At 40.1% G+C, this 72089-nt stretch overlaps 1 protein-coding gene and 1 long non-coding RNA gene across 3 annotated transcripts; one reads left to right on the top strand and one right to left on the bottom strand.

Annotated features, from left to right (window-relative positions):
* Window positions 1–14450: 14450 nt before the first annotated feature.
* On the bottom strand, window positions 14451–41608 carry LOC129495654 (uncharacterized). Of its 2 annotated transcripts, XR_008661580.1 has the most exons (4): window positions 39732–41608; window positions 39112–39183; window positions 28323–28521; window positions 14451–14630 (listed from the first exon to the last, which is right to left on the bottom strand). It is a non-coding gene; the product is annotated as an uncharacterized LOC129495654 (long non-coding RNA). The 2 variants fall into 2 exon arrangements; XR_008661581.1 differs by lacking the exon at window positions 39112–39183.
* A 1126-nt stretch (window positions 41609–42734) lies between these two features.
* TMEM64 (transmembrane protein 64) lies at window positions 42735–67139 on the top strand. The gene is made up of 3 exons (XM_055303454.1): window positions 42735–43704; window positions 57636–57791; window positions 63089–67139. Exons 1-3 carry the CDS (start codon window positions 42937–42939, stop codon window positions 63278–63280), a joined length of 1116 nt encoding a protein of 371 aa, XP_055159429.1. The 5' UTR covers window positions 42735–42936; the 3' UTR covers window positions 63281–67139.
* The last annotated feature ends 4950 nt before the right edge of the window (window positions 67140–72089 follow it).

Genomic DNA, 72089 nt, shown 5'->3' with positions numbered 1-72089 from the left:
CTTAAGTGGCAACAGTGGACACTTCATCACTCCCAAAGCCCATGCTTTAACCCCTGTGCATCTTCTGTTCAGAGCCCTTTCTCACCTGAACCAAATTACATGTGTCTATTTACTTAAGATATTTTGTAATTTGAAATATTGACATCATGTCAAATTTGACATGTTTACAAATGAATTGTTTTCCTCTAGAAGGAAAAAAAATCCTTTTTCAAATCACTATTTCTACAGTGGCATATCCTCTAACAATTTCCCAAATTCAAACTCAATAACATAAATGCTCAAAAAAATGCTATCAACTCTTACCTTGAAATAGCTTACACCTGTCTGTTCTGTATCACTATCACCACCTGTATTTAGACCCTATTGCTTCAGGCCTAGTCTGTGCAGGATTCTCTTCACATGTACCTATGTTTCCACAGCAGATGCTCTCAATCCCAGAAAGCTTGCTTGAAATACAAATTTCTAGGTCCCAACCTAAAGGGGCGGATTGAATAATTCTGATAAAGTGGCCTAACAAACCCTGAAATACGGCTTTAGACTTTCCTCACAAGATTACACTATCTGAAATTGTCAAAACTACTCATCATTACTCTGAAACACAATGTGGGAGATATGTGTGAGGTTGAAGATAATGACTTCAAACTGGAACTGGAAACAAACTGTTGGCTATCAGAAAGGGGAGAGGTTGGGGGGCTGGCTAAATAGGTGAAGGGGATTAAGAGGCACAAACTCCCAGTTATAAAATAAATAAGTTATGGTGATATAATGTATAACATTGAGAACATGATTAATATATTATAATAACTTTGGTGACAGATGGTAACTAGACTTTTCATGGGGATCATTTTATAAAATATAAAAATATTAAGTCATTGTGATGTACATCTGGTATGAACAGGATATTGTATATCAGTTATACTTCAATAAAAAATGACTCAAATTCATTTGGGAAATATAAGATAAATTGGAATATCTAGCTATTTTATAAGAGTCAGGTGCAAGGCCAGATATTGCTGATACTCCTCTACCCTGAACAAAATAAACAATGACAGAAACCCCATAATTGGTACTGTATAAAAACTAATCCTAATGTAAAAAATTACATTAACAGGGATGGAATAAATTAACCAAAAAATTAGTCAAATGCTTGTTTATAAAATAAACAATACATCCATAATATCCTATTCCTATTCCTAAATACATCCATATATCCTATTCCAAAAATTTTCCAGGTGGATAAAAGAGTTAAGATTAAAAGAAAAAAGAAGGGATCCCTGGGTGGCGCAGCGGTTTGGCACCTGCCTTTGGCCCAGGGCGCGATCCTGGAGACCCGGGATCGAATCCCACGTCGGGCTCCCGGTGCATGGAGCCTGCTCTCTTTCTGCCTATGTCCCTGCCTCTCTTTCTCTCTCTCTGTGTGTGACTATCATAAATAAATAAAAAAAGATTTAAAAAAAATAAATAAAAAAAAATAAAAGAAAAAAGAAGAAACTAGGGACACCTGGGTGGCTCAGTGGTTGAGCATCTGCCTTTGGCTCAGGGTGTGATCCTGGAGTCCAGGGATCGAGTCCCACATCAGGCTCCCTGTGAGGAACCTGCTTATCCCTCTGTGTTTCTGCTTCTCTCTGTGTCTCTCAAGAATAAATAAATAAAATCTTAAAAAAAAAAAAGAAGAAACTACATAAAACTAAGGAAAATTATACGCAAATTTTCTCCTGGATGGTAAGAGACTTTTCTCCAAATACAAATTATGAAAGAAATCACAGAAGAAAACATCAGATTGACTACATATTAAAAAACTTAAGATGTCAAAAAACATAAAAAAGTTTTAAGGCAAATAATTAACTGAAAGCCTTTGCCATAAAAATGGCATTCTTTATCTCTAAAGGTTTCAATGATTAGATTGAGTCTAACTTGTGAAGGAGGAGAACTTTAAGAATGTATTTCTTAGTCAGAATTTGTTTTTCTTTTTTTTTCTTTCTTTTTTTTTTTTTTTTTTTTTAGAATTTGTTTTTCAAATAACAATGTAGGCATTACTCCAATTCAGTAAACATTTAGTGGAGGAATTGCAGTGGTTAAAAAGGGCAGCAGGCTCCAAGTCTCTCTGAACAGTCTCACCACTTATCTGCAGCAGTCCATGAGACATGGTTCAGAGACTCAGTAGTTCTGAGAACCCACCACGCTCGTAGGGCATGACTGCAGGGCATTTACAAAAGTGCACGACATGGGGCCATGTGGGAAGTTCAACTTGGCCCCTGCATCTTGCAGAGCAGGAGACACACTTCAATGGTCGGTATATGGACTCGATTTTAACTTTGAAGTATCCCACTTCAAACTGTCCTCAGAAAATGATACTCACTTTTTTTTTAAGATTTTATTTATTTATTCATGAGAGACACAGAGAGAGAGAGAAAGGCAGAGACACAGGCAGAGGGAGAAGCAGGCTCCATGCAGGGAGCCCAATGTGGGACTCGATCCTGGGACTCCAGGATCACGCCCTGGGCTGAAGGCAGGCGCCAAACCACTGAGTCATCCGGGGATTCCTGATCCCCACTTTTAAGATACATTCATGAAAATAAAACTAGGAGGAAGACAATCAATATGCTAGAGGAAGAATATTTTTAAAATGGAAAGTAAAATAATTATTTTTGATCGTATACTATCTCAATGCAACACTTCTCTAAATGAACACTGGCCCCCAAGGCCTGCTCCAGCCACCCGAGTCTCCTCTTTCTTTCTAAACATATGTTGTGCATTCCTCTAAGCAAGCGCTGCCCCAATTAGTTGATATCCTTCCTGTCATTTTCTCCCTATCTAATTCTATTCATGTTTCAACATTCAGTTCAAGCTTTCTTGCCCCCTTGAACATTTTTCCGAGATCTTTAGGACACAGCAAATTCTTCCCCTTTGAAATTGCAGTACTGACTTTTTGTACTAATTACCTGGCAAACTGGCCTTGCCACATCTCCCTTCAGTATTGTTATTTACTTTTTTTTTTTTTTTAAGATTTTATTTATTTACTCATGAGAGACACAGATAGAGGGGCACAGACACAGGCAGAGGGAGAAGCAGGCTCCACGCAGGGAGCCCGATGTGGGACTCGATCCCGGGTCTCCAGGATCGCACCTGTTATTTACCTTAACTGTCTCCTTAGGAGTCAAGAGTCCATGCTACTACCTTCAATCCATTATCCTCAACTTAGTTCTGTGCTCACAGTGTGTGTATAGAATGTGTTTGTCTAAAGATATTCAGTAAAAGAATCAGGCTCGATGTCAGACTGATCTGGGTGCAGTATCATTCTAACTCTGTAATTCAATTTTCTCATTTATAAAACATGATGACATACTCCTTAGGATAAATGAAATGTGAAATTCATGGACAAATTTATAGTGCAGTCCTTGGCACAAAGAAGGAATTCAATAAATCACAGCTATTATTTATCACCATTATTATCATCACCATCATCATAATGTCCTTCAAATCAGAGATGATCTGGATCTATGATGTACCCTCACGTCATTATTATTCAACAAATATTTATTATGGCATCTGTTGCATGCCAGACATTAGAGACACTGCAGTAAAGACGGCTGATTAGTTCTTGTCCTCATTGTACTTACAGTCTAGTAGGAATTGGGTCTCCCACCATTTGCTTCAACGTGGATGGAACTGGAGGGTATTATGCTGAGTGAAATAAGTCAATCAGAGAAGGACAAACATTATATGGTCTCATTCATTTGGGGAATATAAAAAAAATAGTGAAAAGGAAATAAAGGGGAAAGGAGAAAAAATGAGTGGGAAATATCAGAAAGGAAGACAGAACATGAGAGACTCCTAACTCTGGGAAACGAACTAGGGATGGTGGAAAGGGAGGTGGGCAGGGGGTGGGGGTGACTGGGTGATGGGCACTGAGGGGGGCACTTGATGGGATGAGCACTGGGTGTTATGCTATATGTTGGCAAATTGAACTCCAATAAAAAGAAATTTTTTGAAAAAAGGAATTGGGTCTCATCACAGGAACCAAATCTTAACCCATTAGGGCAAGAAAGATTCTATAATAACTTTTTTTTTTGAAAGAGAGAGAGAGAGTGAGCAGACAAATTGGAGGAAGGGCAGAGGAAAAGAGAGAGAATCTCAAGCATACTTCCTACTGAGTGTGGAGCCCAACGCAGTGCTCAATCCCATGACCCTGAGATCTGAGCCAAAATCAAGAGTCAGATGCTCAACCAACTGAGCCACCCAGGCGCCCCACGTCTGTAATAACTTCTAAGTAAGGTATACTATATTATTTCATCATTCATTTGTCTTCATTGAAGCAAAAACAACAAAATCCAAACCAAAACCATGCCGAAAATAACCCTTCCTATCTTAACATATCCACTAATCACATTTGAATTCTTTATTTTGCATGTGATAGGACTTATGTTTTTGTTACACCTCTGATGGTCATCTCCTAAGAATGTAAATGCTCAATGGGATGGCAGAAAGGTTGACAGCTGAACCTTCTCCTTACACACACACACACACACACACACACACACACACACACACACACAGAGGCTCTTAAGGACTTTGCACAATATTGCACTAGTGCCTGGCACATCAAATCTGCTGGCCCTACCATGAAACTAGATGGGTTCCTTTCCCCTCATTTCCCAAACCTCTATTCACTACCACTGTCTCCACAGCAGGCTCTTTGAGTCTATTAACAGCTATTGTTGAAGTATCTCATCACCAGCTAAGCGAACATTTAAAATAATGATAATTTTTAAAAGGCTGGCATGTGCATACACATCTTCTCTTAGACTAGTGCTTAGAACTCTGACATAAATTTAGGGTCTCTTTTTTTTCATAGCATCTGTTAAAAAATGTTTCTTCTGGTGACTCGTCTGGTGGCTTAATATTTTCCATATGAAAAAATATTACAGATGGACTGGTATGTGACCTTCTGGGTGAATCACAAGAATGAAATGAATGTCACTAGGAAAGAAACAGCAGTTAGAGCATACGAATGGGATGAGGAAGGGGAATGCTTTATTTTGCCCCTTGCATTTGAAAAAGAACCTTACTTTTGGCTAGTTTATTATTTATATATTACATAATGTGATAAATTGAGCCACTTAGAGGGCTAATAGATGGGTGTGGATTTGGCTTGGTGCTGTTTTGTTTTGCTTTTGTCTAGCTAATTGTGACATGTCAGCATATTTGGAATTTTGTATAGGAAAGAAAGGGAAGAGTAGCACTTTACGGGAAACGCTGAAAGGATTCTTCTGGAAGAAAGAGAAGAGATATAGGAGAGCTTCCATGAAGGATGGAATCCTGGAGAAAGAAAAATATTCAAAGAGGGTTTTAAAGAAGTTTTGCTCTGTGCTATGTGTTTGAACTCTCTCCCCTGTTGGTGTTCCCCACAGAAAATTCCAGAGTTGTTTTTGTGTGTAAGGAAAGCAGGCTGCAAGACGAGTGCTGACTGAAGGCCTTATTAGCAGCTTGAGAATGATATTGTTCAAAAAGGGGATGGTGCCATTCTTCCATTCAATTTTTCAATATGATTTTTCTTCAGGGTGAAGAACACCTGAGTCCTTAATAAAATGTCATACAGTATTTTAGGGTGTTCAAACCAATTCCCTAACTAGTCATTCAATATTTACATACCCCAGATAAGCCACCGTAATTTAGGGACATGTTCTCAAGCAAACAACTCTGTATTTATTATTTTTGTTTTATTTTTTTCTAAATAATGCATGCCCATTGTCAAAATCTCCTAAGTTGAGAGAAGTGTATATAGTTAATAGTCAGCTGAGGGTAACAGGTAACCTATGTTAGAAATTTAGGGTTAGGTCACCTAGATTTTTTCCTTGTATTTACCATCAGTCTCTTGAGATATTGTTATCTCCATACTTCTACTGCAATGATTTCACAAGTATTGCTTAATACTACACAATTTTAACTTTTGTCATTTTACATCTTTTGTGCTTATTTTCTGGAGTCAGAGTTATCTAGTAGAATTTGTATTTGGAAAGTACCTGTTAATGATATGGGGCTTCTAAATATTTTTAAAAATTATTTTGCATTTATATAATTGTCAGGCACTTAATTCCTTAGGTTTCTTTTTCAGGGAAAGTTTTAAATTTCTACTTCATTTCTCCCTGAAAACTCAGTATTTCTGAAATTCCTCCTCGGGCTATTTCTTGATTGTCTGTTTTGTGAGAATGTAAACCTTCTTTACATATAATTTTAGCAAAATGAAATTAGAAATTATCTGCTCTCATGCACTCTAAACTACCAAATGCAATTCTAAAGTTTAAAAGAAATATGGTTTTAGACTTTCTATGTTACTCTTCCCTAGATGACATAATTTAGACTTAACAATAGTCAAGTTTAAAATTTCTTAGGTCTCATATTTACTGGGGAAAAAATTAATTTGGATTCTGACTTAAAATGAAAGGAAGAAAATAAAAATAAGAATCTTAGAAGTTGGGAAGAGAAATGGATTACACTATATCCTTTTCATATTCAAAATGACTTTCTGATAAGGAGGATGTCTTCTCCCCCCACCACTCCCCAACTGCTCCTCAAATACTTCCACATTGTGTCTACAGCCAATCATTTATCTAAGCTGCAGATGAACGAAGCCTCCTGTTTCCTACTTCCTGCCTTTGGTCTCCCTCTACATCCTGATCAGTACAGAAGGCTGTAGCCAAATAAGAGAAACAAGGACTATATCATCCCTTCTCTGAGTTTAGATGATTCATTATTGTTTTTTGCATACATTCAAATTACCTACCCAGACCACAGATCTCCAATCTCCTTCCATTCCCATGTGACACTCCGAATTCAAAGGAATGTTTAGGGGGTCCCTGGGTGGCTCAGCGGTTTGGTGCCTGCCTTCATAGCCAGGTTGTGATCCTGGAGACCCAGGATCAAGTCCCACATTGGGCTCCCTGCATGGAGCCTGCTTCTCCCTCTGCCTGTGTCTCTGCCTCTCTCTCTCTCTCTCTCTCTCTCTCTCTCTCTCTCTCTCTGTGTGTCTCTCATGAATAAATAAATAAAATCTTAAAAAAAAAAAGAAATGTTTAGCTCTATTTTTCTTTTTTTTTTCCTTCACTATAACTTTTTCATGTTGCTCTTTATACACAGAATCATTTCCTCTTTTATATCTTTTAGGTCAGTCTTATTATTCCTATTCAAAACTCAAAATCACACAAAAATAACACTTGCATTTCTTCAGGAAGCTATCCTGAATAAGTGAGCCAAGGTAAAGATGAGGATAAAGTAAATAGTTCCTAAGCTTGACTCATGTAAGACATATCTCACTCAAGGATTCACCACCTGTGAAATATTCCATCCATTTATTACTCATTCACTAACTCATTTATGAAATATTTGTTGACTTTACTATACCCTTAAAACTAGGGGTAAAACTTATAGCAACATGATTAAAACCAAAGGCTTGGGGTTTAAATTTTTTTTTTTATTTAGTTATGATAGTCACAGAGAGAGAGAGAGAGGCAGAGACACAGGCAGAGGGAGAAGCAGGCTCCATGCACCGGGAGCCCGATGTGGGACTCGATCCCAGGTCTCCAGGATCGCGCCCTGGGCCAAAGGCAGGCGCCAAACCGCTGCGCCACCCAGGGATCCCAGGCTTGGGGTTTAAATACTAACTGCTATTTACTAAGTATGTGACTGACTCTGCAGAGTCACATATTAACGTTCTGTGTGTCAGTTTCCTCATCTGCAAAATGGGCATAGTAATAGATCCCAAGGGCTGTTGTGATGATTACATAAGATAATCTATGTAAAACCCTTCAGCCTATTATGGGGCCATGCCAACTGTTTGTGATGGCCTAGAGATAGCATTATACTGCTTAGCATGAACTAGAGACAATACTGTTTTGATTTTTTATGCTCAGAAATTTTTTATGCTTTCAGAGTAAGGGAAAACAGCTGAGTTCCATCTGCTTCTCTGATTGAGCTTTAGAAGTAATTAAGCAAAGAGAAAATACGTCCATACTTCAGATATGATAGAAGCATGTCCTTCTAAGAAGCAGGGCCTGTTCTGATAGAAAGAACCACCTGCCTAAGGTTTGGGGTTAAAGTGAGATAAGGGAAATCTTTAATACTTGAGAGGATCTGCCAAGTCATTAGAAGTCTCTCATGTAGGGGGGGGTCCCTGGGTGGCTCAGTGGTTGGGCGCCTGCCTTCCGCCCAGGGCATGATCCTGGGGTCCTGAGATCGAGTCCCACATCAGGCTCCCTGCATGGAGCCTGCTTCTCCCTCTGCCTCTCTCTGTCTCTGTCTCTCGTGAATGAATAACTAAAATCTTAAAAAAAAAAAATTTCTCATGTATGCAGAGCTTGCTTTCACCAGTGATGTGGTGTGATCCTACTCAATCCTTCGGGCATGCAGTGGAAATTCAAGGGACTTACCAGCATTTAAAAACTGTCATTATATGCCTACCCTTGCCCCTCACGGTGTGCCAACAGAAAATAACCATCTGTTGCAATGCCCTGCCTTGGAATCAATGGAAGAAGGGTGAGAGTGAAGAATGAGAGCTTTCTTCTTTTCCAGCCACAAGACTCCTGCCTAGGTATACCTGTTTGGTGAGTTAGAGATTTTTAAGAAGCTCTTTTCCCCCTGTGACTTCTAGGCTAATTCAGAGCATCCATTTGTAGCAGTATGAATTGGCTTTTGTAAACCATTTTTTCATACAATTAAAATACCTTTTGTATAAAGCAAGCTCTAACAATAGTTCAAATAAATACCCTAAAAGGAAGGAAATGTGAATAAAGTATGGACTTTAGTTAATAATGGTGTGTCATCATTTGTTCATTAGTTGTGAGTGCTATGCCAGCATAAGATGTTAACAACAGGGGAAACTGAATGCTGGGTATATGGGAATTTTGTACTATTTTTACAACTTAAAAAAAAATCTAAAAGTATCCTGGCATTGTTTGTTTAAACAAACAACAAAAATATATTGGTGCAGCTCTATTCTCAAATTTGGTTCTTTTTGTTTGTTTATTGGCTAAAGAGAATTCTGTTATTGTTCAAATGGAGAATCAAAGTTTTGTTTTCATTTTAGAAAGTCAACTGTTCTTTCATAGTCAACTGAATGTTGAGAATGGAAGTAAGCCAACCACCTGCAACCCCAGTCAGTTCAAGTTCAAAGAAAAATAAACTTAAGGAAATACATAGAAGCAAAAGATTATATATACCAGCTCTGAACTGGATTCATTCACCTCTGCTCCCCAGCAAAAAAGAAAAACAATATGTCTCTCACTAGGTCATGATTCTAACAAATTATGGCACATAAACATAACAGAATATTACATACCATTTTGAAATAAAAGAATGTAAGAACTTTGAGAATCCTTAATTATGCAGTGGGGATAGCAAGATATGTGAGATATGTGAGAGTTTATATTCAATAAATGCAAAAATGTAAAGAACAGTGTGTGCATACTGTTCATCTTAGAATAAGAAATGTTGATATGTTCACTAAAACATCAACATGATCTTTAATAAAGACAAATGATATTACAGTGAAGTAGTTAATTTTTTTTGCATGTGTTAAACCTCTCTTAATGAATTTGTTAAGAAAGAAACAAATAAGCATTCCATTCCTTTCCATTCCTTCTAAATCCAAATGTGTTGACCTAACAGCCCTAACTGCTAGACTAGCAAGACCCCCGACTTTCTTCCTCTTTTCAAGGTTCCTATTCCTCAGTATAGATGACCTGGGAAGGGGTTTAGGAAAGAAAGGAAGGGAGCTGTTTGTCTTCTATATGCATCTCTTGTGTCATTTAGTTCCAGAAATAATTTTGCTTTCTGCTTTATTTGTTTTGCTGTTAGTTTTGGGATCACTGTCCTCCACTGCATTAAATGACATCAAATGGAGGAGGAGGCCACATTGCTCCATGCTGTTCTTTCCTTTATAATTTTGATCTGTGCCCGTCAACACTTAGTCACTGGCATTACTGTGCAGAAATGTGCCTTTTTTTTCTTTTTGGTCTATAACTGAACTTCACTCAAAAGCTTCCATTTCCGCACAGTTGTAAATTTAACCTTAGAGTCAATCTACTTTCATCAAACAAACATATGCCTAAAATTTCATTTTCTAAATCTCTGACAATAGAAAGAAACTTTTGAAGTTTGAAACTGTAGGCAACTGGGTCTGGCACTTGAAAATAAGGCTTTCAAAACTACTATTTATACTGAGTTATTTCAAAATCCACTTATAAACTCACTGGATTCCTTTGCTTCTCTATGTACCTTGGTCTCTGTTCTTTAGGGTACTAAGTCATGGATATTCTGTTCAGCTTTAACGGCAAAGGAGCTTCAGTGTAAACAAGGGAGAAAACATTAAATATTTCAAAATATCACCTTCAGTCTACCTCCTTAAGCTGCCTTCCAAGCTTTGGTTCTCCTTATTTCTGGGATGAAAGGCCTTAAATAAGGCATAAAAACCTTTCTCCCCAAAACCCCTTTGAAACCCCCCCCCAACAGAACAGCTGACATCAATATTACAAAAAGCAAAAAAACAAATATTTTGGGGAAAGATGGTAGAGTACGAGGATCCTAGCTCATTTTGTCCTACAGATACATCTTAGGTAACAGCCACGTCAGTGCAACCAACCTAGAAAATGACCCAAAGACTGGCAGAGCAGACTCTCCACAGTTAATTGCAGAGAAGAAACCACATCAAAAAGGGTAGGAGGGGTGAAGATGCAGTTGGTAAACAACTCCCAGTGAGACTAACCAGAAGCTCAGAGGGATACCACAAGCACAGAGAAGGGAGGGGCAGAGACCCCATACCAGGAACCCCAGATCCAGGAGACCTGCTGTGGGAAGGCGAGTCCCCAAAACATTTGACTTTGCAAACCAGCGGGGCTTAACTTCACAACTCTATACAACCAGCGGGGCTTAACTCTGGGTACTTTAAAAATCAGTGAGCTTTGCTCTGGGAGAGCCAAGAGGGTGTTAGGAAACTGGGTCCATGCTCTTACAGAGACAGCATAACAAATAATATCTCCAAGATACTGCACAGTTTGAAAAGCACCTTGGGTATACAGGAAGATTTACTTACTGATCTCAGAATCAAGCTCACTGGAAGGACAGAGATCTTCAGGAGATTTGTCCAAGAACAAGAGAGCTGGAAGGTGCCATCCATGCCCCTCCCCAGCCTAGAGAGCAGGACACTTCCAGAACCAGCAATAGCACTTTACAGCCAGCTTGCTAACATCTGTGTCTGGCCCCGTCTTCTCCTATAGCAATGAGATTGAATTAGCAAAAAAGCCCCACAACAACAACAACAAAAAAACCCAACACAAATTCAAATGAACCAAAGTCCAGGACCAGATGGCTACACAGGTGAATTCTACCAAACGTTTAAAGAAGTGTTAATACCTACTCTTCTGAAACTATCTCAAACAACAGAAGAGGAAAGAAAGCTTCCAAATTTCTTCTATGAGGTCAGCATTACCCTGATACCAAAACCAGACAAAGACATTACAGAAAAAGAGAACTATAGGCCAATATCTCTGATGAACACAGATGCAAAAATCCTCAACAAAATATAAGCAAACCAAATCCAACAAATACATTTTAAAAAGCATTCATCAGGCAGCCCGGTGGCTCAGTGGTTTTTAGCCCAGGGCGTGATCCTGGAGACCTGGGATCAAGTCACACGTCAGGCTCCCTGCGTGGAGCCTGCTTCTCCCTCTGCCTGTGTCTCTGCCTCTCTCTCCCTCTCTCTGTGTCTCTCATGAATAAAATAAAATAAAAATCTTTAAAATAAAAAATCATTCATCATGAAGTGGGATTTGTTCCAAGGATGCAGGAGAAGCGGTTTGATATCATAAATCAATCACTGTAGTACATCACATTAACAAGAGTATAAAACCCCCATGTGATCATCTCAACAGAAGCAGAGAAAGCATTTGACAAAGTACAATATCCATTCATGATAATTACCCTCAAAAGAGTAGGTTTAAAGAGAACAAACTTCAACATAATCAATGCTATACATGAAAAACCAACATCATACTCAATAGTGAAAAACTGAGAACTTTTCACTTAAGATCAGGAATAAGACAAAGATGTCCACTCTCATAACTTTTATTCATCATAGTACTGGAAGTCCTAACCACAGAAATCAGACAAGAAAAGAAACGATGCATACAAATTGGTAGAAAGAAGTAAAACAAGTAAAACTTCCACTATTTATAGATCACATTATATTATATTTAGGAAACCCTAAAACTCCACCAAAAAAATAGTAGAATTGATAAGGATTCAGTAAAGTTGCAGGATACAAAATCAATATACAGAAATCTGATGAATTTCTAGACTAATAATAAAGTGACAGAAGAGAAACTAAGAAAACAGTCTGATTTACAATTATACAAAAATGAATAAAATACCCAGGAATAAACTTAGCCAAGGAAAGACCTGTACTCTGAAAACTATACAACACTGATGAAAGAAATTGAGGATGACACAAGCAAATGGAAAGATATTCCATGCTCATGGATTGGGAAAACCAATATTGTTAAAGATGGCCATACTCCCCAAAGCAATCTACAGATTTAATGCTACCCCTATCAAAATACCAACAGTATTTTTCACAGAACTTCTAGAATAATCTTAAAACTTGTATGGAACCACAGAAAAAAAATAGTCACAACAATCTTGAAAAAGAAGAACAAAACTGGAGGTATCACAATCTCAGATTTTAAGATATACTACAAAGCTGTAGTAATCAAAACAGTGGTACCCACACAACAAAAAAGATCAATGGAACATAATAGAGAGTCCAGAAATAAATCCATGATTATACAATTAGTCTTTGATGAAGCAGCCAAGAATATATCATGAGAAAAAGACCTCTTCAACAAATGACGTTGGGAAAAACTGCACAACAACATGCAAAAGAATGAAACTAGACCACTTCCTCACACCATACACAAAATGCATTAAACTCAAAATGGATTAAAAACCTAAATATGAGATCTAAAGCCATAAAATTCCTAGAAGAAAATATAATAAGTTCTTTGACACAGGCCAGAGAAACGTTATTCTAGATAGTCTCCTGAGGCAAGGGAAATAAAAGCAAAATTAAACTATTGGGACTACACCAAAATAAAAAGCTTTTGTACAGGGAAGGAAACCATCAGCAAAATAAAAATGCAACCTACTGAATAGAAGATATTTGCAAATGATATATTGGATAAAGGATTAATATCCAAAATATACAATTCAACATCAAAATAATAATTATTTTTATTTATTTATTTATTTATTTATTTATTTATTTATTTATTTATTTGAGAGAGCAAGTGAGCAAGCACCAAGAAAGGGGGAGAGACAGAGGGAGAGGGAGAAGCGGACTCTTTGCTGAGCAGGGAGCTTGACATGAGGCTTGATCCCAGGACCCCAAGTCATGACCTGAGCCGAGGTCAGATACTTAACTGACTGAACCACCCAGACACCTAATCATCATCATCATCATCATCATCATCATCATCTAATTCAAAATGGGCAGAGGACATGAATAGATATTTTTGGCCACGTATAGATGGCCAAAAGAGGTAAGTGTTGGCAAGGATGTGGAAGAAAAAGGAACCCTCATGCACTGCTTGCTGATGGGAATGCAAACTGGTGCAGCCACTGTGGAAAACAGTATGGAGGTTCCTCAAAAAATTCAAAATAGAATTACCATGTGATCTAGTAATCTATATATGTCACATCTTCTTTAATATTAGAATATTTCTCCAACCAGTAGGAAAGAATGAAATTTTGCCAATTACAACAAAATGGTTGGATCTAGAGGGTATAAGGGTACTTGAAATAAGTCCGGGAAAGACAAATACTGTATGATTTTACTCATATGTTGAATTTAAGAAACAAAACAAACAAAAAAGACTCAAATATAGAGAGCGCAGTTGCTAGGGGAAAGGTGGGGGGGGGCGGAGAATAGGTGAAGGGGATTAATAGTACATGTACCATGAACGAACACTGAGTCAAGTACAGAGGTGTTGGATCATACTGTACAGCTGAAACTAAAATAATCTTGTACCTCAGTTATACTTGAATATAAAAAAATGCAGCTTGGCAACAACATTCCTCCTCCCTCACCCCAATTCTGATCCATTAGGGCTGGAATAACAACACAATCTGTATTTTTGAAAGACTCTACATATATAATAAAGTAGATTTGATGAGGGTAAAGCAACTATTTTCTTCAAGAAAATAATAATTTGCAAAATTTCAATTTTATCCTTCATAAAAGCAAGCACATTTTAACTTTTCCAGGGCAATTTATCCTGTGAAGTGCCTGAATCTTGAACTTCTCTATTTTAGGAAGGTGTTTTTACCATATATTCATGTAAGTAAAGGTGTCAGGGTGAGGGATAGGTTCCAAGCATAAAATGAAGGTCTGTGAGGTAAAGTCAAGTCTCCATCTTTTATTACCAGAATACTTTTCTATTTTATCATCTGAAATTATGTGGAATTTCTTTTTGTTTGGTTTGTTGTTGTGTTCTCCATTAGAAGGTTATTTTTCCTAAATGGTTGTAATATTCCAGAATGTTCTTCACCAAGAGTGCAGCAAATAACAATAACAAAAAGCCCTGGAAATAACAAGGGGAAAAATCAAGAATTATTACCTAAAAGGCATGGAGTATGACTGGAGGCATGGCATAGATTCGAAACTGTTTTGAGTACATTTTGGAAGAATGCAGAAGTGTAAGTTTCTTAGATAACATTGGCTTAGGTCTCTATGAGGAAAGTATTCTTACAACTATTTAGAGTACCGCAACTTCTGGTTTATTCATTTTACTATGTATTTGAGTTATGGAATTTCATAATAAGATATTCCACTGAAAGTACAAACATGATTTGTTGAGGTTATTGCCTCCAAACATTCAGAGTTCTAAAATCTTATTTCAATTTGACCAAGATCTTCTTTCTCCCCTTTTAACCAAATCAGAAACACAAAGTGCTTTCATCCTTACAATAAGTCTGAGCCTCAACTTTTAATTTTTTCTGCTTTATCAAACTCAACCCCCATACCGTACTGTCTATTTAAAAATATTCAACACAAACATGTTCTCATTTGAATACTTTACTAGCGGAGTTAATGAGATGTATCAAGCAAAAGAGCTTCTGAGTAAGTGATAATTACCCAACTCACAACTGTGTTCCTATATCACAAGATTTAACAAACTCCTATAAAAGAATGTGAGCTGTACTTTAAGCCTAAGTATAAAGTATACTTTGAGCTAAGTATGAAGATTAAAGTATACTTTACCTGATGTTTTCTCTACAGTGTCATTCTTACTTAAAAATATTATTATAGACAGCTCCCAACTTATAATCTTTCAATTTAATGATTTTTTTTGTTTTTACTTTACCATGGTGGAAAAGCCATACCCATTAAGTAGAAACTGTACTTTGAATTTTGAATTAGCAAGTCCAGCTGCAGTTTCTCATCAGCCAGGTGATCACAAGGGTAAACAACTGATATACTTACAAGCATTCTGTACCCATACGGAACTGTTTTCAACTTCAGTTCTATATTCAATAAGTGACATGAGATTTGTAACCCTTTATGATAAATAGGCTTTGTGTTAGACAATTTGCCCAGCTGTAGGCTAATGTAAGCGTGGCTTAAGGTGGGCTAAGTTGCACCATGATGTCTGGTAGGTTTGACATATTAAATATGTTTTTGACTTATGGGATTTTCAACTTATGATGAGTTTATCAGGATGTAACCCCATCATAAGCCCCATATTAAAAGATAAATATTGAAATACAAGTACAGGAGACTTCTTTTGATGAGTGTCTGTTTTGAGGATGGCAGGAACTTTTTCATACTTGCTTGCTTTCAAGATACTTTCCTCCTTCTGTATTTTACCTTCTCTATTTAAGGGACAACTGTCCTACCATGGAGATCCTACTTCCATCATACAGTGGTTATTTGGATAATGGCAAAACCTAGCTCATCACCCAAATTTTCCAGGTGATGATGACATTTAGAGTCCATCTGACACAGATGAGCCACAATTTAAGAATGAAAGATACTCAGGAGGTAACTGCTTGTCTTCTGTCTCCCCCTTTATATAGTCAAGGGGAAGATTCCACATAAGCCCCTGGGATTCTAGTCTCTGACAATTTCCATGGGGAAGAAATATTTTGCATTTATCCTAAATTTGTCCCCATGATTATGTTCTCTCAATGAGCCTTTCATGAATAGAGATAATTGCTCATTTCTTCCTTCAGGAGTTTGTGGTACACTGTAGAAGGCCGCTTACTAACTATAAAAAAAAAATCCTTCAGATTATATGGAGACTACTATTTGTTTTTTAATCAGACTTAGGAAACCAATTTGAGTTTTATTTTCATATCTGTGTGTCAATAAGTTATATACTTCCTTGGCTCTTTTTTTTCTTTTCTTTTTTTTTTTTTACTCTTTCTGAATAATTACTCAAACTTTTATATCCTAACTCAATTGTAAGGTCCAAAGTTACATAGAATATTCTAAAAAATTTACATGCAAGCTTCAAATACAATTCTTTGCTAACTGCTAAATATACCATATTTTATAAGATGATGGTAATGGGAATGCTATTTCATAATTTGTATAGTGTCAGGGTCTGGGCTGTTGCCAAACACATACACACACAGGGAGAAAAGACCTGAAAAACTGAAATTTCTAAAGTAGGTGTACACCGTGTGTCATTTGAGAGAATGCCTGAACACAGATACAAGACTATTTTTTCCTCAGATTGAGGCTATTTGAATTGGTTTCTCAGTGGTGGGTGGTATCTGTTTCAGAATCATGGTTGGGAGTTCTCTAGGTTGCTACCTGTTTACCTCTGGTGCTCCTGGAGCACCCACAACAGGAAGGGCTCCTGCATCTAAAGGAGTCAGTCAAGCCTGCATCAGATATCAAGCTTAGAGCAAGGAAACTAGCTGAGCAAGGAAAAAGAAACAACCTACTATATGTTTTAGGATGTTTCTTTAGGTTAGATTCATCTGTGCCAGTTTCCTGGTACCTCATCTCTGTGCCAATCGGAAGTCACCTGTTTCTTGCCAATTTTGTTATTTCCAGCACACTGGACCAACTAACATTGAAAGCTCTTCCATCTGTGAGCTGTCAATAGCTCCACCACCACAAGTCTCTCTAGGGCCAAGCAGCTGTAGAAGCCTCTTGAACAGCTCACAGTATTGACTGGACTTGGCAGCAACTGACTTTGGAAGTACTAAACCAAAAGGCTAGCTGGTATTTCACTTGATTGAAAATCTAGACATCCATTTTGCTGATCATGTTCCCAGAAGCAAGCAGCTGTGGTTGAGAGCCCCCGTTCACGGTTTTTGAGCTGAGCCAAGACATTTCACTCCCTGGGAACAAAGGCATGTTGGGAGCAGCCAGCAGCAATCCTGGAGCTTGAGAGTGAAGGAATGTTCTGGCTAATGAGTGCCAGACAGACATCTTTGGTATTTGTTGAATTCTTTCACTTCAACTAAATATTATTTATTACTTTGCTGCTAATAAAGGGGCTTGCTGTGCTCAATATTCAAAAGATCTAAACCACTGTCCAATGGTTACTGGCCTGGGTTATTACAATATCTCCTAATCAGTTTCCCTGTTTCTTCCCTTGCATCCGTTTTCTAGAATGATATTTTTAAAAGACAGATCCCTTCATTTGCTACTGAGCTGCTTAAAATTTTCTAATGGCTTCCATCATGCCTAAAGTCAAATCCCTATTTCTTATCTTGACTTACAAGGACCTGCCAATCTGCCTCAGCTCACTTCCTGTGATTCTCCTCCCCAGTGTGCCAGGTACATGGTTCTTCCTGATGCTGAGTTCATTGGTGGCTTATTAACCTTACGCCTGCTATTTGTGCTCTCTGCCTAGAATGCCCGGAAGAATTTTCTCAGTTCATCTTTTCCTAATGTGACTGAAAATTAATTGGTACAAATAAACAGAATTAGAGTGAGTATAAGTTTATTTAGCTTCTTTTCTTGTACATACGAGCATAAACGGAGCCTTCTGTCCCTCCCACCTTTCTTGGAACATATTATGCCCATGGTTGTCACATTTTTTTAATATTAGAAGTTATGCTATTCATTTATATAAGAAACAATCGTATCTATACCTCTGTGGTCTAGTTCATAGCTAAAGACTCTAGTAGGTCAAATTCCATCTACGTCTCTGGATTTTATTTTTTTATTTTTTATTTTTTTTCATCTCTGGATTTTAAAATATTAAGGCCCAAACAACTCAGTCCTGGCTTTTAAGGTAAAGGTTAAACTGCCATCAGAAAGAGCTCCAAATATACAATGGCTTAAATGAGATAAATGTCTATTTCTCTGTCAAGTAACAGCCCAGGGCAGCCTAGTGGCCTAGAGCCTAGTGGGCTCTACTTGAATATTCGGCAACTCAGATTCCCTCCCTATTCGTGCTCTGCTGATCCTTGGGGCTCATTCCTCTTCTACAAAGTCTAACTAGCTCATGGCCATATCTAAGGTCTAAGATCTTAGGCACATCTAAGCCTCTAGCCATATCTAAGGTATCAGACAAAAGAAATAGGGAAAGTAACTTTCTTTTAATCAAGTGAGGTGGAAGTTACGCTCATTACTGCTGATCCCCTTCCATAGTAGTACGAAGTCCTATGGCCACACTTAGCTGCAAGGGGGCTGGGAAATATAGGCTCATCTGGGCAACCATGTCCAATAAATAATGGAAGACCAGACAGTGGGGAGCCACGAGCTGTTGTCCAAATTCACGTAAGCAGTGCTGTGCTTGATGAGTAAAAGATTAACACAAAGATGATCCTCTTCTACACTGACCTATTTGAGATATGCAAGAAAGGAGTGACAGAGGCCAAAATACCATCTTTATTACTTACAAATGCCAGGTTGTAGGATATGGCTTTGTGTATGTTACTCACAGGAGTCTTACAATGCTGAGTCAGAGTGAGGTACATAGAATCAAGTTTAAGGCAGCAATGGACCAAAGCAACTCTTCCTGTGTGGTGAGGAAAAGTGTGTCCTCGAAGGAGCAGGAGAACATATGCTCTCTGTAGGAGAGACTGCTCCCAAAAGGAAGAGTGGCTGGAATTCAACCAAGAATTCTAATGCTCGGTTGTTCTAGTCAAATTTACTAGGTCATTAGGTCCACCTCTCCTGAAGTGGTGTGAATGAAGGAGTGGAGGCAGCCTGGCATGCACACTCTCCAAAGAGTAAGAAAGAGGAAATCACACATCTGGAGTGCAATTAAACTAAACTAGATATCAATGCCCCTCTAAAACCCCCAATTCTCTACCCCCTACCAGTCTAAAGGTCTTCTCTCTAAAGCTAATCCCTCCTCCAAACCTCCGTGCTGTATCTCTGCTTGTAATAATTTCTGTGGCATCAATTTTGTTTTCCTGCTTACCCCTGAGATCTTTTCCCACTGATTTCTCCTCCACAAGTAAATGTACCCATATCTTTCCCGTCTTAAAGAAAAACTGCTTTTGATCCTGAGTTTTCTTCTAGCTATAATCTCTGCTCTTACCTTCATAAATAAGCCTCTTGAAAGAATGATCTGAATTCACTTCATTTTCTGTTCATTCCTCAACCCACAGGAATCTGATATCTACCAGCGTCACTAACTGAAATTGCTCTAATTTCCAAATTAAATGGAAGTTAGCCAGTCTTTATCTCACTTGACCCCTCACAGTGACTAAAAGTCTTGACCACTAAATTTTTTGAAAGTCTTTCTTTCCTAAGGTATCCATGACAACCATTTCTGTTTCTTTCTATCTCCTTAAGAAGTGCCTTTATCTCCTCTACCCTATAAATCTTGGTATTCCCCTAGAATTCATCCTTAATCTTTCTTTTGTCATTATATACACTCACCTTGGATAAACATCTAAACTACCAAAACACAATGATTTCCAAATTACAACACTAGCTTAGATCTTTCTCCTGAGCGTCATACCAAACATCCAATTTTTTATTAGATGTCTTCGCACAGATGTCCCTCAGTTCAGCATGTCCAAAGTTAAATTTATTAACTTCCACCTCAACCTGCACGTTACATTCACTAGTCACCCTGGTCAAGAACCTGGGAATCATCTCTCATTTCTCCCACTTCTTCAAAAACTCTCACTTAATTCTATATCAAAATTCCACTCAAATTAATCCCTTCTTCATCTCTGCTATCATTACCTTATATAGGTCCAGACGTCATACATGTTCACCTATACTCTTGCTTTGGCCTCTAGTCTTTCTACTCTGGAAGGAATGAGGAATTTGAATGGATCCACTGGGAAATCTTTAACACTCTCCTCAGAATCCTGATGTAATCACCTCTCACCTCACCTTTGACAAGGAACATGGCCTCATTCAGAGGAGGGAGAGAACATCTACACAAACTGAGATTTTTGTTTTAAAGCAGTTAATACTAACATATACTTAAGAAGATAAATTAGGCAGCAAGACCCTGTCTAAACCTCTACTAGATTGTGAAATACCATCAGAACAGAACATACTTTAACTTCACAATAAAGTCGAAGCACTTTCACATGATATGTGAGGTTCCTCATGACTTTGTTCCTGCTTGTCTCTGGGTATCCCTGGGTATCCTCCACAAGAAACTACTTGGAGTAGCCCTTCCACAGAGTATTTAAGTCCAATTTAGATAACTGAAGCTTTCAGAACTTAACCTAATTTTAGATCAAAGTAATCATCATCATCTATTACATAAACAAAAGTACCAAGATGGTGTTCAGTGATACATATAGTTCTCTGGAGCAACATTGACGATACCCCACAGAACCACATACATACCCAACACCTTGGACTCAGAAAAGGCTGAGGGCAGATTTTCCCTTTATTTTTTTTTATTTTTTTTAAGATTTATTTATTAATGAGAGACACAGAAGAGAGAGAGAAAGAGAGAGAGGCAGAGACACAGGCAGAGGGAGAAGCAGGCTCCTCACAGGGAGCCTGAAGTGGGACTCAATCCTGGATCCCGGGATCATGACCTGAGCTGAAGGCAGGTGCCCAACTGCTGAGCCACCCAGGTGTCCCGAATTTACTATTTAAACATATCCTAACCATAACTCTATTCGATTTTTATTTTATTTTTAAGTAAGCTCTATGTAGGGCTTGAACCCATGACCTCAAGACCAAGAGTCACATGCTTCACCTACTGAGCCGGTCAGGCACCCCAACATAACCATTCAAAAGTAAGATAATAAACGCTAAATTCATTGTTTCTCAATTTTCTTCTCCATTGACTCGGTGATGCCTGAAGCAGGCTGGTCGCATGGTTAGTTCTGGGAGAAGATAAAAGTTTTACAGTGACTTGAAATAGAATCTGATGAAAACAGTATTAATTTTATTATATAGGAGGTTATAAATAATTTTAAGTATCATTGCTATAGGTGTCATATTTTAAGTGCAACTAATACCAGTTTTTTAAAAAATGGTCCTGAGGGATCCCTGGGTGGCGCAGCGGTTTGGCGCCTGCCTTTGGCCCAGGGCGCGATCCTGGAGACCCGGGATCGAATCCCACATCGGGCTCCCGGTGCGTGGAGCCTGCTTCTCCCTCTGCCTGTGTGTCTGCCTCTCTCTCTCTCTCTCTCTCTCTCTCTCTCTCTCTCTCTGTGACTATCATAAATAAATAATAAAAAAAAATTTAAAAAAAATGGTCCTGAAATGCCATTTTAGGATCTTATATGTAAGAAACTGACAGAGTTTTTGGAGCATTTTCCTAGCATGCTTTTTCCACACATGAGAAAAGAGCGTTTCCAGTATAATAGTACATGTTAAGCCATTTTAGCATCCCCTCAATTACCTGTCTCCTCTAATTGACTGCATATTCCTTGAAGGCAAAAGAGTATCTGTCTCTCCAGAGTAGAATAGTCTTAAATCCCATTAATGAATAATGAATGAAAGCTCATGGAGCTTCCAGGTTAAGGTCAAGAGTACTTAATCAGGGAATTAGTACTTCAAAAGGCATGGGAAATTGCATCACATGCTGAATTTTACAGCCGAGTGACTGGCAAGGTGGGGCAAGAGTACTCCTTTCAATTATTTGCCCTCTGTTCTTTCATTTCTGTATGAAAGTTATCATTTTTTGGTTTATATTTTCCTTTTTCCTCACTCCTCCTTGTCTTTCCTCCTCCATAAGCTGTTCCTTATGGAATAAACTACATTTAAGTTTTTTGAATAAACTTGAGTTTTCCTGAACTAAATATTAGTAATACGTTTATGTTAACTTTTTCTCAGCAGGAGTCTTTCTAGATTGCTTTGACTTCTGAGGGTTTTACTCTTTTGACAATGTCATTTAAGAGGTTATTTAACATGAAATATGGTTAAGTATATTTTATAAAAGCAATACTTTATAAATAAGATATTACTTTCTTCTGCTGTCTCCTTTTTCTACCTTGAAGAGATAGAAAAATTTGTCCTAGGCAGTAAGAGGCTTTATTTTTTTTTTTTAAGATTTTATTTATTCATTCATGATAGACAGAGAGAGGCAGAGACACACGCAGAGGGAGAAGCAGGCTCCATGCCGGGAGCCTGACGCGGGATTCAATCCCGGGACTCCAGGATCGTGCCCTGGGCCAAAGGCAGGCGCCAAACTGCTGATCCACCCAGGGATCCCAGTAAGAGGCTTTAAAATGGACTTTTTGCATTCTATTTCTGGGATTAAACGTAAAGTACAATTTCCTGGAAATTCAATAACTCAAGAAATTAATAGTTATCTTGGTATCTATGTTTATATACTAAAAAGTGCTTTATGTAAGGTACCTTAAGGGACGCCTGGGTGACTCAGTGGTTGAGCATCTGCCTTCAGCTCAGGGCATGATCCTGGAGTTCGGGATCGATTCCCATATCGGGCTCCCTGCAAGGGGCCTGCTTCTCCCTCTGCCTGTGTCTCTGTCTCTCTCTCTGTGTCTCTCATGAATAAATAAATAAAATCTAAAAAAATAAATAAATAAGGTACTTAAGCAAGTGGAACTGTAAGGATTATCTGAAACAGAAATATCACTTTGAACCAAGGGTTACTTGTGACCACACATAAATACAAAAATGGATTTTACCTGTCATTAAAAAATGTAGTTACACATTAAACATTTTTATGAATTTTTATGCAATAAAAACTACAGCCAGATTCACACAGTTTCGTGCACTGCTTTATAATGTCGAAAGTTAGAAGTACGTTTTAGAGCTGAGTTGCAGATATCTTTTACAATTTATTTCAGCTGTAGTGTATTTCTTCTTTGTCTTTCTAATGAAATATAAGAACTGCTGAAGCATAAGTCTTCAACGATTGTGAACATGAATGGCTGCAGTAACTCCAACAGGTGGCCCAACACACACACACAATAGGTAACATTAGTCTTCTAATGGTCTGTGACATGAAAACAGAGAGGTGATCCAATGGGAAAGGAACTTTACGGTTAGTGTCTAGAAAGGAGACTCTCGCTCAAACGTTTTGTTCATTCAACAGATGCTTATTAAATAAAGGGTGAGCCAGGTGATGGGTGCTAGGAATCCAGCAGTGAGCAAACCAGTCTCCTGCACTCCTGCAGTTTATAGCCTAGTGGAAATGCAGATTTTTATGAAGAAATTATAAGAGATCTATGAAAGAAGGATGGCTATGGGGTTATGGACACATAAAATCCAGTCTGAAGGGTTAGCAATGAATTAAACATATTTGTATGAGATCTAATTTTCCTGACTTCATCAGTTATGCAAATGATAATACTTATAATACTTCTAGAGTTAACGTTGGCTACACACTCTATATTTTCGGGGAGATGAAGAAACCATCACCTGGAAGACCCTCCTCAATGCTACTCTGCATAAAAGTTATAGTCAAAGGCACAATGACGTGTCATTCAATAGGGAACAAAAGTCTACTGAGTGCCTACTAAGCACTAGAGAATAAGACATGTCTCCGCCCTTGGGAAGCTCCCAATCTAAGAAAAAATGGCTGTTGAAGAATAACAAAACTTGATGAGCATTTCAAGAGGAGAAGCTGAGGGAAGATGTAATGAAGAAGCAAAGCCGGTCAGCTATTATTAGCTGATGGCTTCAAAGAGATTTGCAGATAAATAAATACTTCTGACTTTGGCATCTTTAGGGTTCTGTGGGTATCTCAATTTCAGTGCTCTTTGTCTCATATAGAGTGTGTCCTTTTACAAGATTTCTGTATTAAGGTGCCCCCCAATACACACAACATCCCAATGCTGAGTGGCCTAGGACTTGGTAACTCAGGTAACATCAGTTCCAAGTGTAAAAGAAAAAGACTCTTTTACCCTTGGTGCTCTTTTTTAAAAATCTTGTCTTTCCTCCCTTCTTACTATTAATAGAGTAGCAAGACTCTTAAGGCAAAAATTTGGTTGTAGGCCTAGTGCAGAGAAGTCAGAGGCCTCTTTACTTTCATTTTATCTAGGCTTTAAGCCAATGGCACAAAAGGAGTCCTTGTAGAACTCTATGACTCAGCCCCGCTCACTAGGGCTCTGGGTTAAAGCCAGAGCCAGACTTATTGTAAAGAATGTCTGTGTATAGGGGTGGTGGAAGGGGAGGAGGGCGGGGGGTGGGGGTGAATGTGTGACGGGCACTGAGGGGGGGCACTTGACGGGATGAGCACTGGGTGTTATTCTGTATGTTGGCAAATTGAACACCAATAAAAAATAAATTTATTATTAAAAAAAAAGAATGTCTGTGTGTCTGTGTGTCTGCTGTGTGTCCATGCTTACACTATTCCACCAGTCCCCAAGGAATGAGAAGATGGCTGATTTATTTTTCAAGGATTTAGGGATCCCCCAAGAGCCTCGTTTTTACAAAAAAAAAAAAATCTATCTAACAGAAAACAAGAAGGCAACCACACTTTGCCTTTTTTTAAAGAAAGGTACCTAATTACTTGAAATAGTTTTGTTGCTCCTTAGGCAAAGTTTTCTTCGAAAGGGCTATAGGTCACTGGAGGCCTCTCTGTTGCTTCCATTTGGCTTGCTGGCAGGACAGAGCAGGGTGTTGGGTGGGGGGGCGGGGGGGGGCACAGAGAGGTCATCCTCTCCCTAAGTTTGAGGCACAACAAAAAGTTTACTTCAGCAACACAGAGGAGAGCTAACAGGGTCCTCTCCAATTGGCTTTCTCTCCATTTCCACGAGTGCTCACTGGAGTCTCAGGGCTGCCTTTGAAGCTAAAAAGGAAGAGAGAGCAATCCTCCTCGGAGGCTGCTATAGCCTGAGGTTATTTAGGCCAAACAAGCTCAAGAAAAAGAAGCCTTTCAAGTGCACGGCCTAGTTTACTTGAGCTTTGTACTGTGGCTTCAAGCCAAATTCCCAACTAATAAAATTTTTTTACTGTTGTCGTTCGGTTATTTTTGCCCTTGAATTTTGCTTTATAAGAACATACCTCTCAGAAGTATTGGGGAGGATATAATTATTTGAGGCAATTTCAGGGACATCCTTGATACTCTCGGCAAAACATCACTAAATAGTACCCTGAAACTCACTCAAATTTCTAAACAATGTTAAGCATGAAAAATTGCTTTAGAAGCAAAAATGCTATTTTTGTTTGCAGAATACATTTTACTGGTATTGGTGTCAGTAAAGGCCCTGACAAGACGGTACACAGAGTAATAAAACTTTTACAAACCAGCCCGTGAAAGGTCCACAAGATCTTGATAGTGAACCCATGACCCCGCACACTGAACAAAGGCTACCCGTACTCCTACCTACGCCTGTTCATCTGCTTTGCTGGGTTTGGAATTTGAGAGCTCTCAAACACTAAGAGAAACACAAATGATTCGAATACCGGTAATAAAATCCTATCTACTGTGAGCCACACTGCAAGCCACCATTGAAATTGTGCGATGAACAGTACTGATCACCATTATATGCCATGCTCCAGGTTCCAAAAGCAAACGCTCAAGACTTCCCATTGCACATACATTTAGAACTAGGTCTTATCTGCTGCTTGCGAGGGCATCCTGTAAATTCTGACTTTAGTATACCAAGTCTCAAAGATCTCCACCCAGATGGTTTCATCTGCTGTTTCTAGCAAGCCTGGGGGTGGATAGGAGCCATGGCTGGTCCCTTAGGTGAGTTACTATGCTCATGTAGCTGCTCTCCTAAATCGTCAGGGGTTTTGCATGTGTAATCTGGAAATGGATATTGAATTGCATAGTAATTTGAAAATGACGCAAAAACATTAGTTTTACAATACAGACCACAAAAACCAAAGCTGGAACAATGTGAACATTGAGGTTATGATAATGAGGATGAGGGGAAAGTGCTGTGTTTATTCAGGATTTTAGACAGCTGGTAAAGATTGTTCTACTCTCTTTTCCTAAATGATGGCACCTACTTCCATGGCTTTATTAACCATTAAAATGCTGGTGCCTTCTAAACTTTGCATCTCCAGGTTGCATTTCTCTTCTGTGTTTTCTGACTGGTATAGTCTTATGCTAGCTGAACAGCTCTCTGGGGAAAAAAATGCCACTTTGATTCACATTGTTTTAAGGCATGGTCAGGGCTGGTTTTGGATGGAGCTGAGGCTCTATGGCAGCATCTGCAGATAACTAAGCTAAAGAAAAGACAATTTATGGGGCATCCTGGGTAGCTCGGTGGTTGAGCGTCTGCCTTTGGCCCAGGTCATGATCCTAGGATCCTGGGATCGAGTCCTGCATCAGGTTGCCTGTGTGGAGCCTGCTTCTCCCTCTGCCTTTCTCTCTGTGTCTCTCATGAATAAACAAATAAAATCCTTTAAAAAAAGGCAATTTATGTAGGCAACAAAAGCAGATGGACTCTATCAAATCTGATGTGCTAAAATTGCTTTAGCTTATTTTTTATAACACATTTTCTTTATTTGTGACACTATGGATTATTTTTAATTCCAAATTATTTTTGTTCTTTAACAGACCTCAAAAGTCAGTTAAGATAAATCATTAGGCTAAAAATAGAAGACTTAAAATAAGCACAGTTTACTACTGGGTTGATCCATGATGGACAGATGAAAAACCTCCCACAGATGAAATATCTGTACAGACAATACTAAAACATGACATGAGGCTATCTGGTGTTATGCTAACATGTAAAGACTCACATAGTATTTGCAAGGCAGGTTTGCAAAAGAAAAGGTTGCAACTGATTGTTTACAATTGAAATAATGATCATGCCCTCATTTTTAGGAAATTGATATTTCAAAATATTAATTCACAGAAAACCTGAACATGGAAACAAGAACTCTTACTTAACACAAGACAAGAAATTATATAGACCTTTCTATGAGACTTTAGCAATCATTAAAAAAACATATTCTAGCCAGAATTGTATGAAGGCATGATTTCTGCTGACTTCAACAGATAACACCTTTACATAAACTCAGCTGAAATATTTATACTCAGGGAGGTATGTTTCTCCAAGTTTATTTTTGAGAACATTTGCACAATGAAGTTTTTCTTTGGTATTTGTCTATGCTTGCCCTTATTTCTCATTCTATTTAACTATATATCCTATAATAGCAAATACTGTTTCAGCCGGGAAACATTTTTCTGTCTGAAAATATCAGTGTTTTTATAGGTGAATGTTTTAAGCCTTAAAAACCCAGGACAACTTTATTTGTTGTTCCATTTGCTTTTTTCTTTTTTGTGTTTTGAGGCTGACACTGAACACCCTGGAAAACAATATCACAGGTTTCATATTTTTCCACTTATATATTTTATTTAAAAACATTCATATGAAAACTTGAATGAAAAAATATGAAAGAAGATTCACTCCAGGAAGCAAAATGGCTGTGTGAGCCCAACAAAAATCTTATTCAGAGAGAGTGAAGAAACAGCAACATCAACCCAAAACTGATTTTGTTGTATGTCATTTACCTGCGTAGGTGTTTAAAATAAAAAAGTGCTCCCAGCTGCTTTACTTTCACAGAACAAAGGATTTCATGTTACCCTCTCCCAAAAGTTATCAGTTTGTCAAACATTATATTACCAAAACCCAATACTACTGAGATAAGCTGTACAGAATTTAGTGGCAAAAAAAGACAATTCATTAAAATGCTAATTTTAATGCTACCTAATAAATTAGTAACCACCTTATGGCACTCTAAGATTATAGCAAATAGCTAGGCATTTAAATGAAAATGTAACTTCGTTACCTTCTAAAAAAAACTTAAGCTAAACTTGAATATGTCAGTGATGCCATTTGTTTTCCTTCGGGACTATAGTTTCTCAATATTGTTGTAAATATTTCTTACTTTAAATGAGTTTGGATTGAGGAAAATGCTTAGAATGTTGGTTTCTTTTTACCTGTATGCCTCATGGATTGGTGAGAAGAGCTCTCCAGCACTACTTTTGCCCTGCAAGCACGTGGAGGCAGAGATTCCTTAGTTGGGATTCCTCAGAAGGGCTGCTCGAGCTTCTCCACTTGATCCTGGAAGACAACTTCAGGCCCAGCTGTGTTCACTTGAGCATGAGCGAGACAGACTCCACTACAATCTCCTCCTACCTATTTCAACATGTGTAGAATAAAGATGATACCTTAAACTGCAAATAAACATCAAAATTGATTCCATTTTTATTATATAGAAGATTAGCATACAAAGCACTAAGGGGATTTTAAAAACTTATCCATATATCTAACACCCAAAGGAGAGTATTTTGGTGGATTTCCTTCCAGTATTTTTATGTGTACTTATTTTCAGTATATGTTTCCTACACAGTAGTAAATCCTCATTTTGTGGGTCCAAGATAAGATTGCCTACTATAAAAGGAAATATACAAGTTCAGCATTGAGTTAAAAATAGAGCCAAGATTTAAAAAAATGATATGAAACATTGAAATACCAGGGAAGAGCACAGAATCAGATTTTCACATTACCTGTATCACATTGAAGACAGAGTAATTAAGGACGATGTCCCTTCCAATAAGAGAATCTACTAGGAATCTTTGGTTCCAAAATAAAATTAGGAGGTGACGTGGATAATAGATTCCATATTGCTTAGTAGTTTATCTGTGCAAGGGAGAATCTTGCATTGCTCATTCCAAGGTTGAAATACAGTCCAAGGAATAATATTTAATGCATTCTTTCCAAGTGATCATAAGTAATTTTTATTGTTTTGGACATAATTTTGAAATAAATCCCTGATGGGGTTGCCAAATACAAAAAAGTGCACTTCATAAACCAGGGATTGAGGAGATATTACAAACAATTCTATTTACTCTAGAAAAATTCTCCTTATTAAATAGAATTTTAGAGGTGCCTGTGCGGCTCAGTCATTTGAGCATCTGACTCTTGATCCTGGCTCAGATCTCGATCTCAGGGTCATGAGCTCAAGCCCCATGTTGGGCTCCATGCTGGGAATGGAGTCTACTTACTGATAAACAAATAAATAGATTTTTAAAACTTATTCTAAGTTAGAGATGTTCAACTGGTTAGAGGGGAGTGTTATTTCATCAACTTACTTGTAAGGTAATAAAGATTAAGTTATAAAAAAAGTTAATGAAGTTAAACCTTTAGAAATACAAGGAACCATTTTTATTACAGTGTTTGTCATATTCCCCAATAGAAGGATCTGTGTGGAACAAACTGAATATCCAATTCTCTTAGATTTCAAACTCGTGTGTCCACAACTCCACGTAAGGTTTTCTCATTGCCAAGTAGCCTATAATCGTGACATAAAGTTTCTTTCCTTTTAGCTTCTTTTTTAAATGAAGCAGTGTCATCAACGTTCATGTATCTTTTTCAAAGAGACAACGAACTTCTTGAAGGTTGGGACCATGTCTCTCTTTTATATTCCTGGCACTTTGCAATGGCTGATATACCTCAGGCAATCAGATGGTGTCTTTTTTTTTTTAATTAATTTTTTTTTTTTTTTAAATAGGCTTCACACCCGGTGTAGAGCAACACAGGGTCAGAATTCAGCACCCTGAGATCAAGAACTGAGCTGAGTTCAAGAGCTGGATGCCCAACCAACTGAGCCACCCTGGTGCCCCAAGGTGTCTAACAAATGAATGAATGAGCCACTTTCATATTAGTGCTCTATACTCCTTTCAGTATTTCATAACAAAACAGGAAATTATTTTTTTTAACTCCTCCATGTCCTTCTTCATCTTCATTATCAAATTTTATTAAATAGCTGTGTTAGTTTCCTGCGGCTGCTGTAACAAATCACCATAAACCGGGTGGCTTAAAAACAACATAAATTTATTCTTTCACAGGTGTAGGCTGAGTCATCATCCCTGGGAAAGCGGAGAATCTTTCCTTGCCTTCTCCAGCTCTAGTTCTTTGGCTTGCAGATGCATCCCTTGAGTCCCTTCCTATCTTCACATGGCCTCTCTCCCCTATTTTCCTCTTCTGTCTCTAATAAGGACATATGTCGTTTGCTTTAGGGTTCACCCAATTAATCCAGGATGATCTCATCTTGACATTCTTAATTACATCTTCAAACATGTTTTTTTTCCAAATGAGACCATATTTTAGGTTCTGGATAGATCTATCTTTTGGGGATGTCTATTCAACCCGCTATAATAATTAAGTGTGCAGATCTCTTCCTACTGAATATTTTAACACTTTTAAAAATAGGCATAGGGGATCCCTGGGTGGCTCAGTGGTTTGGTGCCTGACTTTGGCCTGGGGCGTGATCCTGGAGTTCTGGGGTCAAGTCTAAAGTCAGGCTCCCTGCGTGGAACCTGTTTCTCCCTCTGCCTGTGTCTCTGCCTCTCTCTCTCTATCTCTCATGAATAAATAAATAAAATATTTAAAAATAAATACATAAATAAAAAATAAAAATAGGCATAACTATTTGTATTAGTTGGTATAAATGTTAAGCTGACATTATAAAGAGCCTCAAAAAACATGGTGGCCTAAAAAAGGCAGAAGCTTATTTTGCTCTCATCTTATAGTCTGGCCAGCCTAAGCTGTAGAAAGGCTCTGGTCCATTAGGTCTCTAAGGGATCCTGATGCCACTGATGACTGTCATCTCAGTATCTCAGCCCAAGAAGGGGGAAGAAAATAGAGCAAAGTATTTCCTTTAAGCAAATGAGACTGGAGTTGCAGGCATCCCTTCTACTCTGCTGTTCTATCGCTGAGAACTTATTTACATGGCTACTTCTAGCTGCCAGGGAGACTAGGCAATAGTTTCTTTAGTGGAGTGGCCACATACCCAGATAGAATTTTAGTACTAGTGGAAGGTAGAGGAATGGAGTGGAAATCACTAACAGCATGTGACAACTTAAAAAAAGAGCCAAAACTTTAACTCTCCAAATCATATATTTTTAAATTAAATAAATAGCTCATTGGTAGAATTATTCACAAGTTATGCATATAATTACACCATTTGTCATCTTCATTCATAGACTGGAAAATAAACATTAACTTTCCTGATTTCTTAAAATTTTTAATGTCTTTGACATTAATTATCTTAAAGGAAGAGATCACTGACACTCTTCAGAAGTCAAATGATAGACACTGTGTGGTTAGTCATTGTAATTTTCCTAGAACTATCATTAAAACTTTATTAGAAAATATATCTGTCTTGGGTAATTCATCCCCTGGTTTCCATGAAAGAGTGTTTTTCTGGACTTTTTGTCCTCCACCCCTTTACTCTTCCACATGGTGGTGGAAGGAATTACCTGGGAGGAGGATGACAGCCATTCTCTGTGCTAAAGATTCAAACTTTCCCTCTAATGTGCTGTTTTGAGGACTAGACTGGCACAGTTTGTCATTACTCGGCTTTTACTCCAAGACAGACTCCCCATCGACCCTATCAGTGATAGAGTTAAAGTTTGGGTTGTCCTTTTCCTGACTCCTGCATCTCTTCCAGTTTAGAATTTAGGTGGTGAGAAGAAGGAGTAACATATGAATCCCTCTAATCTCAACAATGACTATGAAGCTTCTTTGTTTCCCACATGATTTGTGAGCATAAAAATAGTGAATCAGAAAGTTCCTGAAAGGCTACAGCCAGAGATTATGTTTAACGTTGTTAAAGATACGGCAATATTTCTGTCCAAGGGAGAGATCTGTTTCCAGTTGATACCCAATCTGAAAGTTATTCTTCTAATTTGAAAGGAGCAAAACATAATACCTTACTCCCATCCCGCTCCATACTTCCCTCCTACCCTGCTCCTACCTCATCGCTACCAATGGGCAGCACACAGAGTCCAATACGAAAGACAGAGAGGGTTAATGGGCTGCAGAAAAACAAAGAGAAGCTATAATGGGTTATAACTATTTAGCAATAAGAACTGAACAAATCAACCTCCTTAGAAATGCCACTGGCAGAGATTACACTGATGGAAACATTCAGAAATTGCAAAAAGATAAAGAAGGGTTTGCACAAGGAAGTGACCATTTCCACAGCCCTGCAAGAGGAAAGAAAAGCACAAAAACACAAGAAAAGGGCCAGCAGAACCTGGCACTGTGAGAACAACAGAGAACAGAACAGAGATGGCTCCTTAGGCACACTTGGCTAAGGATTCAGTTGCAAAGAGAAACTTGAAGCTAAAATCAAAACTTTGCTGAATTGTTATATTATGGGTTCAATTTAGGATCAAGTTACTCATATATACTTCACTTTCTCTTCTGTGGTGTCAGCCACTTGTAACCGATCCTTCATGTTGTGTCTACGAAGTTCCTACGTCTCAGGGGAAACTCCTATAGTTATTAAGAGTATATGGAGGCTGGAAAGACCACAGCTGATACTTGGAATCAAAGTTCCGATGTTAATGGACATAGTGGGTAAATAGCACCCCTAGATGATGCTACCTCACAAAGGCCTGACCATACCTGAGTGGGCTTCATGTCACACATTTTGAGGAGTGACTGATGAATGACTATGACCAAGCTATCCCTCTCCCTGTCTCTCTCTCTTTGGCTCTAAAAGCATTATACACGACACTGACAAGAAAGTCATCTGAAATTTTGCAAGATTTCTTAGAGCCCATTTTAAAGATTTTGGTAGCATGAGGTCCTTTGAATAAATTTTATAGTATTTTGGTTACATTTTGGAACATAATTTTAACATTCTGAGATTCCTTCCCTTTCCCTCATTCCCCATATTCAATCATTCCAAGTAATCTTGATTATGCCTCTAGATATCCTTTTTTGTTGTTGGTTGGTTGGTTATTTATTTATTTATTTATTTATTTATTTATTGCCTCTAGACATTCTTAAGTGTATTTCATCTTTCTGTAAATGGGTTGAGGCCCATTTACTTTGTCTCTTGGACGTGTGAAATAATCTACCAAGGGGTTTTCCTCCCTCATTCTCCTCATAGCTGCCAGTAAACTTTCTAAATCCAGATCTGATTCACTCTTTCTCAAACTACACAAATTTCAGGTACTCTCAATGGACTATAGGATAAAATCCCAACTCTAAAGAAGTGGTTCTGAAAGTGTGGAACCAGGACCAGCTGTGTCAACATCACTAGGAAATTTGTAAAAAATGTAAATTCTTGCCCTCTCTTACCCCAAATCTGCAGAATCAAGATCTCTGGGGATGGGGCCCCAAGGATCTGTGCTTTTAAAAGCCTCCAGGGGATTCTGATACATACCTAAATTTGCAAATCACTGCTAGAGATTGGCCCAGCGGTTATGCTGTCTCACTCCCCGCCCCCCCCCCCCCCCCCCAGGCTCACATGTGTCCTCTGTGCATCTGCCCTCAAACCTTCCCACGACTTCCGAAGCATACTGTGCCCTTTCACATTTCTGTGCTTTGGCACTTCCTGTGTCTGAAATGCTATTCTACTCCTCCACTATCTGGTCAACTCCTACAAGGTACCTTAAATCCCTTTGGAATAAGCAGGATATAAATAAGTGTATACCTATCCTTCAACATCCAGCTCAAATATCACCTTTCCTGCAAAACTTTCTCTGATACCCAGACAGATTTAGTCACTCCTTCCTCTGTGCTGCCCTTATACCTAACGCTCCATGCTATATTTGTTTATGCCTCTCACACTGCAAGATGGATCTGTGAGGGCAGTCTCACTCTCAGTGCGTCCTTTAAAATGCTGAAATCATAGATGTTCCCAATAAGTAATTACTGAATAAGACCTTATTTGGTGGTTTAAGAAGCAAGCCTGTCTACCCCTCCTGTTTGGTTTTTTAAAATTCCTTTCTGTTGACTGAAGATGAATCCTCTTATTCCAAGGGAGATTGCTCTCTTCTTTCTCTTCAAATGGGAGGACAGATTTGAGAGAGAATGACATGAAGAGATGAGGCAAAAGAAAATCAGCCAGATGGGTCACTTTATGCCTGGAGGTCAGCAGAGTATGCCTTTCTTCCGGAACTCTTACTTAAAACAAATAATCTTGAAACAAATCCAATTTTTAAAAAATATTCTCTAATCATATTTTCTTCATAAATCTTCATTTATGAGAACAGCTGAAAAGCCACAAGTATTTAATACATGTTGGAAATCATAAAATTCTGTGTATGTATGCCTAAAAATAATAGATTCAGTCAACAGAAATAATATCAGTCTCTGATCATATTTTCTATACTGGGAAGCAAGGGTCATTGATAATAGGATATTCTGAAATTTTTTTTCTTTCTAAACAAAACTTTAAAAATAATATTTTATATTCATTTGTCTTCCTAATATTCTATATCGTGTTAATCAATGTAGTGTCTAGACTGAGCAATACTTTGTGTGTACATCTACTCGTTTAGTAACAGTTATAATAACCGCAAGGCTTAGCATTTTCCTACACTGTCATGAATGAACAAGAGTTTTCTAACTGAACCTCGATATTTTGTTTTCACAGAATTGAAAAAAATAGAAATTAGAAACACTAAATCTTCTGACTGCTCTGAACTGGAAGTTCTATCTGTAGCATTAGCCTTTAACTTCCCATTTTCTCACCATGACTGGTAATTAGCTATATAACTACTTAGCTGATATGAGTGGGTGCTCCCCCCTTTTCCACTACTTTTGACCTGACACCTTCACCAAGACTCACTTCTTCTGGGTCAAATATGTATTGAAGAGTGCTGTAAGAGAAGAGGGAGGCTGGAGATACAGTCCTGAAGAAAATGTGTACTAGGTAAAGGATGGGCGGGTGTGTAAGCAAAATGATGGTGGATCAAGGCTGGACAAGATTATAGAGTTTCCCATCACAATTGTAATCATGGACAGAGGTAGTTAGAGAAGAAGACTGGTTATATTCACCATTAGCTCTTGGAACTAAGGAAACCTAGGAACAGAAGGAAGGACGCTTTTTGGAAACGGCCAGCCATCAGGAATCATCTACCTTGCCCCTGCCATCCCAAACCTCTTGACATCACTGTGATGCAGCCATTACCCATACTTTGTAACTCAGTTAATGTTCTCTTCTTCACAATTAGACTGTCCCTCCTGAAAGGCAGGAAACATCTTTAGTTCATCTTTATATCCTTAAGGCAGCTGGCAAAGTATGGATCCCCAAATAGGTTTCTGATGAACAAATAAGTTAAATATCATTCAGAAAGAGTTAGTTGTTAACACTGAAATAACCACCTCACACAGGGTCCAGACTCTCATTTAAATTATATATCTTAAGCAAGTCTGAAAAAAAGAAGACACTTGTCTTCTGTAAAGTGCTCCAAAAGTAGTGTTCAAAGTATTTGCCTTGCCAGTTGGAGAGCTTCTCGAAGAGCAGAACTGTTCTTATTCTACTACTTGATTCATTGCTTACACTTTCCTTTGGCTGCAGGAGTAGTCACTGAAGGATGCCTGGCCTGTGTGTCCATTTGGCACAGAGTTTCATGAAGAATTCAAGGCTTCTGAAACTCTATTACAAATTAAGCCAGATTCTAATTCTGATCCCAGAACCCTAAAATCTCCCCCAAAACCTACCAATCAAAGATGTAAACATGAAGTAGAGAAAGATAAAGACATCACAATCATGCAAAGACTCATAACGGTCCATGAGAAACAATTTGCATGAATAACAAGAAATCCTAGCAATAAATCCTAGCAAATTAATTTTAACTATTAATTCAAAATACCCACATATCAAAATGTACTTGTCATTATGGATGTACTTACATTTGAGTAAAGGTAATATTGGGAAATATTGTAAAATCCATAATTATAAAATAATTTAGAGTTTGCAGAGTAATTTACCATTGAATTAGTTTTTAATAGCATCTTACCATTTTGCATTTAAATGTGATTAATTAATAATGCTTGATTGGATTCCCTCTTCTACCTCCTTCCCTCTCCTCACAGATACTAAGAAAAAAAGAATTCAAATGACAGACACAGTGGCAAGTCTATAACAAGGAGGCTGGAAAAATGTACCCACTGTATAACTGACACCTAAAGAGCTGAGAAGATAAACCAGAGAAATTATTTGTGATCAGGGAAATTCATGGAAATCATGCCCTAGGCTACGAAAGGGTAGAGGAAAAACTGTTTGCATCTCTCCAAATAAACCCCCAGTGGTGGACTCCATTATTAGAAATCAGCACTGGCAAATTTGCATTTGTTTCTGGTCATTCCTTTAAACCTGAGAGAAAGTGTTGCTTCCCGACATCTAATCCTTTCCCCTCATCTTTTTCAGAACCTGGTTTCATCACTTTCTTTGTTTCTCAACCCTTTTCTCTCCCCAGGCTGCTTCATCTCAACTAATAAACACGCTGGAGTATCACGTAATCTCGCCATCTGCCTCCCCTGGCATTCCCTACTAGCTGTCACCCTTTTCTTCCTTCCTTTCTGTTCAGGATCATCACAAGAGCTATTTAAACTCTGCTATACTCACCTTTCCAATAGTCCCAAACTTCTGAAATTTGCCTTTCACTGAAAGAACTTTCCCTAATGCCATAATGGCTACTTTTATTTTTTAAAAGATGTTTGTTTGTTTGTTTGTTTATTTATTTATTTATTTATTTATATATGGGAGGGGGAGAGAGTTGGTGTGAACAGGGTGAGGAGCAGAGAGGTAGAGGGACAAGCAGACTCTCCACTGAGTGGGGAACCTGAAGCAGGGCTAAATCCCAAGACCCTAAATTCATGTCCTGAGCTGAAGCCAAGAGTCAGATGCTTACTTGACTGAGCCACCCAGGACCCCTGTAAGTGGCTATTTTTAAAACAGATTATCTAAAAAAATTTTTTTAAATAAATAAATAAATAAATAAATAAACAAATTTTCTAAGGGACACTTATTGGTCCTTCTTTCACCTTGAACCCTTTGCAACAGTGGGCACTGGTGACCCTTCCTTCCTTCTTAATATTCTCTCTTCCTTGGGCTTCCAGTCTAACGATTTCTCCTGACCTTTATGATTCCTGAACTTTGACTTTAAAACCTGGTTCCATCACTTTCTCTGTACAGCCTTGGATAAGTTGTGTGAACTCAGGTGAGTTGTACTGAACTAATCAGCCTTTGACCTTCTTAGCTGTCAGTCAGGTCAGGGTCCCAGTGGGTGACAGAGGCCATAGTAAAGAGTCTAATCAAGGGAGTATTACGAGGATGGTGAAGCATCAGGAAACCATTGGCAGAGCCAGGTGGAGCTGGAAACTTGATAGAGGAACTTTGGTCATGGGAGAATTCAGTCACTGCCAAAAATAGTGAAGCTGGGTTGGGAAAGTGTAGTAAATACGCTGACCCCTTCTTACTCCTACTATCGTCTAGTATTCTTCTGGTGCTTTCCATTGTCCAAACCTTAGTGGAAACCCAGAGTATGAAGGAGGCTGTATGATGGAAACTCTAGAGCTCAGCCTCCTGAGACACACAGCAAGGCAGGGAAAAGTAGAGAATGAACCCCGATGGAGGATCAGCAGAAAACAGCCAGTCACAAGCCCACTACCTATCATCTCCTTCATTAATTTAAAAATATTTCATGTGCCAGGAACTATTCTAGAGAATACAGAGAATCCCAAGACAGAAAAGATGACCACTTTCATGGGGCTTTTGGTGTTCTTAGGGAAGACAGTAAAGCAATAACCATACATATTTGAGATCACAGATATTTGAAGAAAAGGAGGACTAAGACTCTAATGCAGACTTCATCTCTGAGACTACTGTAGAACTTAAAATAAATAAGAAGGGAGGAAAGAATAATAAACTTTTTAAAAGCTAGGGGAGAGTATTCAAACAAGAGAGATTAGTAAGGGCAGAGTGTAGACATCCTGAAGTTGACACCAGGTTGGCTTATTCAAGGGAGAGATAGGAGGCCAGTATGGCTGGAGGGAGGGTAGCAGGAGATGAGGTAGGACTGGTTGGAAGAAGCTAGATCATAAAGGGCTTTGTAGACCAGGCAAGCAGTTGGGATGTTTTTGCTAATGCAACAGGCTGGGGTGGCAGGTCAGAGTGTAAGTTAAGGCATATCTAATTTCCATTTGTACAATATAGCTTTAGCAATTCTGCGAAAAATAAGTTGTAGCAGGCAAGGATGGAAACATCCTGTTATAGTTTGCACTGCCCTGACCAGAGCTCCCAGGTTCAGGCAAGCTGGTGGTGGGGGGGTGTGTTTTGTAGGGGTGGCACTGTTTGGGTCAGGATGGGTGCCTGACCACAGACTGGTTGGCCACTAATGATGTGGCTTAGAGATAAAGGGTCTTGCAATTAGACTGTGCTTCTGAAATGTAGATGAGAGGATAAAAGAACTAGCAGTCAGTAATGTGAGGACAGATCAAAGAGGTAGAGAAAAAAATGGGAGATCCGATGGGAAAGAAATAAGAGAACAGCTTCTGTTTCGAAGGGCCTGGATTCCTACTAGCCACTCATCTACATCCATATAAACACTTCTGCTTTCACCTTTTTAATTAAGGTGGTCTCTGGATCTCTCTTTCTTACATGCAAAATAGTCTAATGAACACAACAGTGTTCTCAAGATTTCATTCTTCCCTTCTCATTCGTATCAGTCAGAAATGACAAAGATCTGCTGCGGTAGCAAATAGACCCCTCAAATCTCAGTTGCCCAAAATGACCAGTGTTGACTTCTGACTCACTTTAAACACCCATCATGAGGTGAATGGGACTCTTTTCTGCATCATCCTCCCTCTAAAACCAAGACTCACGGAGCATATACTCTCTAGAACATTGTTGATTGCCATGGCAAAGAGAAAAAAAGAGTTCTGGAAGGTCTTGCATCAGCAATTAAATGCTATGCTCACAATTCGCCGCAGAATGTGTCACGTGGCTCATTCCAACGACAAGGAACCCAGGAAATGCAACCCTACTTGTACCTGAAAGAGTACAGAAAAATTTTGATACATTTGCCACCATTCACTCATCCACAACCATGGCTTTACCTGCTGCCTATGCACCAATGTCAAAATTTCTAGAAGCCCCATTGTCACTCCTTATCCATATTTTCAACTACCTACTGGAAGGACACCATTGGCTTATATCATACATATTTCAAATCTCAAGTACCAAGACTGAATCCTTTATCTTTCCCAGAAACTTTGTGTTCTTTCTCTCGGTTAGTGGTCCCATTATGGAGCCACTATATCAAATAAACTCAAGTGTTATCTTTGACTCCTCCCTCTCTTCCACCATCCAGTTAGTTGCCAGGCCTACAGATGTTCTCCTCTAATTTATTTTCATCCTGCTAACTCCATGACCATTACCCTACTTCAACCCTTCATGGATTCTTGCCCAGGCAATTTTGTTGGTCCCCTGTCTGGTGTTTCTGCCTTAATATCTTTTCCTATAAACTGTGATCATTTATTCATTCCTCAAACATTTATAGAGTCCTTACTCCTTCTTAGTGCATAAGTAATGAGCCTACCTTGAAGAAATTCAGTCTAAAGGCAGAGACAGGGCAGCCTGGGTGGCTCAGTGGTTTAGCGCTGCCTTCAGCCCGGGGCGTGGTCCTGGAGACCCGGGATTGAGTCCCACGTTGGGCTCCCTCCATGGAGCCTGCTTCTCCCTCTGCCTGTGTCTCTTTCTCTCTTACCTTCCATCTCATGAATAATAAATAAAATCTTAAAAAGAAAATAAAGGCAGAGACAGTGATGTAGGCCAAACATTTCAACACAATGAGCAAATGTGACAATTATGTAGCGAATAGTGGAGAAATGGAAAGGAAACATCAAATTGAGTGTGGTGCTGATGGGAAGGTAATGTTGGAAGCTTCCAGAGAAGTATAACTTCAGCTAAATGAGAAGGCACTAGGGAGCTGCTCCTCCACCTGAACCACAGCAGCTGGAAAAGGCAGGAGGAAGAAGCATGTGTCTGACATCACTGAAGCACTTGTCCTGACTCAGCCAAACCAAGGTGGATTGAGAAGAATGGCGTGCAAGAGCAAGCAGGAACCTGATCAGCGAGGACCCAAAGTGTCCTGGTCAGTGATCCAGCAGGCAAGTGGTAGAAGGTCATCTTATGAAGTAAGAAACTCAAAAGGAAGAGCAGGTCGTATGGGGATGATACTTTTATTTTATTTTTATTTATTTTTTTGGGGGGAATGATACTTTTAATTATGGATACCTTCACATAGCTGAACACTGATTCCAGGCATAGTATCAAGCATCTAACTTTTCTTTTCTTTTTTCTTTCTGTTTCTTTTTTTTTTTTTTTGCATCTAACTTTTCTACAGATGACCCTTGAAAAATGTGGGGATCTGATCCCTACAGTCAAAAATCCCTATATAACTTTTGACTCCCTCCAACATTAACAACTAATAGCCTACTGTTGACTGGAAGCCTTACCAACAAATGATTAACACACATTTTTGTACGTATATTATGTGGTATATAGTCTTATAATAAAGTGAGCTTGAGAAAAGAGGTTATCAAGCACATCATAAGGAAGAGAAAATGCATTTACAGTACTGCACTAGAATGGAAAAAAATCTTTGTATGAGTGGACCCACGCAGTTCCAATCACTGTTGTTCAAGGGTCAGCTGTATTTTAATTCTCACAATTCTACGAGGCAAAGGTGTACTATTATCTTCATTCTGCAATTTAAAAGCAAACACTGAGATTCAGAGATTAATGACTCGACTGCTTCCACCCTTACTAAATCTGTTTTGCATTGGAGCCCAAGCTGCTAACCGTGTACCAAGCCCTGCGAAGTTTAAGGTTCCGGCAGGACCAACCCCGCAGTGTATCCACAGGCTGGAGTGCAAGGGGAAGGACCAGCTTGGGGTGGGGCTGGAGGGTCATGAGAAAGGGGGGGGGGGCACGGTGGGATCAAAGCAATGCGGGTGGATGGGATGGCTCAGCCAACTCTGAAAAGGAAGAAGAAGACAACCAGGAACACGAAAGTTAAAAAAGGGCAAAAAAGCGGAAAAGACACCAGCAGAAAGAGTTGGAGGAGCCCTTGGACAGCGGGAATCCTTGAAATGTTTCTCCGTTGATCTTTTTCTGGGAAGTCCCTAGGCCAGGTGTCCCTACTATCAAGCCACTTATATCAAAGGACCTCTGGGGTCAGAGCGGGCATCGGGTCAAGGGTGGGCCTTTCTACCCCATTCTCCATGCCTGAAGGACCACGTGGGTGGACTACCCGGGGAGCTTCCCTCTCATCAGAGCCCATCAGGAGCTCTTGTTCCTCTAGGGCCGCCCGGGGGACTGTGGGTGCCAGCGTCCCCAAAGCCGCTCGCTCCAACCAGGTTCCTGCGCAAAGGACCCACAGGCGACAGGCGGCGGCCAGGATCCCGGGGCAGCTGGCGGCCGGGACCGGGTCTCGGGGGAGGGGAGTGGAGGAGGGGAACAGGGAGGGAGGGAGGAGGGGGAGGAGGCCAGGGGGAGGGGAGGCTGGGGTCGAGAGGAGGGGGGCAGGGGGAGGGAGGAGGGGGAGGGGGGAGGGCGGTGGGGGGGAGGGGAGAGGAGAGGGGCAGGGAGAGGGGGGACGGGGTAGGGGAACAGGGAGGGAAGAGGGGGTAGGGAGGGGGTAAGGGAACGGGGAGAGGGGAGGGGAAGAGTGGGACGGGGGTAGGGAGGAGGGGGGAGGCTAGAGGGAGGGAGGAGGGGGCAGAGGGAGGGAGGAGGGGGACGGGGGAGGGGAACAGGGGTAGGGAGGAGGGGATAGGGAGGAGAGAGGCAGAGCGAAGGAGGAGGGGGAGGAGGAGGGGGAAAGGAACAGAGAGGGAGGAGGGGGCTAGGGGGAGGGGGTAGGGAGGAGGGGGGAGGCTAGGGGGAGGCAGGAGGGGGGCAACAGGGGGAGGGAGGAGAGGTGCAGGGGAGGGGGGAGAGGGATTACCTCAGGGACACTTACTGGTCCCCCCTTCACCTTGGACCCTTTATGACACTGGGCACTGGTGACCCTCTCTTCCTTGGACTCTAGTGTAACGGTTTCTCCTGACCTTTCACGATCCCTGAACTTTGATTTTAAAACCTGTTTCCATCACTTTCTCTGTTACAGCCTCGGGTAAGTTGTGCGAACTCAGGGTAGTTGAGGGAGGAGGGGGGAGGGGGAGGGGGCAGGGGCAGGGGCAGGGGGGAGGGGGCGGGAGGAGGGGGAGGGGGAGGAGGGCGGGGGCAGGGGGAAAGTTGCGGGGGCAGGGGGAAGCGCGCGCCCGGCGCGGGAGGGAGGCGGGGAGCGCGCCGGGCCCCCAGCCCGCCCCCAGCCCGCCCCCAGCCGGCCCCCGCCCGCGCAGCCCGCGTCCCTCCCCTTCCCTCCCCTCCCCCTCCCGCCCCGCAGCAGCCCCGCCGCGCCGGGTCCCCGCAGCAGCCGCCGACGGTGCGTCAAGAGGGGCGGGGCCAGCACGCCGCCGCCGGCCCCGCCCCCGCCGAGGCCCCGCCCCCTCCGGCCGAGAAGGGGCGGGGCCGGCCGGCGCAGGGTCCGGACTCGGAGGCGCTGCGGGCCGGGCGGTCGGTCAGTCGGTCGGTCGGTCCGTCCGTCCGCCGCGAGCCCTGGCCGCCGCCCCCCGCCCCCCGGCCCGGGGCGGACGCAGGGAGCCGAGGCAGGGCGTCCGGGGCGCCATGAGGGGCCGCCGCCCGGCCGGCGCCGCGGCGGAGGGGCTGGCGGGCTGAGCGCCCGCGGCGGCCGAGGCATGCGGGGCCCCGGCGGGCGGCTGCTGCAGGCGCTGCCCCGGCTCCTGCCGCCCGCGGTGCTCCCGGGGCGCGCGGGGCCGCGGGCGGCGGGCGGCGGCGGCGGCGGCGGGGGCGGGGCCGGGGGCGGGGCGGGCGCGGCGGCGGCGGCGGCGGCGGCGGCCTCGGGCGTCCTGCTGGGCGCCTGCCTGGAGCGGCCCGGAGCGCCCGCGGCCTCGGAGCTGCCGGCGCCGGGCGGGGCCTCGGCGGGCGGCCCCGGGAGCGGCGGCGCGCTGGGCGGCGTGGCGGAGGCGAGGGGCTGGCGCTGCTGCTGCCTGGGCAGCACCTGTTGGTGCCGCAGCGCCGCGCTGGTGTGCGTGCTGGCCGCGCTGTGCTTCGCCTCCCTGGCGCTGGTCCGCCGCTACCTGCAGCACCTGCTGCTCTGGGCCGAGAGCCTCGACTCGCTGCTGGGCGTCCTGCTGTTCGTCGTGGGCTTCATCGTCGTGTCCTTCCCCTGCGGCTGGGGCTACGTCGTGCTCAACGTGGCGGCCGGCTACCTGTACGGCTTCGTGCTGGGCATGGGGCTGATGGTGGTGGGCGTCCTCATCGGCACCTTCATCGCCCACGTGGTGTGCCGGCGCCTGCTCGCCGCCTGGGTGGCCGCCAGGATCCAGAGCAGCGACCGGCTGAGCGCCGTGGTCCGCGTGGTGGAGGGGGGGAGCGGCCTCAAGGTGGTGGCGCTGGCCAGGCTCACCCCCATACCTTTCGGGCTCCAGAACGCCGTGTTCTCGGTAAGTGCGGCCCCGCCCCCCGCCCCCTGCGCCCGGCGCCCCAGACCCGCCGGCGGGGCCTCCGCGGGAGACCTGCTGCGGGAGGGACGGCCCCTCCGGGGCGCAGGCCCGTCTGGCTAACAGGCGGCTTTCCCCCTTCGAGGGGGAGACGCACAGAGGTGGAGAGGACTGAAGAGTGCACATTTTACCCATTGGTCTTTTTTTTTTTTTCCTGCAGCAGCTTTGGCACCAGGGAGCAAAGGTTTCACATTCCTAGCTTTTTTTCCTCTTGCTTGCAAAAATGCATCCAGGAAAATTAAAAAAAGGCGTCCAGGGTTTTGACCCAAGTTTTTTTTTTTTTTTTTTTTAACGACCCACGGCTGAAGGAAGTGCTTGGGTAAACAGCGCAGGGAGTAGCTCCAGAGTCCGTATGACAGTCTCCTAAAATTTGTTAAGAGGTCCTTTCTTCATAAAGGAATTTGCTGTGATAGAATGCAAAAGGGGAGATCCTCCTGCTTCCTTTTTTTTTTCTTTTCTTTTTTTTAAAGATTTATTTATTCTTGAGAGACACAGAAAGAGAGGCAGAGACACAGGCAGAGGGGGAAGCAGGCTCCTAAAACTTGTTAAGAGGTCTTTTCTTCGTAAAGCAATTTGCTTTTGATAGAATGCAAAAGGGGACATCCTCTTGCTTATTTTTTCTTTTTTTTTTTAAAGATTTTATTTATTTATTTGTGAGACACACAGAAAGACAGGCAGAGACACAGGCAGAGGGATGAGAAGCAGGCTCCCTGCAGGGACTCGATCCTGGGACCCTGGGGTCACGCCCTGAGCCGCAGACAGACGCTCAATCACTGAGCCACCCAGGCGTCCCGCTTATTTTTCTTTAGAGGAACTTGGTTTTGAAATCACTAGGTAGGGGATACAACAAAATAGGACAGATAACCTTTTGCCTAGTGAGCATGTTTTTTTTTTTCTTTATACACCCTTTCTACACTTTTTTTTTTTTTTTGCCTCGTATCCATATGTTCTGCTTATCCAACTTAGTTTTCTCTAGCTCGGTGCAACTGATTGAGGAATAGAAATACTGCTAGTGAGGAGACCATCTGACTGGAGGAAAAGAACCCAGTCTTGACAAACTTCCTGACTTTGGAACGAACGCATCAGTGACTCTATGTCCCTGCTTTCCTCTTTCCTAAGGTGAAGGGATTGAGCTAGATTACTGAGTTCTCCAAATTCAATGATTGTAAACTACCAAGAGTTCAGTGATTAGGTGATTAGTTAGTGATTAGGTGATTAGGTGATTAGTTCAGTGATTAGTGATTAGTTAGTGATTTCCAGGAACTCAACCCTTCAGCTTGACTTAAATAATGTGTGTGTGGAAGTAAAGGGTTACAGCACTCAAAACTGTAGGAATAGATGTATTTTATACTATGGTAGTGATTCTGACACATTGTATTGTTTCAAAAATAAATTGTTAGGCTCTAGAAGCTTTCTCATCTTGTTTTGTATTAATATTTCCAACCGCTGATTCCTAAAAGATAAAAATTGGTGTTTTTAGGAGTGTGGTATCCTTTTAAATATCTCCTGATTCATTATTTTGAATGATTTTTATCACCAATTCCTAGCGCACCAACATATTATTTTCACAAGCTGTAACCACCAGGTTAAGCAATTTCAATAAACTAGCAGTTTACCTAAAAAAAAAAAAGAAAGAAAGAAAAAAGAATTCTAACCCTACCATTTTTGTGATGAAATCAAGAATTTTTTTTTCTTAATTTTTAAATTCCTTTTGCAAATCTCATGTTGATTCTACTCAATAGCAGTGACTGTAGAATGAGACTCATGGAGGTGTGAAAAGAGATAAGGGTCTTTTTTTTTTTTTTGTAGAGAGGAAGTTTAGTGTTCTAAGTTTAGTGTTCTAAGTTCTTAGTTTAGTGTTCTAAGACTTTGGAAGAGGGTTGGGACTAAGCGGTAAAGAGTTTCTTTCTGTTAGTTTGCCTTTTTTTTTTTTTTTTTTTTTTTTTTTAGATTTTATTTATTCATGAGAGACACAGGCAGGAGGAGAAGCAGGCTCCATGCAAGGAAGCCCGATGGTCTCCAGGGTCACGCCCTGGGCCGAAAACGGCGCTAAACCGCTGAGCCACCTGGGCTGCGCTCCTTGTGCTTTTTCTTGTTTTACCTACTGTGTGCTTCCTATCCTAAGCTCTTTCCAAATGTCATTTCTAATCTTTAAACCATCCCTGCATAGTGTATTTATGAGTATGGTGTAGACTGTTGTTTAACAGTTTGGAGCACAGGACTGACTGCTCTGGAGTCCTACTGTCTGCACAGAACCTGTTGACCTTGGTCAAGTTGCTCATCCTCTCTGTGGTCAGTTCATTATTTGCAAAATGGGGAAACTAGTGGTTACTTACATCATAGGATTATTATTGGGAGAATTACACAAGATAAATACATACAGTAGAACCTAGCTTAACAAACACGTGTTGGTTTTTGTCACCATTACTATTGTTCTTACCCGAGGTCACTTGGGTACTAAGTAAATGGTAAGGTAAACCTATGCGCTATGGTTTGATGATAGGGTCCCAACCCATGGTTCTATTTCTTCATTGTATGTTTAGTAGCTACTGTAGTCCTGGGTATATAATGAGAACTCATATATTTGTTAATTAAAAATAAAACCATTTTGGGGTGCTTGGTTGGCTCAGTCAGTTACGCATCCAACTCTTGGTTTTGGCTCAGGTTCTGACCTCAGGGTCCTGGGCTTGAGCCCCATATCATCTTGCTCTGGACTCAGTGGAGAGTCTGCTTAAGGATTCTCTCTCTCCCTCACCTTCACCCTCTCTTCTCTCTCTCAAATAAATGAATAAAATCTTTAAATAAGATAGTTTTTTTTTAATGTTTTTTAACATTACATGAATAAGAAGTTATACTTTGTGCTTGAGAATAATGTAAGGTAATTATGTAGTTGAAACTGCACTTGACAAGGGGTAACTCTTTTAAGTTGGTGCTGTGGGGTCAAGAGAAAAGAAGGAAAAAAATGGAAAACAGCCTCTTGCAATAGATATCATTGGCATAATTTTACTGTGAGAGAAACAGAGGCTCAGCCCTCCAGGGACTTTCTCAGGGTCACTCAACCACCAAGGGGGGAGCTTGAAACCAGGATGGGCTGATAAGGTTTGTCATACTGTTTTTTACTCATAGCCATAGCAGGGGGGATCGTAGAGCCAGGGGATATAGTCTGTTACAGCTTGTTCATTTCTTAACTACCTGCTTTTTAGCAATGTCTTCCTTCCTTCCTTTCTTTTTTTTTTTTTTTTTATCATTTTTTTTTATTAGCTCTTTCGACCAAAACAGTTTACTGAGTTCTCCCAGGGTATGTGGGTGAAAAGAAAGTTTAGTGTAGGCTGATTCTTACTTTATTATTTTTTTTAAAGATTTTATTCATGAGAGACGCAGAGAGAGGCAAAGGGAGAAGCGGGCTCCCGGCTTGGGGACTCGATCCCAGGACCCCCGGATCACGCCCTGAGCCAAAGGCAGAGGCTCAACCACTGAGCCACCCAGGCGCCCGAGGCTGATACTTATTTTAGTCTGACTTTCCGAACTTGTGCCCTCTCTGGCTTCATTCCATCTTCGTTCTGTCTCCAAACTCTCTACCCCTACCCCTCTGCCTCCCCACTTTCCAGGCATGGCTCTCTTGTCTTCTTCCTGTCATTTAAAAAAAAATCCTCCCCCTCCCACCCCTTTCTCCTCTATTCCAGCTAAAAGTCATTTTCTTAATGCTCGTGATTAAAGAAATTAATCTGAGCTTACCTTAAAGAGGAAGTAAGATGTAGTGGTCACGAGAGGCATAAGCTTTGGAAATAGTCCTGGACTGGCCCACGCTGAGTTATGAGGGGGCAGTGAGCTGGTGCAGTGAAGGCTTTAGGTGTTTGCCCGGCACACAGGCAATTCTCAGTCACTGTTGCAGTTATTAGTGGTGAAGGTAGTGGTATTTACATTTTAGACCCAGGAACCGGATCGTAAAGGTTAGTATATAGAAGAAGGGAGGGATCTCTCCTTTGCTTTGTGACTATGACGGACTGTATTGCTTTGCTTTTTCCACGTGTGCTAAAGAGGGGTAAGGAAGCTGACGCTCTCCACTTTTGAAACTACTGAAATAAAAACATACATATACTTTATAGTAGCAGTTATTAGATCAAAAGAAATGTAATTTCCCAGGTACCTATTGAAATTTTTTCCTTTTTTAAAAAAACACTTTTTTTGGGGGGGAGGGGAGTTGGGAAATATTTAAAGCTCCCACCTCCCCCGCTTTTAATGTAATCTTGTATCTGTAGTTATTACTGCCTATAAAGACAGATTTATAGACATATAGTTTCTGTGTGTGTCCCTAAGTATCGTTCTGACCTGGACACATGTCTTGGATGAGCATTTCTTACAGCTGCAGTCAGGACAGGTTAAATTATGCTGTAGTTAAAACCCCTAAATCTCCATGGGTTAAAACGTAAAGGTTTACTTACCTGTGGACACAGAATCAGGTTCAGCTTGGTTTGGGGAAGAGGCAGGGAATCTTTGCTCTGGGTCACTTGTCAGCAGGCTGACAGCCATCATCTTTCACTTCGTTACTGTGACATGGTGAATTGCACACTGGTTTTTCAAGCTTTCATCTGGAAATAATCTAACTTTTTACTGGCCTGAACAAGTTACCTGGCCAGCAAGCGGTAACTTCAAAGAGCTAGGCATGTGCCAGGAAGGACCTAGGACTGGGGTGTTCGGTGGCAGTCTCCATGACTCTGTCACTTGATTATCTCCCTTCTCTCTCTCTCTCTCTCTCCCTCCCTCTCTCTCTGTCTCTCTCTCTCATCCCCCACAACTAATCATTGGCTGAGTCCTATGGATCTTAACCTCCTGAAAACTTCTATTTGACCTGCTACCATTACTGTTTCAGGCATCTCTGCCTCCTACCTGGTCTCCTTGCCTTTGGACCAAGAATTGCCAACTTTCTCTCTCTTCAGAAAGATCTTTCTAAAATGCAAATCTCTCTCTCTCTTTTTTTTTTTTTTTAAGATTTTATTTACTCATAAGACACAGAGAGGTAGAGACATAGACAGAGGGAGGAGCAGGCTCTTTTCAGGAAGCCCGATGCAGGACTCGATCCCAGGACCCCAGAATCAGTCCTGAGCCAAAGCAGATAGATGCTCAACTGCTGAGCCACCCAGGCATCCCCTAAAATGCAAATCTGATCTTGTTGCTCTCCTTTGGGAAACTCTCCGGTGGGTTTTCTTTTCCCCTAAGGATAAATTCCAAACCCTCTTAGCATACATACCTCTCTCCCAGGTCTTGCCTTTCCTCAATTACTAAGTGCTCTTTGATGTGTTAACTTCTTTAATCCTCAGCATTCTAGGAGGTAGACGTGATATTTCTGATTCAAACAGCAAACCTGTCTGTAGCTTTGAAACGTCAGGTTCTCCTTTTTCCTTTCATTTTCCTTAGAAGAAACTTGCCTGTAACGTTGGAAAATAAAAACATTCACAGGAATAACATCCCAGTTATTACTCCAAACATCCTACGTGTAGTGAGCACGAGCGTAGTCTCTTAAGATCTGCTCTCAGATGTCCCTTTGGAGATATCTGGACTTTCTGTAGTTTTGTTTTGTTTTGTTTTAAGATTTTATTTATTTATTCATGAGTGACACAGAGAGAGAGGCAGAGACACAGGCAGAGGGAGAAGCAGGCTCCATGCAGGGAGCCCGATACGGGACTCGATCCCAGGTCTCCAGGATTGCACCCTGGGCTGCAGGCAGCACTAAACCACTGCGCCACCAGGGCTGCCCCTTTCTGTAGTTTAAAGTTGCCTTCTGTGAAATGTCGGTTTTAATCCAAAAAGTATCATGTGATAATTGGTTGACATGGGTAACAGAATTCATAATGGTACTTGCAGCTTCCAGAGGGGAGATCCTAAAAATAGTCTCTCTTTTTTTACTTTGGTCATGGAAAAGCTTAAAAAAGTCAAAGATCTGATAGGTTCCATTCCTTAAATAATTCCCCATGGGAAATTTTGTATCCATCATCATTTAATCTTTGAAACCTAAAATAAAAATATGAAGCATACCATGAAAGATTGTCTTATTCATAGGTTGTATAGATTTACATATATGATACCCCTTAATCATCACAGCAGGTCTTGGAGGAGCTATCCATGACTAAGAGGAAGTTACTTAGAGGACTGGTTATCACTTGAAATCAGACTTGGTTCTGACATTTACTGTGACATCTTGAGCAAGTTATGGTTGCTCTTTAAAGCCATACTTTCTGTTGTAACATGTGTTTAATGATACCTGCTACGTGATGTGACGATACATAGTTGACTCATTATTTAACATTTCCTCCTTTCCATCCTCTGCATTCCAAAGAGAGGACATCAAAACTCAGATTTTTTTTTCTTTTGTAACTTAACAAATATTCGTATTACACTTAAGCTGTTCTAACACGCGCATGTTACTTGCTTGACACTCCTATCAACTCTAAGGCTCATTTTACCACTAAGACAACTGAGGCACAAGGTGGCAAAGTAACCCAGGAGCACGCAGTTAGTGAACGGTATAGAAACGAACTTACCCATGGTTCTGCTGTTGGTCCAAGAAGAGCTGAATTTCTCAGAGATTTCCTGATTCCAGGTGCAGAACACTTGCCCTACAGCCCAACGCATAAATGTAGGGTGGACCTCCTATGTGTCAGGCTCTGGGCAAGGCTCTATACAGTTGAATTAGACATTATCCCAGGACTTTAGAGCAGGGGTCGACAAACTGTGTTCCCTGGTTGGGTCCACCATCCGATTTTTTATGGCACCCAAACCAAAAGGTTTTTTTTCATCTTTAAATGATTGGAAAAAAATGTCAAAAGAAGAAGAATATTGTGTGCACGTTACATGAAATTCAAATTTCAGTGCCTTTTAAGTAGCATTATTGGACTACAGCCATGCTCATTCATGTTTGTACTGGTTGTGCCTCATTTTAAGCTAAAACGGCAGAGTTGCGGCAGAGACTCCATGGCCTACAGAGCCTAAAATATTTCTTACCTGGCACTCGATAGAAAAAGTTTGCATTAGAGCTTCAGCAGTGACTAATAAAACAACCATTAAGCCTGGGCCCCTGCATCTGTAGGACGAGGCCCTTAAGCTCTCCTGTATATCTTACTTACCTTTGCATTTAAGAAAATTATCTTTTTAAAAACAAAAGCAATAAGTACCTGGGTACTGGGAGTAGAAGGCAAACAAAGTAGAAATGAGTAAATTTAAAAGTACAAGACCTGGCCCCATCACCCTGGCTCACTTCTCAGTGAAATCATTTTAAAGAATTATGTGTTAGCAAACTGTTAATCACTTACTTTATTTTTGTGGGTCCATAATTGGTAAAAAACAGCAACAGAAAGATTTTCTGTTGGTTTTGGGAGGGCAAGGAGCTGTGAAACCGGGGTGCTAACTAAATGACAGCAAAAGATAATTAAAGATGAACTTGAAGCGAATATAACTAATGTATTTTCCTCACCTTTGCACTGAGTAGTCAAGAAAAAAGAGTTTTAGTAATTTAGCTCACAGTTGAACTGAAATTAATTTTACAAGTAAATAAAAGTTTTGGGCTGACTCGTGATTGTAAGACCACAATTATGGTAAAGTCTTAGCCTCGTGGACTTTTGGGGACCTGTAGTTCTGTCTCAGTTCCTCTGTGACTTTGGTGAAGTCATTTAATGACTGGCCCCCAGTCTTCTTATTCGTAAAGAAAGGTTAGACAAGGTCTCCTAGTTTGCTCTTAAGAAGGCAGATGTTCTGAGCAACAATTTAACATCCCTCCTTCTTCTAAGTTTGGCAGTAGTATGTTTTATAAAAATGTTTTCTCATCTTAAATTCTTATTCTGTATTATAGTTATGACCATAGATTCAGATACAGATGATGGGTCATGATACTTGTCACGGTTCCAGCATTATCTAATGATCCTTTCTTCTCACTGTTAATACTGAATCACTGCAGTATTTGTTTAGCAGCGTTCATTGTAAAAATTGAGAAGTATGGCTAAGTACAGAGAAGAAAACAATCATTAAGATTTTGGCGTTTATTTTTGTAGTCTTTGCATTAATGAATGCCTGTGCTTTCCTTATATGACACGGGGAGTGATTCTTGTGACCTTTTACTGGATGTAATGAACATTTTGGTCATTAAGTGTGGTACAGAATGACTTAAAATGGACACTGTCAGCTATGGTTTTCTCTTTGTATCTTTATCCCTGCTGAGAGCTGGGTCTTAGGTATAGAAGGCATTAGATAAATTTTTGCTGGATGAGTAAAAATAATAAGCCTATGTAGTTTTTCAGCTCTACCAATAAGATCTTTTAAATTTATGTTCCAGAAAGTATATGCAGTGAAACGTGTATTTTTTTTTTTCCGGGGAATGGGTTAGTGTGTGTGTGTGTGTGTGTGTGTGTGTGTGTATTAGATTCTTTTTTTTTTTTTTTATGATAGTCACGGAGAGAGAGAGAGAGGCAGAGACACAGGCACACACACAGAGAGAGAGAGAGAGGCAGAGACACAGGCAGAGGGAGAAGCAGGCTCCATGCACCGGGAGCCCGACGTGGGATTCGATCCCGGGTCTCCAGGATCGCGCCCTGGGCCAAAGGCAGGCGCCAAACTGCTGCGCCACCCAGGGATCCCTGTGTATTAGATTCTCAAATGGATCAGTGACCCCTAAAATATTTACGAACCATTAAGAGCACTTCCTAATTTAGGTACATTGAACTAATGAAAAGGTCTGTATGTATGAAGGTGGCCTCTGAATGGCCTCTGAATTGTAGGTAGACCTACTGACCTACCCATCTTTGTCCGTAGAAGCCCATACATTGAAGGCCTCTTCAGCTGTTAGAGTGGGGTCTCTCAGAACCCATGCCTTGTTTTTTTTTTTTTTTTTTCTTTCCAGTAGCAAGACTTTCCCCAGTACTTTCACAGTTGCTGCTTAACAAGAGGGCCTCAAGCTTGACATTAGGTTGACCTTGGAGGTTACTGGAAATCCTTCCAGTACTCATTCAGTATTCACCTAATAAGTAACTGGTAGGTACCCAACCTGTACCCACTGCTATTCTAGATGCTAGAGTCATAGCAGCAAATAAGGCAAAGTTCATCTCAAATCCTTTAAAGTGCTTGCAGTCTAGGAGATCAATAACATTCCTAGGTATGGTATGGCATAAATTTTGCTGATAATTTTCATTTATGACATTATTTCCTTTTGAGGGGTTGGGGGAAGGTGTTTTCGATTTTTGAACAACTAATTGCAAGTGGACTTTCTGTCCTAACGTCTTTATAAACAGGAATTATGAGAAGTCTCCATGTTTATAAATAGTTTTGATGTTACAGTCCACATCCAATGAATATTGGTACGTTTAGCACCTAATACATAGTAGGCATCGTGCTAGAGACTAAAGACAGAATGAAGAACAAGACAGGTCCCTTTCTTGACAGAATTAGTAGCCTGGGGGAAGGGCGAAGGGCAAACAGATGGTGAAATCTTCTGTCACTCTCTAGTGTGAAGAGGATGGGGAGGGTCTAGTGTCCTATCAGAGAACTTGAGAGCTATTCTTAACACAGGCCTGGGAGCTCAGGGAAGGTTTGCTAGAGACATCCATGACTGAGCAGTGAAATACGGTTGAGGTTGAGGACAAGGACTTTTGCCCAAGTAAGAGGAGTGGGAGGAAAGATAGAAGTTTCCTTGTCAGAAGGAACAGTGTACAAGGGCCCAGAAGGAAAAGAGAGCAAGGAGTGTTCTAAGAACAAGAGAATTCTGATGTGCCTGGAACATAATGTGATGTGATCATCAGAATCTGGGTCGTCAAGCACGTTGCCTGCTGAAGTGAACCCCAACCTTACTCTGATGGCAGTGGGAAAGGATTAATGCAGGACTAGATTTGCATTTTTAAAAGATTTCTTCAGGATTTAGCATAGGTGGTGAGTGGTGGGGAGGTCTCCCTGTGGAAACTAGAGAGGAGAGAGACTGCATAGGGATAGAACAGACAGTAGGTAGATTTTTTAGGGATTTAGCAAGTGGACGGACAAGACAGGCAGGAGGGAGGAATGAGCCTGTCACTGACTTCTGAGGTGTCTGGCTAGAGGGACTGTGATTGGGGACAGAGGGGGAGAGGTATGTTGGGGAGGGAAGGAAAAGGAAGGGTGAATAAGTTCATGTTTTTTTCTTACACTGGTTGTGAAGTTTTTATATTTCTGGAGGTGAAAACCACCGTTGACCCTCAAACGACGCAGGGTCGACCCCCACCCCGCCCCTGCTCAGTCACAGATCTACATATAACTTCTGACTCCCCGAAAACTTAACTACAAATAGCCTACTGTTGGCCGGAAGCCTTAGGGACAGCTTAAGGAGTCGATTCACAGATATTTTGTCTGTTATTACGTACAGGTAATGTATTATCTACTGTAGTCATATAATAAAGTGTGCTAGAGAAAAGAAAATCATACAGAAGAGCAATACATTCACAGTACTGTACTGTATTTTCTGGAAGACGTCCGCGTATACGTAGTTGTAGTTGCCATTTGCAACTGTTTGTGAAATATCGATAGTATTTTGAGGATATATATACAGTAAAGCACAGTTTGTCAAATAAATAGTAATTAGATGAAAAGATGAAACCATATTCATTTTCATTTCCTTTGACCATTCCTTTCTTAAAATTATTTTGGGGGTTTACGATTTTTTTCTATATATTATTAGATATGTTTTTAATTGGAATTTACCTTCATTGCAACTTTCTCGATTAAACAGCATCCTTGGGACACCTGGGTGGCTCAGTGGTTTGGCGCCTGCCTTCGGCCCAGGGTGTGATCCTGGAGACCCGGGATCGAGTCCCACGTCGGGCTCCCTGCATGGGGCCTGCTTCTCCCTCTGCCTGGGTCTCTGCCTCTCTCTCTCTCTCTCTCTCTCTCTCTCTATCTGTGTCTCTCGTGAATAAATAAAAAGAATATTAAAAAAAAACAGCATCCTTATTGTATAAGCCAAGAACATTCAGGAAAGCATAATTTGCTGAAACTAAGATTGGCAGAACTGTGGATAAAATTCGAGCTCTCCTGAACACAGATCACCTTTATATTCTTCATTAGATCCATGTCAAGATATTCAGTGTAAAAATTATGTAGTTTCTTAGTGGATTCACTTAAAGCCGGTAAAGCCATTGCATAAATAGCTGGAAACTGAGAAAGTGGGGGGGGGGAGCTTTTTGGGGGGAGCTGTACTTTGTGCTGTGCCTGAGGGGCAGCAGCCCCCACTTCCAGGAGCATCTGAGTGATCCATCTGAAGATAGAGGTTTTCTTACTCTCAGCCCCAAACATCAGTCAGCTCTTGCTCTTTGGAGTTAAGCATTTTTCTTTTCTTTTTTTCTTCTTTTTTTTTTCCCCCTCCCCCTCTGAGATGGGCTCTCTGTTTTCATGATGTCTTTGGTATAAGGTCATGGTCTACATTAACCCCTACTGGCCCAGAGAAACAAATCACACCTCTAACTAAGCAAAGCACAGTACCTTCGGGAATAAGAACGCAGGTGCCTCTACGGTGCTTCTGGAGGATTAAAAGCATCCTTTTTAAACTCTTCCTGGAGTTTTAATGATCACAGAAGCTGAGCCACAGGATAACAATGACATCCCCGCTTGAGATTTATGTTTTTCAAAGAATGGAGCTGGATGCCCATCCTGAATAGGATATGAGCTTAGAGGAAATGCTGGAATAATTTGCAATCTGTTCATCTCAACGAAGTTAGTAAACAGTCGAAAAATGTGTGTGTCTGTGTGTTGCTGTACTGGTTAAATTATTTGACACTCCAGCAGAACTCGAGAATGATTAGCCAAAATCCGTTTTTTACTCTCTTTAGACATACAGCTTTTCAGAAGGGACATACATATAAACAGTGACCCCTGCTTTTTCCCCAGGATGAGGTTTTTGTCATAAAAGGTTTGGCAGAAAAAAAATAATAATAATAATAAAAAAATAAAAGGTTTGGCGAAATTTGATTTCTGCTTTGGACAAAGGTGTTGTTAAAGAGTTGAGTTGCAGGATCCCTGGGTGGCGCAGCGGTTTGGCGCCTGCCTTTGGCCCAGGGCGCGATCCTGGAGACCCGGGATCGAATCCCACGTCGGGCTCCCGGTGCATGGAGCCTGCTTCTCCCTCTGCCTGTGTCTCTGCCTCTCTCTCTCTCTCTGTGTGTGACTATCATAAATAAATAAAAAATTAAAAAAAAAAAAAAAGAGTTGAGTTGCAGGCTTGTTTCCCGTTTAGGAGATGTGCTTAACATCGCCTTTTGGGTATTACTGATTTCACATCTGAATGTCAGTTTTCTGTTTTCCTTAGAGAAACTTCATCACGCTTAAAGACTATGGACTGAAGCTTTGCATTCTGATATTTTGGAACTTAAATACTTAAAGACAACTTCCAAAACATGTAATGTTCTATTATTAACTGCAATATCATGATTTTTGTGATTCATCGTTTTGCCGTGTGTACCCATTTTATACATTTGGCATGTTCGTTCTGTAGGAAGGTCTCTGTCGCTGTAGGTACCCCAGACTGACAGAGGAGCCTCTCTTCACCTCGTTCTTTGACTAGGCTCTCCGGTGCTCTTCTCCTGGATACAGACTCGTTTCCCTTTTCACCGCAGGCCCCTAACAAGTGTCACCCCAAGTACTTGCCTTGTACAGGGTTCCCTTTTGTGTGCTCTGTAAACTACCCAAACCCCACTGCCAACCGCACTGGTACATCCTGTACCTTCCATGCCACATTGTCCTTGCTCATTCTCAGAACACCTTAGCTTCCCCATCCCACCTGTCTCTGCCTGCCAAACCATGTTTTGTTTTCAGAGTCCATTTCAAATGCCTCTTCTTCCACATGGTTGCCCTCTGGCCCCTATTCCTGCAGCTAAAATTAATCCCTGTTTACCCTTTAAGATTTCTCCAGAATCCCTTATCGCCTATTTTTAGGTAGTTGATGTGTCTTTGCCAGTGTGTAAATCCTTTGAGGTAGGAGTCGTATCTTCCTTTCTGTCTCTCGCAGGCACCTGCCAGAACATCTTGGCCTGGGCAGCATGGAGTCAGTAATTATTTAGTTAAATTGTTAACCAGTCACTGTAGTATTTTTTCCAAACCAGCAGTGGTGGATCTCCAGCTAACCATCTGAGTAGAGATGAATGTAGCTTTATTGAAAGTAGGGATTACACATTCATTAGATTGGGTTAGATTGTAGTTAGAGTAACTGTGGGTCACTCTTAAAATACCAGATCTTGGGGCACCTGGGCAGCTCAGTGGCTGAGCACCTGTCTGCCTTTGGCTTAGGCTGTGATCCCGGATTCTGGGATCCGGTCCCGCATCAGGCTCCCTCCCTGCGTGGAGCCTGCTTCTCGCTCTGCCTGTGTCTCTGCCTCCCTCTCAGAGTCTCTCATGAATAAATAAATAAAATCTTAAAAAAAAAAAAAAACCTACAACAACAAACATCTTAACATTAGCAAAAAGAAAAAAAGTTTGGTTAATAACACTAGTAACAACAATAACACAACATTCTTATCCAGAAATGTTTCTATAATTACTCAAAATCTTTTACCTCTCTTGCTAAAGTTTGATGGTTTTGTTTATAGTATACATTTCTTATTCGTGTACCTCTAAGCACTTGTGTTGTTGTTATACTCTGACCCTGGAAACCCATAAAGAAATGCAAGTAGGAAGATGTATATTTAAAACTAATACCAAAAAATAAAAATAATATCCATATAAACTAGAATGCATAGGATAGAGTCACAAAATACCATTTTTACTCCCTCAAACTAGGAAAGACCAAAATTTGGTACTTTAAGTTGGTACAAAGTTTTATGTAAATTGAAATATGACTTGATAATGAATCAATCTGCTTTAATCTGCTTTTCTAGATTACTGATCTCTCCTTACCCAACTATCTGATGGCATCTTCGGTTGGACTCCTCCCTACTCAGCTTCTGAATTCTTACTTGGGTACCACCCTGCGGACGATGGAAGATGTCATTGCAGAACAGAGTGTTAGTGGATATTTTGTTTTTTGTTTACAGGTGAGTTTGAGGCCAAAGGTCTTTTTTATTTTGATTTTTTTTAAAATTTTCTTTTTGTATGGCATTGCTGATTTAAGCCTAACGTATTTCATTGAAAATAATTTAGGAGGATTTTTCCCTTTTTATATCTTTTCTTGTTCTCTTTCAATTATACTTTATATTTTGACATTTACATTTTAATTGTGTGGTTATATGGAAGTTTATTGAACTGAATTGAAACTTATTAAAAATTCTTGGGCAGCCCGGGTGGCTCAGCGGTTTGGCGCCTGCCTTCAGCCCAGAGCGTGATCCTGGAGTCCCAGGATCAAGTCCCACGTCGGGCTCCCTGCAGGAAGCCTGCTTCTCCCTCTGCCTGTGTCTCTGCCTCTCTCTCTGTGTCTCTCATGAATATATAAATAAAATCTTTAAAAAATAAATAAAAATTCTTTAAAAAAGAGATTGAGAAAAATAAGGTTCTTTTTGCAGTGATTTTCAAAGTTCTCATTCTTTTTGAGTTTTTGTGAAGTGTTAATACTATCTGAAGATAATTTTAGTGAGATTTGGTAAAGTTGGGTTTTTATCTTACCTTTTCTTCAAATTATTAAACTCTGCAATTGGTAATTTTAAAAGGGTATTATACTGGCAATGGAAATTTTTTTCTAGTACAATTTGATGTAGAACAATTTTTTTTTTTAAGAAAGTATTGCTTTATTCCATTCCATTTGTAGTCCATTACAAATTCAAATAAGATTTGTGTAATGGACTGGTACAAATTGACATGCAAATTATAGTATACCTACAATTACAAGATTGATAAAAAATTCTGCTATGTAGACATATTTACTCAGTTCCTTTAAGTTGCAACAGGAAGAGTTTAAAAAATCCATTTCTTTAGTCGTGTTACATGTCCTTCCTGAGATTTACCAAAATATGAAATCACCATAACTTTTGATGATTTAGCAATAGTTGATAATCGCTTTTACTGAGAGCTTTATATGCTGTATATTTAAGCTCATTTAATCCCTACCCAAAGACTAGGAGGTATGTACTTTTATTATCTCCAGCCAATTGTGTACATTTCTTCCCAACTCTCAGCAGTGGTAAACTTGAAATTGATCGTGGCAGGAGTATTTAGACCATGGAAAATGGCAGGTGCTCCAAATCAAGATTCCTATCTCATCTCCAAGAGCTAGTTTATCGGCACACCAGTGGAGAGTAATTTGTCTAAAGTCACAGCTGCAAGGGGTAGAATCACGATATGAACCAAGGCATTTGACTCTGTAAACTATGCTCATAATGAGGACTGTTGTTTACTGAGTGGATGACACTGAGGTAGCCAACATCTTATTGGTCCCTTAACTTGATAGTTTTAAGTTTTATTCTTAAACGTACGATATCATATTGGAAATTTAGTGTTAGCAGTATTCTCAACTTTTGAGGTACTATATTGTATTAAAATCACTATGATAAAGCCAGAGTTGATTTTCTTTCTGTTTTTGAGTACAAGTTCAGTAAACCGAGTAAACCCAGGAATATTTACATTGAACTATAAAGCTTATCAACTAAATGGCTAGTTTTAGGAAAAATTTTGTAATATTTTTGACATTCAGGGAATCCCTTTTTTTTTTTTTACTTTTTTTATACAAAGTTTATATATATACACATACACACATACATAGGTATATGCATACACACACACACACACACAAAGAACCTAAATCTAGGTTTAGAGTTTTTTGTTTTTTTTTTAATTTTTTTTTTTATTTATTTATGATAGTCACACACAGAGAGAGAGAGAGAGGCAGAGACACAGGCAGAGGGAGGAGCAGGCTCCATGCACGGGGAGCCCGATGTGGGATTCGATCCCGGGTCTCCAGGATCGCGCCCTGGGCCAAAGGCAGGCGCCAAACCGCTGCGCCACCCAGGGATCCCTAGGTTTAGAGTTTTTATTATAGTTGATTTATTTTTATTAATGTAGTAGGTTAATCACATCCTAAACTTTTTATGCATTATATCTACATGGTAATTTATGTTTATAATTATCCTGAGGTACTATAACAGTCTAACATATACTGCATTCTCAGATTTTTTTTTAGTATAAATTTAAGTACCTTTTATGTTTTTCTAGTTTCCTGAAAATGAATAATCCATTTGAAGTATCTTTTCCCCTTTACATTATGTTTGAGTAATTAGAACTTGTTATTTTCAGTAGGTTTCATACGATTTTTACTACTTGATACTTTATATTTCTGCGCATCTTAGTGAATCATTCAACTGTAATTGGTAGAATTATACTAAAACAAAATAGTTCACATGTTTGTCAGAAGTGTTTCTAAAAATACAGGGCCTTCTTTTTTTCCCCATCAAGTTCTTACCCCTTTGAGTTGACAAATTTAAGCTTAACATATAAGATGGGGGGGAGAAAGAGCAAATATTTCTTAGCCCTTAACATCTGTGAAAAACAATAGTAACTACCACAACAACAAAAAGTAAAGCTGTATTTATGCCTCAGTTTTATTTATTGATGTTACTTATAGCCTCGTATATTTCAGAAGGGGTTTAATTCAGCTTACAAAAGATACACAGGAGAATAAAACAGGAGGGCATATAAGTCCTCTTGAAGAGGGAAGTACATAGGAGAAAAGGATGAAGCTTAGGTTAAAGTTAGTAGAGTAAAAAAAATAATAAAGTTAGTAGAGTAAGTGTATTCATGAGGTTTCTCATATTTTACTAGAAAGCCACAAATTTGCCTCTGAGCTTTATAGCCACCTAAATAGAATCCAGTATCTGTAAAATTAAGCAATACAAAATAGATCCAACTTGGATTCTGTGATCTCTCAATTCTGTTACTCTTCTCCATGCCCTATATTTTTCTGTGTACCCACCAGCCAAAACCCTGGATGAATCCAAGTTTTGATATGCTTTGCACCTGTTGTTTTCAGGAAGTCATACAACCAGATTGGTAATATTTAATTCATTGTCACAAACCTTCTGCTGGTTTCTCAACATTACCCCCATTTCCCAACTGTTTCCTTTGTCTTCCCACTCCCTCATTTCCTTAATGACTATTGCAAACCTATCTCAGCCCCTCACAATTTTGACTCCTTTATCCCCATTTTCCTCGTCAGTCTCAACAGATCACCTCCTTTGCTTACCAGAAAAATCAGAAGCCTTCAAATGAGAAAACCTGTAATTTTCATCTAAGAAACCCACTAATAATCTTCTGTTCTGCTCAGGCTCTCAGCTTGCTCTCCACTTGACAGTGGAAGAGATGCCTTTGTGTAGAAGGATTGTCCTTTTACTTGCGTTTGATTCTCTTGTTTTTAAAACAAGTTTTTTTGTTTTTTGTTTTTTTACATTTCACTACGGTGGTGGCGTGTTGGTAAAAAAAAAAAAAAAAAAAAGTGCAAATTGCCGGGCCCTCTGTCTAGAAGGGCATCTGGGGAAAATCCCATGTAAAGATGTAGCCAGTGTACGCTCACTAGGAACCTAAAAAAATTTTTTTCTGCTAGATTTAAGCGTACTTGCTGTGGCTGTCATGTCATTGTTAACTTTGTTGAAATCAGATGTACTTTCCAGTTCTCTTCTGGCTTGATCTCTTAGCAACCTAAGATTCTGTTAACCATGCCCTTTTATTAAAAAAACCTTTTTTAAACACTTTTAAAACTCTTTAAACCTTTTTAAAACACTTTCTTCTCTTAACTATTTAGATTTTTTTTTCCTGCTTACCTGGTTCATTTATCAGTATCTCTTCCTCTTTTCACCCCAAAATTGGTGTTCCTTTCTGTTCTTACTCTGAAAACTGTCCTTTTTGGCAAATCCTGTTACTGTGGTGGCTGCTATCATGTTTATTTGTGTAAGGACTCCCTTAATACAAGAGCTCAGCCTTCTTTCCATAGATTTGGACCCATTCCCTGAACGGTTTGGGTATCTGTTAGGCACCTCAAATTCAGCATGTCTGAGGCAGAGCTTAGCATCTCATCTACACCCTTCCTAAGTCGTTTCTAACATCTTTTCCATGTCTTTTCATGGCATCACCATAACACTGATAAGTATCAAACCTTGGGTTTTCAGAAAGCAGATCTTGTTTTTTTTTAAAGAGAGCTAACCTGTTAGAGAACAAACAGAAGATTTGAAGGCCCACCTTTAAAATACCTAATTTGCTCAGAATTATATTGAGGAATGGATACCTACTTACTAGTGCCCCCCCCCCAAAGGGTTCCAAATTCCCCTCTTGGACCCCCCCTCACCCCGTGTGCTCTGCCTCTATCCTTCTCCCACTACCCTCAATGCTTTCCCACAAAACTATTAAAATTATGAGCATGTTTAATTGAAACAGTGTTATATTTTAGGGTCACTATGGTTAGAGCAGCCTTTGAAACTTACTGGGTCATTAAACATCACCTGTTCTAATAACCTTGTTGCACTGAGAATATTTGCTCCAAACTCTGAAGAACTGATTTACAAATGAAGTTTGGAAGTGCCATTTAGAAGATGTGTACTGCCTAAACATTGTGATGAACATAGAATGTTAAAGCACATTAACACATAAAGAGGAATCACAACTTCCTATTGGACAGTGGGAGAAGCCCACATAGTGATGTGAAATCATATCACTAGTTGAGTGGCTAAACCTAGACCAGCACCTGACTTTCATTTCAGTGCTTTTTCTAGTATCCCTTTGACTCGCCTTTTTTTTTTTTAATCACCATGTTTCCCTTTATTTTTGTTTTTCCCTAAGCACAATTTCATATTCACGATCTCTTGTCAATTTCTTTTGAAGTTTATTGGCATTTCATTTTTTAAAAGTGGTTCTTAATATTTTAAATTTTGGCTGCACGGAGGTAGTTCATGTGCATATGGTAGTGCTTCTCTCTAAATGGACTTAGGAATACCTATGGACATTTATAGTCATGCAAGATATGATATTACATTAATTACATGAATAAAATTCAGCCAGCAGACCTCTGTTATAGACATTTTTTTTTCCTTGAAAGAAGCTTTTTGGTACAAAGAGGCAAGTTTGATTTGTATCAAGCAAACATCATTTATATAGATTAAAAGGGATGTATATGCTTGCCTTGGGTTAACCTGATACCCTATGTCGGTTACTTATATGTTGTAGCCTCTACTCCCAGTAGAAGCAGCAGAGGAAAGCATAAATGGCAATGGTGATAACCTATTAAAATTATTACCTGACCATGTTTAAGTAGCGTCCTGCTTGAAACATTTCTAACCCAAATATTTATTGGGTTTATTCTTCCCTCTTTTTTCCGTGTAAAATATTATTAACCGTAATGTTTTGTTTTTATTCACAGATTATTATAAGCATAGGCCTCATGTTTTATGTAGTTCATCGAGCTCAAGTGGAATTGAATGCAGCTATTGTAGCTTGTGAAATGGAACTGAAAACCTCTCTGGTTAAAGGCAATCAACCAAATACCAGTGGCTCTTCATTCTACAACAAGAGGACCCTAACATTTTCTGGAGGTGGAATCAATATTGTATGACTCTAATGAAATGTATGATTGTCAAGAGCTAGTGTGCTGTCCAAGGTCTAGTGGTCACCTTACTAGTGGGCAGAGACAAGTTCTAATTGTATTACGGCACAAACAAAACTGACTGGTTTTTAAATTGCACAATTTTTTTAAAGGAAGATCATTTTCTGGATATGTAAGTGTAAATGTAGATGCAAATATGGGCTGCACCTCTTGATCATTTATTATGCCCTCAATGGCCTATAGGTCTGCACTTTAGTGTTTTTTTAATTGTTTTCTTTCTGGGTACTTATGAACAGAGAAATAACCCAAATATTTTTCTGCTTAGTGTCTTTATTTATAAAGTCCATGAATATTAGTCGTAAGCATCTTCCCTACTTAAAATGATGAGTAAAAGTATATACTTTTAAATGTATGATATTCTTTAGATGTTCTTTGTCCTTTTCAGAAAATGTAGTGGTTTTTTTGTTTTGCCTTTTGTTTTAAATGGGACCACTTTGCTTCCGTTTTCCAGACTAAGTTAGAAATAGACATTAACTTTTGGTTGAATGTATTTTCGCAAGCATCATTGCAGGGCCATTTACACCTATTCACACAAGCTTAAATCCTACATTGTGGGACTGAAGTGCTCTTAAGATACTTTTTTATTTTCACTGTGTAATATGCAAAGCAAAAGGGAAATCATTTAATGGGTGGTGGCTCAAATTAGAACCCATGTTCTTCATTTCATCGGCTTTACTCTCCTTAGATCTTTCATCAAAGGGCTGTCCCATTGCAGTCTTACTAAAAAGTTTTAGTAAAATAAACTTCTTTTTCTTTTTATATTCATCTTCAGCTTTTGAGATAAAGATTTTTTCCTTTAAAATGATGGGCTTACCATCATTGAAGATGTCACTCAGGTGGCCTTGTTTGATCAAATCGCCTTTTTAAAAAAACAAGCTTTAAAATCATGTTTATAAGTCCACTGAATTACATATATGTCCCCATAGTCTTCAGCTTTAAAACTATAATGTTAATACCCAAATTTGTATTATTTGCCCTACAATAAGGTAGGTTTATTTGATTTGTTTTTTTGGTACTTGTTTTTCTCTGATAAGACTCAGGAATTCTGAAATGTGAAATTAAGTCTCAATTCTTTCTCTTGTAGCATGAATTGAGTGTATTTATTAGTAGCACTTAGGAGTATAGCATACAATAATTTGGCATATGATTAATATGACCTATGTATTACTCATATATCACCTTATGTTTTTAAAATGGTTTAATTGTGAACTTGATTCGTTTTTTTACAACCCAGATTATAGATACAAATGCAAATTTTCCAGTTGGTATCTCTTTTTTTTGCCATGAAAATTCCACCTTATCAGAGACCTCCCATTTGCCTTTTCTTTTCTTTTTCTTTTTTTTTTTTTTTTTAAGATTTTATTTATTTATTCATGAGACACACACAGTGAGAGAGAGGCAGAGACACAGGCAGAGGTAGAAGCAGGCTCCACGCAGGGATCCCAACGTGGGACTCGATCCCGGGACTCCAGGATCACGACTTGGGCCAAAGGCAGGCGCTGAACCGCTGAGCCACCCAGGGATCCCCCATTTGCCTTTTATTAGGGTAAAACCTTTGCCCTGATTTATTAAAGTGCGAAAGAATTCTTTGGAAGCAGAGTATTCTAGTCTTATGCTAGAGACACATTGCACTCGATAATTTTAACGCGTTAAGTTTTTTGCTTGATTGCAGTTATAATTGTTTTCCTTTCCTTCATCATGTATAAGTTTTCTCACCTTTGGGTCACAGTGAAGTTCACTGATATGTCCACATCAAGAAGACCTCAGTGCAAATGATCCAAGAGGCACCTGATCCGAGAGTCTACAGTAGTTAATTGGCCTCCAAATCCTTCTTTCTTTCATTGATAGAAAAAAAAATAAGATACTAGAATATTCTTATTCTTTTTTTATCCTAATTATTTTTATTTTTAAAAGTAATTTTAGTTTAATAATCTCAATGAACAATATGCTTGATTTATTCTTCTTTGCCTAACCTTGACAATATTTTTCTTGTGCTTCTTGTTTGTTGGTTAGTTTTTGTTAGAGGAATCATTTAAGATCACTCCTTTCAGACTTGTGTTACACTTCATGTATTTTGAAGTGCATTTATTTACTTAGCATTTTGTAACTTGAATAATTTCACCAAATAAATACCTTTTGGTAGTTTGTAATGAGTTCTTCCAATTATTGCATTTTGCTTCATACTTAAATATATAAAAGGTAGAAGAGAAATAATTTTTCCATATGCTGCCAATTATAATTTTATATAATAAAATCATCCATTTTTACTTAAAATAGTATGGATTTACTATTTCTAAATTACTAATGTAAAGCTGCAGTTTTCCTTTTCTTGACTATTTCTGGCCTCTAGGTAAACAGCAATCTATTATATTCATGTTATTTGATAGCTGAATTTGGTTACTGGGTATTGGACGTGCTCTCTATAAATTTTATGAAGCATTGCCATGCCTTATTCACCCCATCTTTAACCTTGCATCCCAGATTTATGGCAGTAACAGATTTTATAGGTTCCTTTTATGTTGCCCAAATAATGCCTCCCGTTATAGAGTGTGTATTTGTAAAATAAAATGTTTTTATTTTGCAGTATAAAGTTGTTTTATGCACATTTTAAAAAGCATACAACATACCTAATTTCTAAATCTGATGAAAGATACATTCCATTTTTAACTCTTTTGGGCCTTTTCCTTAGTTTCCATATATTTTGGTTTATTGTTAAATGTTTTTGTTTACTCTTTGCCAAATTTTGTCATATAAATTGTTTTTAAAGAGCACATCTTTTTAAAACGTGTATGTGATAATTTACTAAGTGCTTTCATGTCCATTTTCATTTGATCATCTGATTTGTGAAATAACTTGAAATCTGTACCCTTTGGTTTATGAAAATAATAGAACCAGATCTCTGTCATTAGAACATGTGTTTTGAGTTTGTGTTCAAAAGTGACTGTGTGGATTTATCCAGAGCCAGCCATACTCGTTTTATGTACCTCGTAACCAACTGCAAACCTTCCTAAGATGACTTTGCTTTTATAGGGTCAGATATGACTCCAAAACATTTCTCTCCTTGAGAGGCTAAGTTCAGTAGTTTCTCTTACTTATCCTTGCTGTCACTGAGCTAAGTGGTACAGCTACCAGCAAGTCCCAGCAGTTCTGTGTGTGTTAAATGTGCGACGCTGATTTGGACTGTTCTTGGGGAAGGTGCTATGTATGGCTTACTTACGTCAGAATTTGTGGGACTAGCTTTAGAATGCTTGAGAAAGTAGCTAGGTGTCTGCCAGGGTGATACGGGCCAATCTTCAGATGCATGGTAAATCCATGCTATTCAAAACCAAGTGGCATTCGCAGAGAAAAAGAAAGGTTCATGAGGACCTCAGGAACAGTGATACTGACCTAGGGTTGATGACTTGACTTCAGTGATGGAATTTTGTTTCGGGGGCCCCTCACTTACCAGAACAATAGCTAAAATAACACTCTCTGGTTTTTTAGATTGGACATTGCTGATTTCTATTACAATAAGCTATATAGGATATAATTCTTTTAAAGCTCATCTCTTTTTAAAAGCCTTTAAAGAAGGGAGAGGAATCACCTGTGTCCACAGAATATTTGAAACTCAGGAGTTCTAATAACTTTGCATATTGAACTTGAACTGTTAATTGCACAACTAAATTATAACTTGGTACTTCTAAATTGCTGAGTGATTGCTGCAAACTATTTTCTACGATGCCAGAAGATTTAAAATAGATAATTCGAAGGGTGATAATTGATATCCCAGATCACTTGTGTGCCTGAGAAAATAAAAAGTGATATTTTATGTTCCTTCTTTCTTCTCATTCTTTCCCTCTATAATTTAGTGGACTGTATCCATGGGAAGGAGCAATTTAGGAGGAAGGGAGGGTGGAATGGATGGAATGGTGGTAACTGACCCTAGATGGAGGATGGTTATGGCTACGGCTCTAGCAGAGGCCCTGTGGAGAAATGATTCTGATCTCTAACATTGGCACTTGCTTTTCCAGTTTGGTTTTTCTAATACCCCTAAGTCATGAAATGCTACCCGCCTGTCGAAAAAGTCCTCAGTCCTTTGTCCCAGGCTGCAGTAATGTTTACGATGCCTTCATGATACTGAAGGACTTTCACCAATATAACCTCCCTTTGATCTCTACCCTCCTTCCATGACTTTCCTTGAGGGCATATTTTGCTTTCATAACACTTTCATCTCAGCACCTAGAATAATACCTGTCCTTGATCATTTGCAGCAGGTCCCATACTGTCATGTGTACATTTTTTTTTGTCCATTTATGGTCAAAATGGCTTGCTAGAACACAAAATAGGCCCAAGGCGGGGATACTACATGTCACAGACTGCTTTCAACCGGAGAGGTGCCTGTGGAGCACTCATTGGGTAAGCGCGTGTGGCAGTGCGTGTGCTCATTACCCAAGATTGTTCAGTACTTTCTGCCGTGCTCGCCCTCCTGAGTTGAGGCTGCCTGTCAGCACTCATTGTGGGGAGAACAGTAGTACACTGTATTATGAGTTCAGTATTGAACATCTTCAGGGATGCACTCAATGCACGGCGGCACTAACATAGCATATGTGTGTAGGGTAAATGTAACCACTCTGCTATGTTTCGACAGAGTTGATTATCCAAACAATCATTGCTAGCTGATATCGCAGTCCTAAAAATGACTAATATTCTGTAGGCTAATTTGTGGGTGGAAGGCTTAAAAAAAATCACAGAGACGTGGAATAGAAAAGAATGAGTAGAATTGCACTGAACCAAAAAAGAGTAATTTGAAAATTATAAATTCTTACAGTAGGTATACAATTAGAGTGGTTGGTTTTTTGGTTTTTTTTGGGTTAAGATTTTTTTTATTGTCTTTAGGGATAGGTGGAGATAGCGGGAGAGCTAGAGGGAGCATGAGCAGGAGGGAGCAGCAGAGGGAGAAGGACAAGCAGACTCTGTGTGGAGCACAGAGCCCCAACCAGGGCTCAATCCCAGGTCATGACCTGAGCCGAAACCAAGAGTTCGACGCTTAACTGACTGGGCCACCCAGGCGCCCCTAGGGTAGTATGTTTTAATGTAAGTGTGTTTATCCTAGGATGCATAAAATTCATGACCACCGTACAGCAGAAGCAGCTAAGACACAATTCTTTGATTCTGTCCTTATTAGTTACAAAGCGCCTTTGATTGGAGATGTTGTGAAGCATGGCCTGTTTCAGGCTCATTATCTCTCTCCGGGTTCTGTACTGAGTTGACCTCAGCAAGGAGGGCAGAGAACCGAGTGGTTTTCCATTAAGTTTTTTTAGTTCATTACTCTGAATTTAAGTTAATGAACTGGTTTTGTGTCATCACATTTCTACTTTAAATTGACAACAGGACAGCTTTGCTTAGAATCCACATTCTAGGTAGTTTTCATAGGAAAACATTTCCTCATTATTTATTAGGTGGACTCGGAACAGATTCTGGGAACATTGGACCTGAGATTGTCTTTGCTTCTGCCCACTTGGCTGCTAGCATCTACAGACTGCTGGGCACAGATAAGGTTTGCTTTCTGGGGTGGGGGGGTCTTGGCAGAGAAAACCAGAGCTGGGAGGAAAGACTGGAGAGCTGCAGATCTTGGAGAAACTTTTACTTTGAAATTCATGTGCTTCTCAATGGAAGTTTGACCTGGGCCCCACCAAACTATGTCAGCTCTCCTAGGCCTCCAGGAGGCTGAGAGCAGCTGAGTCGCCTGTTTCCTGCTGCCAGAGAGGGAAAGAATTCAGGAAGGCCATATACAAAGAAGCTTCCTGCAAACTTCCTCCAAGGAATTCACAGTCTGCCTGCTTCACATTCCATCCCAGGCATTTCTGATGTCTGGTATTAATTGCAGTATTGATTTTGTGTCAAACAACTGGAAGCAAAGTGAACACAGCTTGTAGGGGAATGGCTGCACCAAATTATGGCACATCCACACCACGGGAGTTTGAGCAGCCTCTTCATAGAAAGGAAGAACTAAGTGCATGTCCATGAATGCTGACGTCCACTCTCCTAGGCTGCTCCTGGCCAGTTACTGGGCAAGGTGGGGGTGCTTGACCCTGTCCGTACCTGCTAATGTGGGATTCCTCTAAAAGAAAGCATTTCCTTACGGACACCCCATCTGTCTGGCTGAGGTTTTCTCAGGACGAAACTGCAACCTGAGGTCTATCTTTTGTTCCTTTCACAGGTGTTAGTCCCAAGTCTTGGTCAAAAGGCCCTCTTGGCCAACTCCTGCTACTTCCCCTTTATTCTTCACAGGCATTTCTCCCAGTAAGGCTCTTGGGTTTAATTCAACTTGCATCTGTTTCTTGGGAAACCTGAACTGATACAATCTGCTATGATGCAATAAGGGGAAAAAAATCACTTGTATGATATTTCTGCCAAAAATGCATGATCTGAATCTCTTCATGAGGAAACACAAGACAAACCGAACGGAGGTGCCTTGTAAGAACAACTAGCCTGTAGTCCCCCAAACTGTCAAGATTATGATTAAAAAATAAAGACAAAAACTGTGTCAGGTTGAAGGAGTCTAAAGAGATGAGATGACTAAATGCATGTGTGATCCTATATTGAATTTGTGACGAAGGACATCATTAAGGTAACTGGAAACCTTGAACTGGTTCTTCATATGAGATGGTGATAACCATCCTGATGGCACGAGATGAAATGCTCACTGGAGAATTCAGGGATAATGAATGGATCATCATGTCTGAAACTGGGTTCGGAAAGATAAAAGTCTTTGCACTACTCCTGCAACTTGCCTGTGCATTTGAAATTCTCATCTTTAAAGAAGTAAATGTGGAATATGGAGAATGGAGTCAGAGGGGCCGAGAAGGAAAGTCTGGAAACAAATTGAAGGCTGTTACAGATGTCCAGCTAACAATGAGTGGGCCATCAGGTTTGGTAAGGAAAGAGAGATTCAGGGTAGATTTAAGTGATAGAATTTTACCAGACTCATTAATTGGATATGGGGGATAAGAAAAAGGGTTATAAAAGATAATTTTTTGTTTCTGGCTTTAGCAACTGGAGACTAGCCGTCAGTGTAGCAAGGAAGATTGAGGGGATAATAGGTTTTTAGATATGTAATAGTTGAGAAGCCTGATAGTAGTAGGGGGTTGGTTATATGGATCTAGAACTTAGAGTAGAAGTCTGGGATAGAGCTGTAAATTTGGGAGTTAGCAGCATATAGAGCTATTGAGATGGATGGGATCACTTTCCTAGAAAAAGTAGACATTAAAAGAAGTCCCTAAGGTAAACCCTGATGACCTCCACCATTTACAGGTCAGTTAGAAGAAGAAATGCAGCTAAGAAGACTGATTATGATGGGACAAATTTGAATACTCCTCTGTCCCAGGCTTTTCAAATGGAATGTAGGTAAGATTCTGCGTGCTAATCCAAGAGGAAGGCATGCCACAGTGCTGGATTTGTCAGCACCTGCCTCAAAAAGTGTTTTCTTTATTGTAATTTTCCATCAGGCTACAAAGGACTGACCATTCCTGATTCCAGCATCATCCTCCATTGTGATAGTGGCTCAAAACAGGATGAGCTCTAAAGGTGGTTTTAAGTTTGCACTTGTACTAGGCTCTCTCCTCCTAAGAACTTTGGGAATTCCCCTCTCTCCTGGGGCTCATTAGAAGCTTCCTATAGTTAACAAACAGGTAACTAGTTGCCTTATTACATGTATAATAGGGGAAAGACTACTCTCATTTTCAATTCACTATCATTGTTACCATCCAAGGGAATTGTAAATGAGAGTTTTCTTAAATACAATTAGCTTAAGGCTACATAAGTATTCATTCAGACAGTATTCTTATTTAAAAATGTTTAACTCTGGTCTGTGTCTGAAAGATATAAAACACACATAGATTGATTTTATATATTTTATATGTTTGCTGTTACACAAATTCTATAAAAATAGCCAGCATTCTTTATAGAGAGATAGGTGGTAGTTCTTTTTGGGCGAGTCCCCTCTCACCCCAGAAAGTCACCTCTCACCCCAGTAACCGGTGAATAGGAAAGCAAAACCAAAACTAAGTAGGCAAGAAAACAATTCTTTCGGAGTGAAAAAGAGTGGAGGCGTGATCTTGACATGTCAGTGAGGGGGTTTCTAGGAAGATGTCCCAGATACTCTTAATAACCAAGAAATCTGTTCCATCATGTAAGATGTGTATTTTGTATAACCCCTCCTCAAGATGTCTTGAGAGCTCTTGAGAAAGCTGATGTATAAACAATCTAGCTAGAGTTCTGGGCTTCTAACCCTCCAAAATGTTAATAGTGAAATCGGTAGTAGTAGTAGTAGTAGTAGTGTGTTGAGTTACTTGGGTGGTATTTGCCATTGCACAATTGTTTTTCTCCTTTTTCCCAAAGTTGACCCTGAATAGGGCTCAGCTGAAGCAGATACAGGGAATTAACATGTTTCATGGAGTCTTAGAGATGCCTACTAAGTTGTGCAATTCTCCGACTTCACCCTCGCCCTCTCAGGGGCATTGGTCTTGTTCATCACTGCTTTGCCGGCACCTAGACTAGTGCCCAGCACCTAGTAGATGCATTATAAATATTTGTTGACTTCCTGAATAGTAAAATTAGCATGACCTTGTGTAGATGGGATATGGCTTGCTTCTGTTACCGGATTTAATAAATACTCCAAAAATGTTGGCTCTAAATCATTTTTTTACTTCTTCACTTTGGTTCTATAAAAACCAGGGAATATAATTTAATACAGTTATGCTCTACCAGAGGATCTTCC

This window comes from Nyctereutes procyonoides, unplaced genomic scaffold (assembly GCF_905146905.1).
Source record: "Nyctereutes procyonoides isolate TBG_1078 unplaced genomic scaffold, NYPRO_anot_genome, whole genome shotgun sequence".
NCBI classification, from domain to species: domain Eukaryota; kingdom Metazoa; phylum Chordata; class Mammalia; order Carnivora; family Canidae; genus Nyctereutes; species Nyctereutes procyonoides.
This window is presented reverse-complemented; position numbering and strand designations above follow the sequence as displayed.

Coding starts and splice junctions, on each gene's coding strand:
- TMEM64 (XM_055303454.1), top strand. CDS start 42,937: ATGCGGGGCCCCGGCGGGCGGCTGCTGCAGGCGCTGCCCCGGCTCCTG. Junction 43,705..57,635: donor TCCAGAACGCCGTGTTCTCG/GTAAGTGCGGCC, acceptor CTGCTTTTCTAG/ATTACTGATCTCTCCTTACC. Junction 57,792..63,088: donor ATTTTGTTTTTTGTTTACAG/GTGAGTTTGAGG, acceptor TTTTATTCACAG/ATTATTATAAGCATAGGCCT.